At 38.7% G+C, this 61,032-nt stretch overlaps 1 protein-coding gene across 2 annotated transcripts; it reads right to left on the bottom strand.

Moving 5' to 3' along the window:
• Window positions 1–2,352: 2,352 nt before the first annotated feature.
• SCAF11 (SR-related CTD associated factor 11) lies at window positions 2,353–52,961 on the bottom strand. Of its 2 annotated transcripts, XM_058804968.1 has the most exons (16): window positions 52,784–52,961; window positions 35,827–35,902; window positions 34,835–34,989; window positions 25,809–25,886; window positions 24,013–24,110; window positions 22,927–22,994; window positions 22,248–22,303; window positions 19,792–19,898; window positions 18,767–18,856; window positions 17,292–17,398; window positions 11,045–13,540; window positions 8,994–9,050; window positions 8,707–8,915; window positions 6,059–6,277; window positions 5,502–5,621; window positions 2,353–5,130 (listed from the first exon to the last, which is right to left on the bottom strand). In XM_058804968.1, exons 2-16 carry the CDS (start codon window positions 35,885–35,887, stop codon window positions 5,002–5,004), a joined length of 4,050 nt encoding a protein of 1,349 aa, XP_058660951.1. In that variant the 5' UTR covers window positions 35,888–35,902; window positions 52,784–52,961; the 3' UTR covers window positions 2,353–5,001. The 2 variants fall into 2 exon arrangements, with proteins under 2 accessions (XP_058660951.1, XP_058660950.1); XM_058804967.1 differs by having other exon boundaries at window positions 8,707–9,050.
• Window positions 52,962–61,032: the final 8,071 nt, after the last annotated feature.

Below are 61,032 nucleotides of genomic sequence, written 5' to 3'. Positions count from 1 at the left end.
AACTCCATGGCTGATGTCCCTTGGCTTGCTGGATCAGGGGATGTGTGTGCAGGCTGCAGAGTGTGGCAGGGGCAGGAGCTGAGGGAGCCAAAAGGTTGCTCAGTGTCTGTGTAGCAGAAGCTGCACCTGCAGCACGTGGGCTGCAGCTCTGCAGGGCCAGAGCAGCTGCCTGGAGCTGGATTGGTTCATTAATTTCTTCCCTCCTCACCAAATATCAATTAATGCAAAACTAGCATTCCTAAGGGAATTAATGTGGGGGATTTCACAGAGGAGTTTGAATTCATGAATCATTTTCAAGTGGCAGACAATTCAAGGCTGACTCTAATAAGTAAAGTTATCACCAGTTTGTTTGTGGTGGGATGGTGGTATCTTCTTAAACTATCACTACTTCAAAGCCATCTTGGTTTTAGAAGCCTGCTGGTTTTCACCTGTTTGTATTAGAATCATCACTTGGATCTTGGCTTCTCCCTGTCTGTGGTAAGATAACCAGGAATAAATCTGAGCCCATACCTTAGAAAAAAACTGATTTACTGCATGTGAATAGAAATGCAATATTTGAGTAACAAAAATCTCATAAAGGTGAACCATGGTAAAGGCTGTGATATTGGGTGGCTGTTGGACAACTGGTCTACGGTGGATTTCCTGCAAACTACAATCTGAGTGGATTTGTAGGTTTTGTTCTTTGGGGGTTTTCAGCCTGCATGTCCACAGGAAAGTTGCTGTCCTGGCAAACTGTAAAGTTGTCTTTTACACCAATGTCTGCTTGTCCTGACCTTTGGACAGGACACAGGCTTGCACCCTCATTCCAGTTTTCCTGCTGGCCTTAGTGGGCTCTTGTGAAGTTTGAGGCAACTGACGTAGAGCTAAACTCGTAGTTGACCCAGAGCACACCAAAGATGGAATCCCTGCCCTGACCCACATAACTGCAGTGCCTGCTCTGCAGGGCTGTGTGTTCTATTGCCCCTGTACCGAGTGCTGCTCTACTGCTATTAGAAATGTTGGTTCAAATAGTCCTCTAGGAAAAGCCCTGCGATTCCAGGTTCAGGCCTTGACCAAGACCATGTGTAAGCTACATTCCTGGTCCTCAAAATCCCTGAATTTTGGTAAAGGGCTCTGGAATTTACAGTGAATTCTGATTTCCATGAGTTATTTTCTGTCATAACACTTGCTACTGCACCAAAGGATCAAGAAATGCCCGGCTATTTTTGATTGATATTCCTTATAATACTCAGTGGGTATTAAATTTCTTCAAAACTTTAGGACTAATCCTATGACAACCTGCTGCCAAAATCTCATGTTTGGCTCCTGCAGTAGTTTGTGTTGGATTACACTCTGGGTTTGCATGTTTACCATGTGTAACGGGCATCGACTTCCTTGCTGTCAGCCCCTGTACTTACTGCACAGTGCAAGACAATGAAAATCGGGTTGAGCTTTATTGTTGGTGGGTGAGTCTGGGAGTTGTGAGTGACATAGGAAGTGTCAAGTTTAAGTCAAGTTCCAGATCCCAGCCTGTGCTTTTCCAGAGCTTTATCTCCTTCTATACAAGTAGTTACTTGTGCTCTTAGTGGTTTTCTTACCAACCTAGTGATTAAAAACTTTAAAAAAAAGTCATAGATACTCCATTAGTAATAATTAGTACTATTAGTAATAATTAGTACTCTTCAATTACTGAAATTGGTGATACAGTTTATTGTCTTTACTGTCACCTCTGCTATTTATCAAGTATTGACCAATGTGAATATTATAAGGTATAGTAATGTTGAAATAGAAAAATGTTGCCAGCATAGCTCCTTAACTGACACCCGTGCCAGCCTTACCTATGGAGCTACCTCATGAGGGTACAGTGGAGGTGACTCTTGGAAGCAAAGAGATGCCTGGAATTGCGTTCCCAAGGCAGGGCAGCTCTCCTGCATTAAAATCCCCCGAGGGTATTTCAGTGAAGCTGCTTGTTCCTAGGGCACGCCCAGGGTTTGGCTGCTGCCCTGTTGGCTTCCTGCAGCAGGATTCCACTCCCGCCCTGAACCCCTCCATGTTGTTCAAGTCCCGGGTGAATGGGCTCTTTGCCACCTGCACTTGTTTGTTTCTAGCTTGGAGCACCTGCAGATGGGCAAGGCAGGGTGAAGGCTAACTTAAAACAAATGAGATGTAAAGGAGGGGGCGCCCAGGCAGCACAGAACAAGATAAATGCATGTGCACAGAAGGAACAGGAGCTACCTTGCTTTCCAAACCACACCACTTGAGCCAGAGTCATTTAAAACCAAACACTGCCAGCTGAGAGAAAAGAATTTATTAGAAACTGTTAAACACTACACAAAACTAAATTTTAGAGTATTTTTTTCAGTAGACAGCACTCCAGCCTACATACACAGTACTGTGGACTTTGGACAGCCACCGTGCTGGTAAGGTATATCTTTAGGATGAGACATTCAAGCAGCATGCACAGTGAGAAAGGGAAAGGGGTGCAAGGGAAACCCTCTTGATTTGCGTAAGTTCACAGAAGGTACACTTTTGTAATTGTTTCCCACAAGGTAGTTTGGATTGAAGGAATCACCACTACCCCAGAGGCAGCAAGGGGGCTCAGCTCCCCAGCTCTGCTCTCAGTGCTGGTGCACGTTGGGAGGTTTCAGTAGAAGGTGTTTCAATAAAGAGAATTACACCTTTCATCCTACTGGAACGCAACCAGGACTCTGAGGTTGCCAAACTCCCCTTCTCACACAGAGACCAGCAGAGACCTTGCTGCTTTTCAGTGGAAACAGGAGCAGAGTCTACAGATTAAGGCAATGCATTTCTGTAATTCAACATAGAAATTGTAACAAACTCCATATTTTCTGATACATTCTGAAGTATTTAATTGTAAAAAATAAAGTCGCTACTCACACGCTACTCTATTTGGTATTCTTCATTAGGTTTTGAAATACAGTGGAGCATCACTATAGTCACTGCCCCAACAATGTGGAAGCCAGTGACAGCTTCTCTTCCACCCAGGAGCTACAAAACATGAAACCAATCACCCCTCCGTTCTCCCAGTTCAAATCCTCCCTGGTTTCTTCCACCTTCACCTCTCTTCCAAAAGAGGAAAAAAAACCCATGAAATATTTATCTGACTCCTGAAAGGAGCTTTATAGCAAGGCTCAACTGTATAGACTAGAAAAAGATATAAAAGTGATTAAAATCCAAAAATTCAGAGAAGGAAAATGTAATAAGTACGCATGGCGTGATAAACCAGGATACACATAGCAATTTGCTACATTTTTCAAAAAGTGCTAACCAATTTTAGCTTAAAATAATTCAAGAGATCTTACAAATTGCTATCATAGTGTAAAACTGAGTATATTGAAAAGCCTAAAACCTGACTTGACTGTAGAAAATGTATTATATCTGTTTCTAATTTACATAGCATTTGTACTTAGGCACACAAAAATAAATATAGACAGTCAAATGTTTCATTAAGTCTGCAGAAAGTTACAGTTAAAACCAAGCAATCAACTGTTGTGACAAACATCATGCTTTTACACCTCTGTCTCTACACCACACATGTACATGGATATCCCTTATGTCATCCTTAGGCTTCTGCAAAAGTTACTTAAAAGGTGAAACTGTTTTCTGCCAAAACCAGGTAATTTGGGAACTAGTGGCTACACAGAGATAATTCCTCAGAAATCTCAACTGATACTTTCTGTTAAAATGTTTTTTCCTGCTTCTGGGCCAGGAGGCTTTGGGCTGGAGTGGAAGCCAGGGTGATCCAACACCAAAGACTGTTATGGCACAACAGGACTGGAGGGTTAGTGACAAGATTTTAACAGCACTGTGTAAGAGTAAGGGAACAAATCGGAGTAAGGCTCCTTGGAGAAGGATCTCAAGCTGTTCTTTTGCTAAGGAGCACATGGTGATTGCAGTATTCCAGCAACCCTCCCTGCTGCTGCCTCAGTAAAACTGGTTTTACCTGAGCTGTAAGCTTTCCCCAGGCACATCCAGTGACCTGACAGCTGTTTTAGCTTTGTGGTACCTCTAATAACTTGTCTCCAGTGCTCAGGGAAGCAGGAAGACACTTGGCTTCCAATGGCATGGGCTCACCAATACCAGTCTGGTGATTCATGCCACAGTCCCTAATTAAAGGAGAAAGGTATCATACAGCTGAGATTGGCACAACTGGCAATCTGGTCGATTGGGAACCTAACAATAAATTCCAGCTTTCTTGATTTCACTTGAAGAAGAAACTTTTCTGTTTCTGAACATCTAGCTTTGGTACACTAATTTCCTGCTAGCCTAAGGGCATAACCTAAACTGAGGTTCTCAGTGTGTGGTGACTGAGGGCTTTCAACATATAAAAATTATTCAAGTTATCCCACTATCTTGAAACAAATTAAAAAACATCACAAACAATACCAAGCAGCATAATTTTTATTTGGTGTTACAACAGCTGTGCAGCACCCATGCTTTTGGGCACCACATTTTACTGTTTATGACTTTTCTTTTTGAAATCTAAACAGTTGTGTTCAGACAACTCTATGTGCTTTTTTAATATACACACTGTGACCCCTGCATTCAGCCTGTCCAGTTAACACTAGAAATATTTCTCAAGGCTATTAATTATTTCATCTTTGCTATAATTAGGGAGCAATCAAAAGAAAAAATTTACTTTAATCTGACTGATCACATGTACTGTACATACCTGTTCCAAACCCAACGTACTCCAAGTTTCTAAGTTAATGCACTCTCTTATTCAAGTCAAAATGCTGTACATCTAAGTATCCACACAACCGTACATTCCTAATGATTCTTCTTTACACCTTTATTCTTTTTAGAAATCTGTTTTTAAAAAGGAATAAAGAAGTTGCCCTGCAGATCTATATTTCTTTAGAACAAAACATCATACACTACCTTGAAAAATAGTTTTATCAAAACCAAATTCAAATCACTGTCATGTACAATTTTCAGTTAACAGTTCACATTGAAATTGCACTTTGCAGATAGAATAAAACTAAAAAATGAAAACATATTCTATTTCCTTTCACAGGAGACTGCCTCTTCAGGATTTTTCTTCCGTGAATGCTTGTATTTGTCTACATACGCTTTAACTAGATTTGCCACTTTTGCAGAATTAACTTCTCCGCTCTTGCTATGACAAACCTGCAACAGTTTAAAGAACAAAAACATCTGAAACATTTCCCTTGATTTGCCACAATCCCTCATTATTCATTTATTTCCCAACACTTCTGATTCTTCCATCCCAGGCAAAACATATTTTAAAACTCCTAATACTTTCCAATTGCTCCCCTAAATACCTCTGGATTCCCATTCAATTCTTCCACACAATAACCAGGTTCTGTTTTGAGAAGCCAAAGAAAGCTCTTGTGGATAGAGAAAGAAGAAAGGTATTTTTGCTTCTCCCTCTTCCCCCTTTCCAGCACCAAAGGGCTGTTCCCAGAAAAACGAGAAACCCACCCCAGAGCTTGCCCCAAGCTGAAATGCGTGCAGCTTGGATTACTGGACCCACTTACTTTATCTACAGCTTTCCGCACAATTTCTTTGTATTCCTCCTTGGTGATATCTTTGTTTTGGTAGAAAGGTTTGATCGCCAGCTTGACTTCTTGTGCTGCTTTTTCTTGAATTAACAATTTCTGAAGAGAAAACAAACTTGAGTGTTATATTTCACTGCCTATGTATCTTTATCAATCCCAAGTTAAAACTTAACAGGAAAAGGTTGCTACAGAAGATGAGAAAACCACCCCCCCCACACACACATTTCAGCTCTCATGGGAGCTGCCCGTGCTCTGCTAAGCACAGAACGTTTTCCCATAGCAATTCAAGTGACATCTATAATAGTGCTGATTTAAAGAAGATTACATTAAAAAGAGTCAGAGGCTAATCTGCGTTCTATGATGGCCACAAAAATATTACATACATGATGGTATGGAGTACATTACACTGAGGGGTTATTGTCATAACTTGCTATTTTTTAGTACATCAAAATGCATTTATATAAAAATTAAATTTTATGTTTTAATGTAAATCTATAAACAGTGTATATAAAATATATGCTGAACTTTGAACTTGCCTGGTCCTTCTTCGAGCTGTCTGCACTGGCTTCCACTGTTACACTTGCTTTGTTTTCTCCCAATTTTACAGCTGCACTAGAGCTCTTCATGTGACCTGATGACGTTGCATTACCCGAATTTGGTCCCTGAACTGTTACCACGTTTCCCAGGACTGCTGCTGGAGCAGGCAAAGCTGGAGCACTCATGCTGTTACTTACATGAGAAGCATTTGGAATACCCTGTTTTAAAAAGTTATCAGCAGTTAATACATCATTCTTCTATATGGCAATGGGCCTTTCTAGGAGTCTCAGCTGCTCCAGAACGAGCACAAATACTGCATGCTTTGGTTCATTACCTAACTTCCACACTGCTCATTATTATGGAAGCTACACACAATACATTAGATTGACTCAAAGAGAAAACAAAAAGAAAAGCTTGAAAAGTAAAGCATCTTCCATGTCACCACAATGGCTGCCATTTTCCAGCTCTGATCCCAGTAATAAAATACCCTGCAAACAGGCACAGAGGGTGTTAGAACAAGGGGAAGGAAGTTTATGGCTGCAGAATCAACCTGATTTACAAAACAAGGCTGTGATAAATTGACATTTTTTAAAAAAAGTCAGCACCTAAACACACCTGCAAAAGGTATCACCCAAAGCCACACTTGCATTCCTGCATCATACTGATGCTGCTTTGAAAACATCTATTTTCACGTTTGTTATCAGCTTGAACTTGCAAATATAAATACATAGGCAAGAGATGAAATGCTGGCTGAAGTACCAGGATCTGTTTTTCAGGAAAAGCCATTTTCTGGCCATTTCCAAACATCACCAAAAGGCACTGCACATACTTTGGAACTGAGAAATTAAGTAGCTCTCAGACTTCAGATAGAGACCGTTTTTAGCAAAAGCCCAGAACATCCTCCTGGCATGTTTCTGGCAGGCTACACTAAACGTTGCTTTTTTGCAGGTCATCACCGTTACTCTTTACACATCTGCATTTATCCACATGGAAAATAATGAAACAGGAATCTGAGCTCTTTGGAAAGGACACAGAAATGGAGCTGTTATAGTCAGCATGCTAACGCTCACCAGCGTGCTGTCTTCATTTTCCTTTCAGCAGGAAGGACAGGTGGTGTCCTGCAGTATTCAGTCATTTCTATTGTGCCACCACTGAGGGGTTGTTGAATGAAAGCTCAAAGAAAAAGCAGCAGCAGCTGCAAGAGTATTCAGGTTCATGGACACCAGTACACAAAAGCAGGTAAGAGCAACAAGTGTAACATGGACTTTACAATAGGTAAAGCTGCATTTTGCAGCAATACACAATCTTTACTGGAATTTATTTATTGCTACACTAGATACTCATTTCAGAGGTTTGAGGCCTATGTTCTGACTACTTACATTTTTGGAGGTTAAATATACTAGATTTCCAATCGTGAAAATATTTTAATTAAGACATGAGGCATTAATTAAATCAACAAGCAATCTACCAGCATTTTAGTTCCAGCAGTACCTTGTTGGTTTAATTTGCAGTGTATAAAGTTATTTCATATGGCCTGTAACCCCACTCAGTATTTCCCACAGCACTCAACTCTCCTTGTTGTAAGTTAATGACTATAAACAGATGACAGCAGTGAAAAGTGAGAATAATGCAGGCCATTTATCAGTTCACTTCAGATCTTTACAGGTGATGCATGAACAGAGGGCTAGAAATCGTTTGCTCACTTTTTCAACCTGGAATGTAGGGGAAAGTGGTTTAGGTTAAAACAGGCAGCAGCAAAAGAAAAGCACAAACCCCAGTCAGCTCCTGAAGAGCCCTTTACTTATCATAAATGCAATATTACATGTTCTTGCAGGGCCATGGGTTCTCCTCCAAGTTGTTCATATTCTTTTCCTTGATACAAAAGCTCTTAATGTAAACAGCCAGCTACAGGAGGAGCTCACATACATAAGAGTTGTTTTAAAGATATCTTGAGAGTCACAAAAAGATGGTCTGACCTGCCCTAAGCATGGCAGAGTCTTTTTGAAACTGGAGAAATAAAGTGGGAGTTAGATCTCAAACAGGGCATGCAAAACCAGGAAAATCAGGTAAGAAGGTAGAAGTAAAAAACACCAAAGAGACCTCAGAAATTATTAATTAAAAAGCTCAAAAGATTAAGCAGAATAATAGGGAAGCCACTGAGATGGTGACAGCTGGAGTATGGAAGTGAGGAAGAAATGGGTGCCATGTAGTACTTGGCAATTTTCCTCTGTTGATAGACCCCCCCATGGGATGAGAACTGCAACACAGAAGGTTAGATCACTTCCTACATGCTGCTGAAACGGTATTCAAGCATTTCCTAAAATGTTTAAATATCAGATTTGAAAGGGGACAATTTAGTTTTGGAAGCAGGTCACTTCTAAGATAAAAAAGATAATGGACAACACTGATGAAATTTTTCAGTGTTTCATTACCACAAAAACCTGGTTATGATGCTGTATGTTGTTACTTTTTAAAAGCTACAGCCCATATGCTCATGGATGCTTCCACTTCAAATTTGGTGCAGAGTGGAAAAAAGCAGGCAAGAGAGAAAGAAACTGCAAGTATAAATTTATGGTATTCAAGATAAAGAATCCTTAACTGGTATTATTTCACCACTGTTCTTGCCATGGCTTCTGATAAAGCATACCTGCAATTGTTTTCCATCTTGCTGTGAAGCAATGTAGTTGACTTGTTGAGATGGTGGGGGTGGAGGTGGAGGCGGAGGTAATCCCTGAGAAATATTTGTGGGAGCAGCTACCTGTATGAGAGGCACTCCAGCAGGGAGATGCATGGCCATTGGAGGGTGCATGTTGAAAGGATTTCGTTGCATATTCATCAAGGGAGGATGGACACCCACTGGATATGGGAAGATATTCATAGGTTGGTGCTGTGCATTCACTTGTGGCATTACATTCATTTGTTGTTGCATCATACTTATTGCTAACTGAGAGCCATCATTTTGCTGGTTGCCTTGGTCTTTGAGGTTTGGATCTGACAAAACAAAAAAACAGATTGTATATCAAGAAGAAATTCTGTACTTCATAAAGCAAAGTGGGAGCCAGGTGTGTAAACTCTTAATTAGGAATGGATTATCAAAAAGCTTTCTATAATCTGAGTATTTTCAAGATATTGCACAGCACTCACCACCACACGTGCCATGAAACCAAATGCTAGTTTCAAAGTTTAAAAAATGTAGGTTACTATGAAAGCCTGCATTTTGAATTTTTTTTCTATACTGGTTGCCATAACAAATCCAATAAATTATTTCATCACAATGAAACTGCAATTTTTCACCAAAGAGCAGGAAGACAACATAATTAACCCAGTAAATTTATCTTCTGCAATTGCAGAATGTTAGTCACACATTACCACATCAGCAAGTCTCTGCTCCTGATTCACACACGCTCACTGTACACTTCTGGTAATTACAGAAATACTCTGCTGGGATTTTTCACACTGAGCAATAAGTCATCCTCAAACCATTTAACAGATATTCATATTCAGAAAGAGTTGTTCAAAAACCCCATCATGGTACAACAAGTAAAACCCAGAAGTAAAAATAACCTCTTGGGGTAGCAGGTAGCACTTCTTAAATGAATTACTTTGATATCCCATCTTCTCTTCAACAGAAGCCAAAAAGTTAAAATCTAGATACAAGCACCAAGACTTCCAGAAGTCAATAACTTAGTTTGGAGAAATGATTGATATGCTGCAATTTAGATGTCCTTCCTTAGAGTCCCTTCCTTGAGGAACTCTGTCATCTAATTCACAGGGATTGCAATCTAAGGCCTTACATGTCAGCCCAAACCCTCATTTGTAAAGATAATGGGATAACAGAATCACTGAGGTTGGAAGGGACCTACTGAGACTCTCTGGTTCAGCCTCCCTGCTCAAGCAGGGTCAGCAAAAGCAGGTTGCCCTGGAGGACCATGTCATGATGGCAACTTAGCTTGTTTTATCCAGTTATCAGAGATGGTTGTACTATTCTCAGCTTCCAAAAGTGAATAACAGCATGACTGCTCCTGAACTACATTCAAAAGTCTCTGAATCACAAAATGCTTTCAGTTACAGGTTTGGTAGGTTTTCCCTCCAGCAGATAGAAGGGTGACAATGTTGCCTCAAAACTAGGAAGGCACTGATGCAGTTATCTCTCACAAGAGGGAGAAAACTGCTTGCATATGGGATGAAAATGCATAAAAATGAAAGGCAGAACAAGGAGAGAGTGCAAGAGTGCAAGTCTTCAGTGTCTTCAGAAATGGATTTCATAGTTCTTGAAGTCAATCCACATCTATCTTTAAAGATTATTTATCAGGGCATTAATAATCTGTGGATGACTTCTGAACTACTCAGAATCAATCTCATCCACAGTTCAGTTAACTTACTTTCTACCAAAAAGTTTATTTCTGTCAGGGCAGTTGTCTTTTAGATATAAAAACCCCTCCAAAACTGATTTAGACTGATATTAACATTTTGGAGGAATTTTAAAACTGAAATACAGTAAAGGCACTGGTTTTGTATTTATAAATTACCCTAAATTTTTTAAAAGCATTTAAACTGGACTACTTATCTAGGAGCAAGATAAATATCAATATGCTGCTTGGTCATCTCCAAAATCTGCCATGTGGGTCTGCACAGGCAAATTAATGTATTTTTGAAACAAATTAGCCTTTTTAAAGTTTTGCAGATGCTAAAAGCAACTATGAAGATATGCTTTCTCTTCAGCCAAATCAATTTACTTCAGCAGCACTCTTCAGATGCAGTCCTTAAACCTGAACTTGGGCTTTATGCAAAACCAAGAAGCCATCAAAACACAAGAAATCACCAAATTCCACCTTTACCTCTCCATATTGCAAAAAGAGTATGGATTCACCCAAAATAATTTTTTAAAGAACTTATCAGCAGATCAGATCACAGGACAATGTGACAGGATTTTGTTCAGCTATTGCATCTGTGACAAAGATATCATACTTCAAAACCATTAATACCTTGTTCAGGTGTCTCCTCTTCTTGTCTCATTCCCCATCCAGACTGTGGGCTTGATGAATTGCGTCCCCTTCTTGAATAATAATTCTGCACATCAGCAGGTAAAGTCTTCCTCACAGCCCAGCTGGATGCAGATGTCCACCCAGACCTGTCAGCAGGCGTTTCGAACGAAAACTCTTGCTCATTCTTACGCTTGCATGGCTGCTGTTCCGAGAACCTCGAAGCTTCATTCCCAGAACCATCTGAGTTCCCTGAGAGAGGTTTTCTGTTTTGCCAGTGACTTTCACTCTGGTCTCCATACATGAAACCACTTCGGCCACGGCCACCTCGGCCATGCTGACCTCTCCCTCGATTAGGAATCCAACCTGAACCAAAGTTTTTATTCCAAGACTGTCCTGCATTATCATGCCTGCTCTCTTCCCAATGTGGTTTCTCTCTCTCTCTGTTCCTGGCCTCAGGAACAGAGTTTATCCTCTCCATTACCCAGTCTGGACAATCATTCCTTTGCTTATCTGAAGAACACTGATCATCATTGCTTTTTTCTGTATTATTGTCCTTCTCTTTTTTAAGATTTTCATTCTGTTTCTCTTGATCATTTCTCCTGTATCGATCATTTCCTCTGGGACTTCTCCAGCTGTCATTTGCCCATCTGTCTTTCCATCGAGGTGAATGACTTTCCCTCTCATTTCTAGTGAATGAAGAACCTTTATTTCTAGTCCTAGATCGTGATCTTGATCTAGAGCGTGACCGTGACCTAGACCACCTCCTATTTCTTCTTTCTCTGTCACGATCTCTTCTTTGATTATCTCTGTCACTGCTTCGAGACCTAGATTTTCGCCTTGGAGATGAATCCTTAATTCGTGATCGAGAAGACGATCTCCTGCTTTCCCTGACAGTTTCCCTTTTGGGAGATCGAGATGGTGGTTTTTTCTCATCTTTGAGTGTGTCTCTCTTTGGAGAACAAGATAAGGATCTCCTTCCCTCTTTCACAACTACCTTCTTGGGTGATCGTGAGCCCCTGTCTCCAGTTGTCTCCCTTTTAGGGGATGGTGATTGAGATTGCCTGCCCTCTCTCCCAGAAGGAGACCAAGTTGTCGATGGAGAGTGAAATCTAGATCTTCTAGTTCGAGCCTTTTTCTCTTTTTTGAGCTCTGGCTGGGACTCTCTTGCTTGAGGAACAGTTTCATCTTTTTCATCAGAACCTGACAGAGAGTTTCCCACATCACACTGTAAGGAGTTCACTTCTTGCTCTGTACTCTCAGGTGGCACTAACTGCTCAATCTTAGGTTCATTCTGGTCACTGCAAAACGAGTCACAGTCCATTGGTATCATTTCATTGTTATCTTCACCAAAATGTTTATGTTCAGCATTTACTGGTGGAGACTCTGACGTTCCACCCTCTTCAATTTCTGAAATGGTGTTTTCTTTTGAGGGCTGTTCTGAGGTACTGTCCATAGAAATACTGTGTATTAATGCAGCTGGTTCTTCATCTTGAACAGGTTTTGTATCTGCACAGTCTCCTACTGGTTTTAGTTCAGTCTCAGAATTATCTGTTTCCATGGCTTCGGGATGCTCAGGCAACTCACTTCCAGGGCTCTCCAATGGCTGATCTTTTCCCAGAGGATCCAAATGTTCCAACAATTCATTTTCTGGACTAGCTATGGGTTGATCTACTTCTGTCAAAGTTTCTGTGTTCTCCATTAATTCTTTCTGAGGACTACATGATGTCTGATCTACTTTTTCAGAAGTTGCATGGTCACATACATCATCTTTGGGACTAGCTACTCTTTCCACTTGTTCAAGACTATTTTCACAATTGTCCTGACTGTCAAGATCTGCATTTTTTTCAATAACATCTTTTACTTTAAATTCCTGACTTTCACTTCCTAAAGTCAGTATTGGGAGTTCTTGAAGAGAAAGACTAACATCTGCATTGCCTGAATTGTCTTCATCTCTGTCACATTCTCCTGTAGTTTCCTCAATTTCTGCATGCTCACTACAGCTTTCCAATCCATTAGCAGATTCTGTTTCTACATTATTCTTCTGTGGGAAGCTTGCATTATTGCTTTCATTATCTGACTGGTGGTCCTTATCTAAAGTTAAGACTGCTTCAGGCTCAGCAATGTCATCATCTTCCACTGAGCCACAGGGTGATTTTTCAGAACGTGCAGAACGTCTCAGTTTCTTTTTAACTGCAGGTGTTTGTTGTTTAACTGCTCTTTTAGACTTGCGTTTTGGAGGAGCATTCTCTGCTTCTGAGTGAGTTTTATTCAGAGATGGGTTATTGCTTTCAGGGGCACTGCAAGCAGAACTGCTTGATCGGGGGGAGCTCCGAGACTGAGTCAGAGCCTCATTTTTGCTGTTCCGTGCAGACCTTCGCGTAGGAGTAGTAGCAACTGATTTCCTCCTACTTCCTCTAGTACCAGATGAACCAGAAGCTTCCTTTTTCTCTTCTCCTTCTTGGGTACATGCAACAGCATATCCTTTGCCTAAAGATTCTAATAAAAACAGAAGACATTAAGATTTGATAATAATCATTTATCTGAACATATTTAAGAACATAAAAGGGCCTTCTGCAGCACAACAGATATCCTCCAATAATACAATTTAAGATTTAGATGTAATACTGCCACAGCTTTTTTTCTTTTTTAAATGAAAACTGGTTGTTTTAAAGAACAGAAACAAGGTAAAGTGACACACCAGACATCTGAACACACAGTTTAGAAGCAGTGCTGGCATGGCTACATGGACAGTGACAGCATGCACAGTGAAACTGCTATTGAAATGGCTGCTCAAAGATAGCCAGCATTTAAGCTGTTAGAAAAGTTATTAATTAACCACACAGCAGTGTTAGCATATAGCAGTTCCTGTCACTATAACACAGGCTTGTTGTTATGAAGCACAGTACTAGAGAATGGGACATCTTCCAGTGGCCACCAGTGGATGATCACATGTGCAGCAGTTGATCAGGTACAGCAATGACAGTGCAAACTTATTCAGTTATAGGGCAAACTCTGCCACAAGACACCCAAGGTGCCAGCAGCACATACAGTGTGCAGCCTACAGTGCATTAAAAAAACAAAAGCTCTACAAAGAATGACAAAGGCACACCTAGCAAGCAGCTCAGCTCTTGTGTTGATACTGCACTAATTTATTTCATGCCATCTACCATTTGACAAAAGTCTAGGTAGGGAAGCTAAGGGTTCACTGCACAGGGAAGACTGCACTGTCAGCTATGAAAGCTTCTGGTGGACAGCTCAGGAATTAAAGGTTAATGATAATTAAGAAAATATACTTGAATGTAATACTTCAGAACTAAATTAATTTCTTGGGATGTCCATTAATTTGTTTCACACTTTGTGCAGATTTCAGGAAGCATCAAGGATGTGGTGCTAAAATGCATTTTTTCATGGCTTCAATTTCATACACGAACAGTGCAAACTAAGAAAGATTAATTGCTATAGATTTTGCAATAAATCTCTCACATCACAAACGTGTGATTTTAACTCTGCACATTATTTCCCATGCTTCTGCTACAGCAAAAATTTGGCTACTGTATTCACAAACACATTTTAGAAAAGTAAGATTGGAATAAGAAAACTAAGTAACTGCAAAAAAGCCTCTTTCTACCACTTACTACTTTGTTAGCAGAACCAAAAATGCCTATCACTGTATTAAATGCAAACAATAATTTCAAGAGAATTAATTCCATAACCACCTTGCTCGCTTTTAAAAGAGCACAGGACTACAATCACATGCTCTGACCTTCCTCTCAAACACAGTAATTTGCCTGAACATGAAAAAAAAAAAGGACTGGTTCTGGATTTTGCATGTCCAATGATCAAATAATCACTTGAGAAAATGAAAACCCCCCAACATCAACTTTATAGAAGGTACCATGTATTTAAAAGAAAATAACATGACGGTAAAGAACTTCCAGGGAATTTCAGGTGACTGACACTATTTCGTGTATCTACTCTAACAGTCTCACCAATCATTTTGTTACAAAGTGACTTTGCAGCGGTTAAGTAGCACTTAGCAACAGGTGGCTGTTTCAGACTAATTATGTCTTCAAACCTATTACAATAGCCAGGAAATCAAGTCAGATGTTACATGACATTTCAAATTTTAATATCTGTGATTATTTTCTTCAAGGGAGAAGAAATCTTGCAATAATTAAAAAAAACTCCAGCAGAATACCAGTGGGATGTGGGAATCTGGACAGAACTTAAAGGGGAGTTATTTTTCTAGCACATTCAAAATCTACATGTGAAGCACAAATCCTTTTTTAGCATGTCCTACTACTTGTAAAATTTTAACAGAAAAGCTTCACAAGATTTGGACTTGCACCAAATAAAAGGCATTCCAGCTCAATAACTCTTTACTGAAAAATATTTTAATCACACAAAAACTGCATAATGCCAACATAAATCTTAGTGGTATTTGTAGATACACTAAAGCATTTTCAGGTCAAGTTATTAAAGCAGACTATTTAATGGTAGCAGACTACTAAAACTGCAGCAGCTACAGGCATGATTCAGACACTATAGTTATATGGTCATTATTGATATTTGTATGCCTCCTTGTACAACTCTGGAAGCCAGAGTCAGCTGTTACTCTGCTGCAAAACTGTATACTTTAGGTGAGACCAAAAGTTGAGAGAAGCATAAAAGGAAAATAAAAAATGCTTATGCTATGCTGTTTCAGGCACAATTTAGTAAGAAATGAAATAACCAGTTTGCATCTTTTTTAAAATGTATTCATTGTCTTCATTCTCCTTTTCTTCACCTTTTTAAAGGTCTGTGTCCTTTTATATATATATATATATATACTTGCTGTGCATCTCTAACAATATTCAGATTAGGTTCCTCTTTGCCTTTGTCTTTGCCTTTTCTTATGCATGCTGTCCTTTTACTCAGATGCTATATAAAAATGAAATGGGGTAGCAACACTCACTCAACAGAATGTGACTAAAATCCTCAAGGGACATCTTCATGTCCACCATCCCCTTGTTTTACTAGGAAATTTTAAGACTCTTAATTCCTGCATGCTCCTTCTCAATAGAAAGTATTTAAATAAAATGTGAAGATGACTTAAAACTCTGAATCTTAAAACACCGTAGTATGTTGGCACTAATCTTATAATTCAATCTTTGTCCACAGTAAAAGCATCAAAATTCTAATCAAGACAAACGATAAGATTCTGTTCTAAATATAATTTTTTTCATGCTTCTGGGACATCCTAACAAAAAAGCTTGACTATAGAAGTGGAAAAGTAGACAGGGAAGTCAAGAGGTATGAGCTGACATGTATATTACTAGAAGCAAAATAGTTAAGGATCAGCTACAATGCACTGCCAAACATCAGAGACCTGAGGAAGCAACCTATCCATTTTTCACTGGGAAATGTGGAGGTGAAACACATACTTTTAAAAAGAATAAAGAATATGAATGCAACTTTTTCATCATCCTACTACTACTTAATTCCTTCCAGTAATTTATTTTGACACAATTTTCATAAGCCAGGAGACCCAAATCTGTCCTATCTGCCTACTAGACAAGTGAAAGTGGTGTGATTCCCAATTCAAAGAAGGTATTAACTCAAGCCTTATAAAAGACAACTCCTTTGTTTCCACTTCTTTGAACTTGTGCAGCTTTTTGGAAGAGAAACTACATTCTTGCTGAGCATGGAGACAGAGGCTGTTAAAGTAACTGGAAGAAGGCAATTCCTTCCATGTCTTGTCTTCTGCTGCTTTCCTGACAGACCATGGAGCTCCAGCACTTTTGCAAGGTTTTGCCCAGTAGAGCTTGTAGGCAAACTGAAAGAGATCCATACACTTCCCTGCTTCCTGACTAATGTTCTTCCCTGCTAGAAAGGTTTGTTTGTCATAGCACACAATATACCTCTGAAATATGCCATTCATAATGCATCAAAATAAGATTTATCCTCGAACAATAGGAAATGATGAAAGAAGAGCACGAAATGTTGCAATTAGAAATGGAATGAAGTTACATAAATACTTATTAATTTAATCTTCAAAAGAATAAGTTATACCAGCTTTGAGGTGGATGATTAATGCTCTGTACTCCAAATTCAGAAATTAGGTAGCTGACTTTGAAATAGTACCAAACTGCATCAAAAGAGATTTTTTTCCCCATTAAGTGTAACTAACTATGTTTGATTTCTAATAATCATATTTTAACAATGCTCCACATGAGCTATAAAGAAAACTTACAAAAAAAAAGTTTACCAAAGTTTTCCAAAGGCCTGATATTTGTTGGAAAAACTCTTCCAGCCACTGCAGAAGAAGTGAGAAGACAGGTCTCAGCTTCAACTCCACAAGATATTAAAGGAGCACTGCAAAGTAAAAGCAAAAGCAGTGACATAAGTTGTTTTGGCTGTTTGCAGCAAGTCTTAGAAACAATGCACAAAACCAAAACACATTAGGCAACTACAATCCTTTAAACTTCATCATAGCTGGAGAGAAACACATAGCTGGCAGTGAACAAAACTTTCCTTGTCATATTTAATTTCAGATTTATTTTACTGCCTAATCTATCAAAACTGTTTGAACAAGGTATGTTATGTTAAAGCAACGTACATCTGGCTTTCTTTATAGTCAAATATAGAACAGCAACAGCCCAGTCCAAAGTAGCAGGTTATAGCACTGGAAATAAGGGAATGAGTGCTGATTCAGTACTTCAGCAGAACAGCAACCATTTCTGCAGAAAAAGGAGAAACTGTCTACATGAGAATTTAGAAAATACTCCTTTATTTTTTTTCTTCATACAAACAAAAAATATATATTTATTCAGACTCCTTCAGAAAACCTTGGGCAAAAACAGAGTTTAGTTAGGGATCTACAATTTTTGCATTGTGGCTGAGTTGGAATGAAACTTCTCCTAAGAAAATGCAAATGTAATAAATTTATTATTTCAATCCTAGATGCAATTTTTATTGTAATTTTAAAACTCTTCACTTGCAATTTTAACTTTAATCTTTTTATTAATACCAAAAAGAGCAAAGAGATATGTAATGAAATTAAGATCATAGAACCAATTTCTTATTGTGTTATTTTAAAATCAGTTATTTTTATGGTTCTGCTTCACAGTCACAAAAAATATCCTTAGGGCATGCTTTTAACACACATCTGCTCTCTGACAAAAAAACCCATAGAATTACTTTATGTTCTCTGTTTCACTTGATACAACTCCTGTTAGCTCTTTTTAGATGCAAATTTTTTTATTTTTTTATAAATTATTTTTTATAAATGATTTATAAAGGATTTTTTTATAAATGATTACAGAAAAAGTGATAGAACCAACCCATGAAAGTAGGGTAGAGGGTGCTCTGGAGAATCAGAATCAGATTGATGTTAAAGCAAGCATAGTCTGATATCTAGGGACAGAGATAATTTTAAAAGCTCATTAAATATTAGCTTCCAAATAGAAAACATATTCAAACACACATTTCTGTGAAAAGGTGACATATTAAGAGGCACAAGTCAGTGGAGTTACTGTGTTTGTCACAAGTACCAAAAAATTATTAAGACATACAAAAAAGAATCTATTGACATAAAATCACCCAGCAGCAAATACACAAAAAATTAACAAGTTAAATGCAAACATAGTCTCATGAAAATAATATTCTATCTAAAGACCAATTTGAATTAATCAAACTCCAAACCAGAAGTATAAACATCCACTACGAGTCCAAAACACAGACCTTTCAACTCTAGCAATCAGAGATGAACAGGACAATTCCAGTTCTTGTCTCTTCTGTCTGATCCCTGAATTGACTTCTGTGAATTCTGTACTGAAAGACAAATTTCATAAAAGAAGTTATAAAAAGTAACTTTGCACTATGATAATTTTGTATTTCAGTAACTACTCCTACCAATTACTTTAATTTAACTGCATTAGAACTTTCAACAGTCATGATTAAACTATGCATTGGTTATTGCTTAGAGGAAAAATACAGTCTCAGCAAACACAAAAGAAGTCCTAAACAAATAAAGCAGATGGAATGGAAAACAGGAGATGAAATGTGTCTGTTGGAAAGTTGAAGGATGGAGAAACTTTGCATCCTTGACTAATTAATTCTGTTGCATGCATGGCAAAAAGTTCATCTTTTACAGACTGTCAAAAACATATATAGTACTTTTTTTTTTTAATTAGGCCATATTATTCAAATAACATGCTTTTAGACTGTTCTTTTTCTTCCATTTATTCAATGAACAATTTATTTATACACCCATTCTTAAGTTAAAGACTTAATTGAGTATTTTGCTTAATGCAAAATTGCTTCATGGATGTTTAAAGTATTCCTCCTGGAATCAAACAACAACAACAAAGAAAATTGTTTCTGATACAAACCAGGATATTTACCATTAACTTTTTTGGTAACTGCTGTTGTAGTAACAGGGCTAAGCCTTTCCTATCCAAGGCTTCAATTCAGCAAGGAAATAAACATGAACTAAAATTAAAACTCTTGTGAAATCAATGAGGTTAAAATACTCAAGTGTGTGCTTCTGATGCTGAACACATGACAGAAATTGGGGTGTGCCTTTTAACAGTACTCATATTAAAATATTTGTGTTTGTCCTTTAACTGCTCTTTATCAATGAATAAATACTCTGCCAATCTTCAAAAGATTTCAAAGCAGTATATATACAGGTAGGAGCAGAAGGAAGTTAAGAATCCACAATTCAGTTACCCATCAATTTATATGAAGCACTAGTACACACTAACCAGTCATTTCTACAGCTAAAAAAGGATTCTTCACTGCTACCACCAGCCAGAAGTGTGCTGAAGAAATTAGTTCTCATGCGCTCATTCCAGCAGGTCTGTCTTCTGGGCTACACAAAAAATAAATTATGAATTAAAGGCACCCAAAATAAAATAATTAACACAAAATACATGAAGATACACTGAAATTAAATTAGGTCAGCAAGAATTTAGTTCATAAAAAGCAGACACCATAATAGCCCCATAAGTATATGTAGATATTTGCAGTTAAAGCAAACAAATTTTCTCTATTCAGTCTCTAAGTTTTCAACAACTGCTCTTTGCAGATAAACTTCATATTTTATATAAAGCAAAATCTTTCATGCTCCAAACAGACATTATGAATAAATAACCCTGATCCTCACTCTTTCACAATTCTGCTACCTAATGCACCACAGTAAGCACAGCTCAAGCACCTTCACAGCAATTCACCAAATATTTTGTTTCAAATAACAAGAAAACCTAACGAGGATAGCTGGGATTCTCCTTTGCCCTCAGGTAGGATTATGGAACATGAAGATTGTCTAGTGTGTCTAGTTACTGAGCCCTCACACAGAGGCACAACACTCAGAATCCACTTTGTATTTCAAAAGATACCAGCAGCACCAGCAATTCACATTGCTAACAAGGCCCAGCCATGCGCTGTGTGCTGCTGCCATTTGCAGGGAGCTCTGCTCTGGGCACTGCACCGGCTGCAGGGGAAAAACCAAACCCCAACAACAAACCATCAACAGTCCTCCAGGTACCCTTCCCACACTAATATATACCTACACTGATCCATGTTTGTCACAGCACCTAAGGGGCTCATACCACCTCAAATCTGACTAAAACTTTCCTGTTCATTCCCTAGGGTGGTATTTTAGTACAGGAACTTAGAATACTCCTGTAATTTTAATTCAGAAAAATGAAAAATAAACTTTGGAGTGGGATGTATAAGAATACATGTCTCAATATGCAGAAATTATCCATATGCTCCATCAAACTTTGGCACACAGAGCTGCTTCTGCAGGGAAAATGCCCTATTTTATCAGTGTAAAAATTTCAAGTTTTGCTTAAAAAACTGTTGTGTTTAAATTTAATTTTAAGAATAATATAATTTTTTAATATTAACCTTTCTCCCTCCAATTAAAAGAGCTATCCAGATGTTCCACAAATATCCTTTTGTAGTAGTTGCTAGTACACCATGGCTTTCTTTTAAATTTTGAACATTTCTTGGATAATGTTCAAAATTTAAAAGAAATTAAAAGAGTCCCGTGCTTCCTCCTGAAGGTTTTTAATGGTTCTACTTTTGTTTATGCACCTTTTTTTTTTGCTACAGGTACTATTTGAGACATTAATGCTATTAGACACTTCACCATAAATCAGTAAAACTAAAAATTAAAGCATTCCCCAGCCACGAAGTCACATTAGTGGCTGATCTACCGTTAAACCCTGTCTTTCCAGATCAAAACCCCCTCAATGCAGTGAAATATACTCTAAGTTTACAGGGCAACAGAACCCAAATTTCCAAATACCTGACTTAGAAGGGGCAGACTGGAAGTAACAATATCCCTGACAACTATGGTGTAATGAGCACCAAACAGAAGTCACAATTCAGGCCATCTGCTGCTGAAAATACACAGGATGTGCCCCATACTACATGAAACAACAAAAAGCTTTTCCTCCAAATATTCAAACTTCAGGTAAGATAGAATGATGGCAAATTATGGCATTTACACTGCAGAATTAAATTTATGGCCTAAAACTTGCACATTCATTTACAGCTACAACTATGAGTAAGAAAGCACTGATCAAAAATTTGTGTCTCAGAGACACAAAGTATTTTTGAAAGGAGGGATGGTAGAAATCAAACGAAAGCCTTTACAGCTCCTTATAAATCTGGCATCTGGTGATCCTGTGTTTATAGGCCAAGATTTATAAACAAGAAACCTGGAAACAAAAACCTTCTTGACAGAAATGTCACATTTAAAAAAATCCCAATTTGATGCAAACCATAATGTCTACATCAGATTCACATAAATTACTTGGTTGATTACATCTATATATTTTATTGAAAATAATGAAAACCTTCATATAATGGTGCTTGGCTAAAATCTTCCCAAAGGAAGATGAAAACATCTTCCTTTGGATGAAAGGAGACGAACGAAAACAGGGTTCAGGATCTTATAATGTAACAGCCTAATCTAAATGAAAATATTTACCACCACAAAACTAATTTTAATCTGAGAAAGAAGCTCATATAACCCAGCACTATATTCTAATTACTTCAAGACAAAAAGAGACAAAATAAAAAAGTTTTAATCATACCAAAATGAACAAATTTTGGAGAAGAAGTTGACCTCAAAAAAAGGCAGGAAGGTAGTCTTAAAAATGCTCTAATAAAAGAAAGCATTTACAAATGTTTCCTTTTCAGAACCAACCTTGTTCATCTTCACAGAGAAAGCTTTCTTGTTTTGTTTGTCATGCAAAATATTACCTGTGAAACAAGGAACAAAACTTTCATCTTAACTTTAACATATTCTTGATTGTTCATCAAAATCATTAATGCAATAGGAGGTTAATAAAATGTGTATCTTGAGTACATTTACAATGTTTACATACAATTGAGTAAAATGAAAATGCACACACCTTTACAATAGCTTTTTAGATACCAAGCAGTTTTTACCTCTTCAGTTATTTTCTTTATTTCCTAAGTTATGAACAGACTTATCAAACAACTTTTATTGAATACACCCCTAAGAACAGCAATCTCAAAACACACCTAAATGTTGCTTGTGTTTGAACTCCCACCAAAAAAATCTTCTGTGAGTAAAAGCTAGTCATTAGCAGTTCCCCAGCTGCCTGATGCAGAAAATTACTTGAGGCTGAAACCACATCCATTTGAGTTGTGACTGAAATTGAAGAGGCAGTTTTCCAGTAATATAAGAACAGGAGTTTCACATACTGCAATTCTGCTCTAGAAGTTCCACATTTCTACTACTTGGATTTTCAGTTTTATATAAAAATGTAAGCAATTTTAAAGAATTAAATTGGGTCATCAAGAAAGATAGTCTAGAGTTCCTTAATAAAACACAGCAATTCTGGCAAATACCAACTTACTGTATTTTTTCTTCACAATTCTGCTTAATTTTATTGTTACCGGCCCTCTGTCTGGACATACAGCTCTTCTGCAAGACCAAAAAAAGACATTAAAAAAGCCATTTCTAGGCATCCAAACAAAATATTCTCCTATTTGAAGGTAATTTTATTCTTTGCACATAAATCAAGTTCTAACTACTATTAAAATCTGAACTTGCATATCATCTTTTGTATTTCAAAAGCCATAGTGTTTCAAACAGCTTAGAAAAAAAAAGAAAACCAATTTACACAAAAGTTAATATCCTGTACTAAATCAGAATGCTGAGATTTGTTTGATTTCATGGCAACATGTGAAAGATGTTATAACCTGCTTCCCTTTAAGAATATCAGTCAGTGTTGATTCAGAATGGTGAATCTTATTTTCTTATGAGTTAAAAAAGGTAATTTACTTCCAGTTATCTTTGCTGTAATGAAGTCTGCTTCACATTAAACTTCAAGAACTCTGTAGTTTTCATACATTCCAATAAACAGACTTTAGATAAGCACTATTTAGCAAAATTAATCTGTGTAATCCTCAGCTTCCCTTTATACAATGCAGCAAATGTTACAAGATAATGTTTACTAAAACAGAAAGGTTATTTCTATATAACAACAGAAATGTTCCCTCTCAAGCTTACTAGAATAAAATCAGTTCTTGACTACAACTATGTTTTACAGAAGAGGAACATCACCAGTGCTTATGATAATATGCAAGAAAAGTGGATCTTTGTTTAGAGAAACAAACAAAAAAATATTTATATTGTTAGAATTTGATGTAGCCATACTTCAAAGGATTGTAAAATTTTTCAGAATTGCTGGAAAAATGCAACTTTCACAGAGATCAATGCAAGAAATACATTGCCCTTTACTTCTTCCCTGCTATTTTAACTATTTAAGTGGGAATTACAGCAATGACAAAAGTAAAATTAAACTATTACTCATGAAAACAAACATATTTTAAAATAAAAATAATTTTACAAAATTTTCAGGCTGTACATGTAAAACCAATTGATTTTATTTCTTTTGAATATTCCAATTCCAACGTTTGAAATTACACGGCTGACCAACCTCACAAAACTTCTCATCTTCACATGGCTGTAAGTTTTCTTATTGCAGGCACAGTTTTCCTCTTCCTCCTTCCTTCTTAGTTGTTTTGTAACCTGAACCTGTGTTGTAAAATAGAATCAACCCAATCTAGAATGTCATGACACTTGGGCTTTAAATTCATACAAAGTCTCTTCAGGTCTGTACAGAAATTAAACTCAAACAGAAGGACTAGAAAACATTTCAAATCCTACTTCTTTTAAAGCAGACATGACTTTGATTTCACAGTTTGGAGATTTCATTTTCTTTTCCATAACATAGAAAAACCTACACCTTGATATGCTATTGACAATGTCTGAGATGCATACCACAGAACAAAAAAATCCCGAACATTCCAACTGCCATGGCAAGTGTCTCAGAGCTATGCACTAGTTTCCATTAAGAATCTATAAGCTAAGTTTTTAAAACTAAGTTGTTTGTTCAGAATACACAAGTTTCACCTTGGGAAAATGCTGAACTACCACTCAAATTAATATGCTTCCTCATAATTCAAACACACACAATGTTCTTCTAGAGTAAAATGACTGAGGTTTTTTTTCACATCTCAAAAACACTGAGAGCAATACAACTTTTATTTCACACTGTGAAGTTGCTTCAATGGCTACACTGCAATTGCTTGCATTAGAAATTTTGTATTTCCTCACCCCCAAAATCTGGCTTTTCATGCAGCCTCCTAACATATTAGCATGCTAATTGTGAATATCACAAAGAAAGCTGCCAGTCTCCTGAGAGCACCACTGATGATGCTGACCACTGTGTCTGCATATCTTGGTACACATTCCACCTATTCCTACAGTTCCAGTGGCTCTTTTTCAGGGAAGGACATTTTTCTCTGCCCACCTGTTTACACTGCAATTCTGTGAACAGACAATCTTTCAAATTATATTTTGATACAGCCTTTATACTTTTCCAAATGTAAACTTCAGTTTATCCCATTTCAACTACTTCCTTGATTCTTCAGAAATAAAGAAGACAAAATACACAAGCATGGTTTTCTATGAGAAGGAAGCACCTTTAGTTGGCAGCATGGCTCCTTTACAGGTGACTGCCTGGGTCTCCAGAAATACAAGAAATGAGTAGTGGAAGCCTGTTTTCTAAATGTCATGAAGTGCAAGACCAGCAGCTTATGAACTACTTATAAGCATAATTTCATCACAAAATTTTCAAATTGAACATGGAATTACCAGGATCTTTCTATATGCATTTTCAAGATCAACTATCAGAAGAGGTTTTTTCCTACTTGATAAACTAATCTCTGTATCAGTATTTTTAATAACAATTCAGAACTGAAAAAAAATTCAGATTTTGTTTGAAAAAAATTTAACATTAATTGATCCTCTTGTGTTTTTGTCTGGGAATTGGAGGCTGTGAACCCAGAAGATTCACCTCAGCTAAAAAAAAAGGCAGTATTGCAGGATAATTGGTATAGTAGTTGTTTACAAAACCTAGTTTAAAAAACACTTTGAGACCAATTACTATACTTCTATTCTTGGATATATCATGAAAGCTCAGAGATACTACAAAGTAGCAACAGCAGCTTTATGATTATTATTACTATGGTAAAAGACTTGCTCTGAAAAAATAATTAAGAATAATTCCTAGCTTCAAATATGTAATAGAAACATTGAAACAGCAATTAGTTTGTTAAGAAAGCTTATTTAACACAACACATTTCATTTTATATGAATGAAAGGCTGCAGGAAAGGAACTGGGACATTCCTACAAGGGGACTTATTTAAGAAAATAAGTCTGGAACATACCTTTATCTGGTTATCCAGTGCATCCAGCCTGCACACTGCTTGAAATGGTCTGCGATCAATAGGACACGAAGCCTGCGTCTGAAAAATTATTTTTCTTATTACAAACTTGGTAATGAGTTAAGAGAAGCCCTGGAATTTTCTAAACTTTTATTCACTATTATAGTATCTTAGAGAAGCATACAAAGTCCCAATTTGTTCACAGTGAGGATGCATTTGGACACATTATTCATACACTCAGTATTTTGTTTTATATAAGCAGATAGCTCTTTCAGGGAAAAATTTAAAGGAAACCAGAATATAAGCCAGAAGTTGTGTTTAGAAAAGGAAAAGCATTTAAAGCATTTTACATCAAGTTACCTTCATTTTCTGGTCTTTTAATTCCTTTTAGGTAACTGATTTTATACCAATGTGTCTCAATTTCAGCTGGGATAAAGCTAATTTTTCTTAGTAGCTGGTACACTGCTTTACCAGATTAATGTTGATAACACACTGAAAAGCATAACAATATGCAAATGTCCTCTACATTTCATATTGTTCTAACATTTTATTTTCAACAGGAAGTGGGCTGCATTGTGTCTCCCTCAAAACATAAAACTGGTAATACATAAAGCAAACACTGGTTATAACACATCTCTTTTGTTGCAGTCAGCAGACAACAGATTCCCACATGTAGTACATCCAAAGTTTTACGAATCAATTTTCAAGAAAAGGGAACTGAAGGCTATTTTACCTTACTGTTTGATGGAAATAGCCATTTATTGTTTTTCCCTGATCATCTAAATGCTCTCTTATTGAGGCTGCACTACATCAGATAAAACACACACACACAGAACAATAACACATTATTAAGCATGGAAATGGGAAATTTCAACTGAAGTGGCAGGTAAGTGGATCACGTAGTCAATCAGCTTTAAGAAAAATCCACATTAGATATTAACTTTTGCTGTAAGAGAACCCTTTATCCCTTTTAATTCCAGACATGTTTGCTGTGGGGGTGTGGTTCTTTGTTTGGTTTGGGGGTTTTGTCATCATTACACCCTCCACACCCACCTAAATTCCACTGGCCTTCAGAGGCTCAGTTCAACACCTGTAAAACAAAATAAAAAACCAAAACACACCCCAGTCTCCAGCCCTAATTCATTCACAGAACAAGATCCAGTACAGGAACTGCATGCCCTGAAGAGGTATATAATTTCTGCAATTTAGAGAGCTACAGGGTATATATGCAAGCAAGATGCCATACTAGAATTACATAAGAAGCTAGGAAAAACCTGCATAAGAACTCTGCCCCAAAATCCAGTTGTGAACTTCATTGCTGTTTTTTCATCAGGCTTTCTAATTTTCCAGTTAATTCTGTTCTTTTCTCAATTTCAAGAAGTGCTCAACTTCATTTTCACATACCAGCCCCCAAACATGGAGCATTCAGGAAGTTTTTGAGCTTGATTTCAACTGAAGTAGATAAAACCAAACAAGACTGATTTTAAAAAAATCCCCAGGGGTAGTTTCAGGTATAAGCTGTTGAACAAGAATGTAAGTTAAAGCCATCACCTACCCTTTGATGCTCTGGTATTTTGTCCTAACTAAAAACTTCCTCTTTTGGGGGATACCATTGTTCTCTGCAGTGTCATGGCCCCAGACAAGAAAAGCATATTGGGTAATTAAGCCTGTTCCCTAAGGACTCAGATAATGAAGACAGTTCTTGTCCTGTAGTCAAGGTGCAGCTAACCCACAGTAACACAGTAGTGCAAAGTTCCATCAGGATATTTGATAGCATGCAATGCACTGCAGCTTCTGAATCCACTGCAAACATCAAGGTACATACTTTCATTCTTAGATATGCCAGATTGTAAAAGATAGGTAGGAGGAAGTTATTTTGCTTAGTCATTTTTATTCTCATTTCAGGATCTACCTTAGCTGAAATGTTTATCCAATACAGTCTCTTCCTACATTAAATTTACACATGAATGTCAAGTTATCTTCCCAAGTTTAAGTCACTGCAAGTTCCATTTATTCACTGCAATAAACTATCACAGAATCTAAGTGTTACTAGCAGCAATCCAAATAACAGCTGGTTCTGCTTCACTAGAAAGATGTTCAATTCTTCTGAACAAGTGTTTAACAACTTAATACAGTTTTATACAGTAGTAAAAAGGGAGGAGAACATTCTGGATGTCAAAAACTACCATTAGGTTCAGATATGTTCAGAAACAGCAGATGCTCTTTCCACTCCTACTCAGTTGCTTTTTGTGGCCTTAGCATTTTCTGTAAGCTGACAAGAAATTCCAATAAACTCAGGACATTTGGTTGTATATCCCCAGGTGGAGTACAGTTTTGAGTACCCTGAGGGAAACTAGAAGTTACTTCTGTCTATAAACATGCATCAGTTCTCACCTGTCTGCTAACAAATAAAAGCAAACCTTTAAAATGTTGGAAAAATGGAAGAAAAAACCCAAAGTTCCTCCCCTGTCCCTTTTCCCAACAGCAAGACAGGATTTATATGCTACAGAAAGGAATAAAGGTAGAAAAAGTCAACATTCATTAGAAGATGCAATTATGAGGAGTGGTGACCTTTAACTCATCTCTCCTGTTTTTTGAGAACCTGGTTCAGGTAACAAAGGTGTTGAGTCTTCTTTCATCAAATGCAGGTTAGCAATTCTACTCCTCTGAAGTTTCCATTCAGGGAGCATTGTAAGTAATAGAGAATGTACACTGTACTTTTTGATAAAGAATATTTAAAACAAGAAAGAAGATGCTGAGATGGAGCAAGTCTGAGGTGCAGCTACCACTTTTATTGTGCACAAGGGAGAAGTATGTGAAATGCATCAAAACCTTAGAAGAACCACAGATTGTTACAATACCTTTCTTTACCATAGCTTTAAAAATCAGAACATGCAGCACATCAACATCATTAGAACCTCAGCACAGGTATTTGTGGCCTGCTTGCTTTGCTTCCGAACAGTTCTTTCTTTAGAAAATCACACGCTAGTAGTTTAGCAGACTTCAAAATATCTTTGATTGTTTTATTCTCCACATGAAACTATTGAGAGTTTTCCTGTTAAACCTGATAACTCCACAGTGATTTATTCTTTCACCCATCCTGTGATAGCTGAAGGATTCGCTTCATGAAATACATAAGCATTCACAAAAACCTGCAAGCCCTGGAAAGTTATCCACAAGCAATGTGTTTCATTTTCAGATTTTAAAAAAATAAATTGTATTTTATTTGTTTTTTATGACACTCTAGAAAAATCTTACTTTAGCTTCACAGGCATAACTTAATTTCTATATTCCTGTAACTGCTAGAGTGACACAGAACTGTGCTCTCTAAACTCAAGGAGCAGTAGTCCCCAGTTTTAACTGCATCACTTCAAACAGCATTTGAACTAAGTGAGGTAGGCAAAAGGATGAAGCAGTTACTATATTCCAGCCAGGAATTTTCAGAAAGCTATACCAACAGGTGCAAGCTAACCCTAAAACATATTTGGCTGATAAAATAACTTTGACAGATACCCCCATCTCATCAAGTTCCATGTTAAGAGGTTTCATAACAAGCAGTAACAAGATGCAAGTACAGAATTCAAGTTGCTGCAGTAAATCCCTCCACCAATTTTTTTTTTCTTCAAGTGGCTCATAATAAAGTCTGTTCTCCAAATTTTGTATTGAAAAGATGATACAAAAAGAAACACGACCCTGCAATCTTAGAAAATCTGTTAAACACAAATAATACCAGATTCTCCTAAATAAATTCAGACTTAAAGTGAGATTTAGACTATTAAAGCTATGTCTGTATAATTCACTTCACCTTGTACTAACAGTACAGCAAAAAGCCCACAGTAACACCTCCAGCTTCAGTGAACAGGGAGACCATTACACCACATGTAGTGAGAGACACCCTCTCCACATTTTAATGAAAGTAGGAACACATCAGAAAACGCACTATTTTCTAGAAGCATGCAAAACCTTACCATTACCTTTTTTTCAGTCTACTTTCAAAAAGTAAGTACATTTAAAAGTTTTATAGTTATACTTTAAGAAAGCACGATTTCTGACAAGTCTTTTTTGGAGGGAAAAATCACTGATAGTAATGATACAGAGTGCAAAAGAACAGATTACAGTTTTAACAGCTAATCAGTAGACTACTTAGTTACAAATCTAAACAGCTCTCTTCTCTCTACCTACATGACACAGCTGGCCAGTTCTTAAGTTCCAACTCAAAATTGCCATAAAGTGTTGACAAATTAAGTTTAATTGTATTGATACTATTGGAAGAACTGGAGTAAAATGAAAACCACTCAGACTTTCGCACTGGCCTTCAACAGTATTAACATTCATAAGTTGCTACACAAATGTTCTTGCAAAATCACAAAGCGGCTGAGGTTGGAAGAGATCTCTGGAAGTCATCTTGCCCAATCCCCCTGCTTAAGTGGGGAAACAGCCAAGAACAACTGTATACTACAAAGCAAACATGTAATTTGCAAAAAGGTATTTAAAATCTACACTTCCCAAAACAATTTGATTAATACAGTTTTTCTGAACATCAGTTCTCAGATGAACTGTCTACGTATAGATCACTTTGGGTATACTTGAACAATAAGGTTTTTTCCACTGTTATTTTTGGGGTTTTAGGTTGTGTTTCTTTGAACACAATCTATGTTTTGTTCATTAGTGTCATCTTAAATCTTGCCCATAATTCTCTGTACTGAAGATCTCTGTGAATGTTGTTGTCACTTAAGCTGATTCCTTCCTGTATCCTTCAGAAAAAAAGAATCCAGATCAGAAAGATCAGAAAACACATTAAGAATCCCAGTTATCATACAGGTAACTCTCCTTAACCTCAGAAGAATATACCTGTGCAGTAGTATAATCCACATACACAATAATCCAAACCTTGTATGAGCACAAAGGCAATGACTACTCTAAGAACTGAACATCAAAATCTGTGAATAAAACACCTAAGAACATCCACTAGAAACATACTGCAAGACAGCTCTTTGTGCCAACTGCTTAGTGTTATTTAGTCAACCACAGATCCTGTACAGGGCCCACCTGAATATGCCCCAAGGCTTTGGAGAATTTATGACTGTACATACTCCACTTTCAAATTCTCCAGATGGGGAAAAAATAATGCGGGAAACCAGGATTAGAGCATGAGATAAAAAAGCTTGGTAGGTGAGGGTCACTGAAATCAATGTCTGTTACACAAACATTGTAATAATGCAGACAACACACTGAATCTTTTCTTCAACACTCATCTCTCATGACAGTTCATAAGAGGAAATAACAGAAGAACAGATATAGAAATCTCCAGTAGATCTCTTAGCACTCTGAAGAACAGAAAGGAAGTTAAAAAGCCTACACTAAAGTAAATATTTATTGTTTCTAAGACTGTTTTCTTTGAATAAAATAGAAAAACAAAGATTTTTCTCTAATGCATACAGGCACAATACCACAGCTGCTAAAGCAGTTGTCTTAGCTGAGATGGTGTTAACTACTTTGTGCATGCTTGCCACAGATGCTTAGTTAACTTTTGTTTGTATCAGTTTCACTTAAATCCTTTCAGAACCAATTATTATAAACTAAAACATGTGCTTACCAATGAAAATACAAAATACAAGTTTATCAGAAAAAAAGTTTAAACTACTTGGGTCAAAACGAAATTTTTAAATATATTAATAGTATTACAGATGACAGAAACATATTAATGTAATTGCTTCCTTTGGTGTAACACGACATTACTGGTGGTATTTAAAGACTCTAGACAGGGGGTTTTTGTTGTTGCCTAGACCCTTCCCCCTTTTTTTATGTGGCCAGAATAATGTTACCACATGCATGCTCTTTACACTGAAAGCAACCCTTCACTTACACTGTCCTTCTACATTCCCACTGAAGGGTGTGTCCAGTAACCTCAGCTCCTGATTTAGCACCTTCTACTTTTTTATGATCTTCCAGCACAAACTCACTGAAATACAAAGCCTCAAGCTTGAGAGTCTTCATTAGTAAATTACACCACGTTGGTTTACAGAAGTGGTTGACAGCTGGCACAGGATGACAAACATTTATGTTAATCTTCGTGTGCCTACTGAGAACAGCCCCCGGCAGTGACTGGGCGAGCACTACTTAGCACGGCCAAAAGCACACAAGTCAACAGTCTAATAGTACAGAAGAGTTTAATAGTATAGGCAACTGATTTTGTGCATAGCAATGCTTTCAAATGCCACAATTAACACAGCCAAAGAGAGTAGAACAATTCAAGGGACTTATTAAAAAGTTACTCTGAAGATTAACTCCTTTGTGGGGATTCTTGGTCTGTCCCTCACTTTTCTTTTAGGCTTTAGACATCTTTCTTTGAAGGGAAAGAAAATATAGCACCGACTCAACTGTAATGCTATTGAATTCTGAAACTAAATGTTCAGATTTGGCCAACAGGATCTAATGTATTAGACCTGTTCTGCAGCAAGTTTCCTACCTCTACCTTTTGGAATAAAGGCAATTTTTATACATTGCTTTTTTATTGCTTTTAAGTGCTTTTTTAAAATCTATATTCTCTCACTTCTTAAAAAGTAAGCTGTTCAAAGTGTTATAACTGCTTCTTTCAGACAGAAGATCTGATGGTACAGGACACTTTACTGCAGTTGTCATGTTGAAAATCTCCTGCAGACTGAAGAGGGAGCAGAACAGTTAAACTCTAATCTTTTGCCTAAACTACCCTGTTTTTGATTAGAGTCTACACAGTTATATAAAAAAGCCATAAACTCTCAGGAGAATAATGATTATGTACAATTTGAAAACAATGGTTAAAAGAAGCAGCTTGCCCTGTTATATTTTGTAGTCCAGATGCTATACAGAAAAATAAAATAAATACCCAATTTGAACACAGACTGCTGGCACAGCCTCTAAGTGTATGGAGCAGAACTGAAGATACACAAAAGAACATGTCAAATAATGTGAATATTAGTCAGGGGTTTTTTTTAAGACTTAATTCAATAATTTTAGTCTCAATTTTGTTTTTCTCCAGCACTTAAAGAAGAAAATATCATTTCTAAAAGCAATTTGTTTATATTCCTAAAAAATACTTAATCTTTACCCAGAATCAGGTAGTCTATTTTTTAAGCAGCAGGTAATTTTTGTATCTTTTTTATATCTTCATTACTCAGAATGAATTAAATTATGTTTATGATCAAGGAACCAGAAAAATCTAACCCTTATGAAACACTACTCAAAAAAGAACACATTCAGTTACTAAATATCAGTAACAGGCAAAAAGCACACAGCATCAGTATGTTTTAAATGGTGACATGCTTATAATATTTTTCTATCATTCAAATCTATAGAACCTCATCTGCTTCTCACAGCTGAAGCCTCTGAGCTGCCACCCAGGCTTCAACACTTATTTTGTCACTTTACTTTTAATTAAAACTACTAAATTAGGCAGTGGAGTTCCATGAACTCAACAGGCCTGGCTGTCAGGTAACCTCAGAAAAGGAAGCCTGGCTGGTTTTGCCTATCTGATGTCGCTAATGAAAAGCAGCAGCAGCCTTTTGTAGCTTTAGAAACTCCCCCACAACTTTTTTATGGCATCACATCTACTTTACCTTTCAACTTTTAAGAGAAGTTGCTTTTATTCTATTTGAATAGCACCACAGACCACAAAACAAAAAAAAAAAAAAAAAAAAAAAAAAAAAAAGACATGACAAGAAAAATGTCGTATCACTCACCTGCCCTTTTAGAACAAGAAAATTTCTCTTGCTCGTTGGGCTTAAAAGCATCTCTTAGACAATGAGAATAAACTCAAATCCTGCAGCAAGCCAATATACTGTACTGCTTCCCTGGGAATGTCACTATTTAATGTTTTTCAGCTGCCATTGTAGCAACCAGCTTAGTCACTCAGGGTAAAATTACAGGTGAGAATTTCCTCTTCCCTTACAAATCAAATTGCTTCAATGAATTGAATGCAAAACAGAAAATCTGGCAACAGGAAACTTTGTTTATTATCTGGTTTGTAAATCTAAGCAATTTTAATGTAATAACCTTTTTTTTAATACTCTGAAGTTCATATAAATTCTTCCAAAAATTGTGTTACCACTGGCTTTCAGTAATAAATAGCACAAATATTAAGGTTAAAACATAGCAAGAATAAGTATATTGCATATATACATACCAACCAAATAATACCAATGTTCTAAAGGGAATATTGCAATCAAAATCATACTTTACTTCAAAAGAATGAAAGAAAACAAACACTGCAAAGAAACCCAACAGTGATCTCACTAAAGTGACAAACAAATTGAAGTCCATCAAAGCAGGGCAAAAGGCAGCAACCCCCACTCATCCCAGTAAAAAGCAATATTAATTTGGTGTTTTATACTGATAATTGAAAAAGTTACAGGAAAGGTAAAGACACCAGACTGAATGCAATGATTGCATAACATAGCTGAGGGAAAACAGACTAAATAGAACAAGGTCATCAAGGATTTCTTCAACAAGTCATTTTTGTTTAATGTTCCAGAACTATCTACTAAGTTACTGACATAGAACAAAAACCAGTCCTCATTAAAATGATTTTTTTTAGAACAGCAGTAAAACTTTTAGCTGAATTCTCTCTACAGGTAGAAAACTAAGGTTGTATCACTCATTTTGTAGACTAACATGGATACATATTGGTCCCAGCCCTGAGCTGACACTATGACAAACAGCCTAAGGGTCATCACAAAGTAAAATTAAGCTAACAACGCAATATTATATCATGTATATTATACTGTCTGATCTTCCAAACAGACAACACCATCCTGTTTACTTATCCCTAATCTCTAGCAACCAATAACTAGAGTAAGCAAGATTGCCTAGTGAAAGAAAACTCAAAATACTTTATCGCATTAAGAACATAGTTTTCCAAAATCTATTTACAAATTGGTCACTGCATACTTCTGTGCAAAGCCAAAGTCTACACCTTAGAAAAAAATTATCTGTAGGTATTAGATGCAATAGATTTCACTGAAAAACAAAAACACCTTGGTGCTCATTCTTACCTCAGCCCATTTAAGAATACAAGTCATGCAGAAGGTATGACTGCAGGTCTCAGGAAACCCAATCTCTTGCTCTAGAAGGCAGTTCAGACAGATGGGGCACGTGTTGCCATCATACAACAACGTAGAACAGGAACAGCTTTCCTCATTTTCTTCACCTGGTATTATTAACAGTGACACTGAGAAGTTTTGACAGTTTTTGAAACAAAGTCCTTCTAGATTTGAATAATAGAGAAATAAGAATTCTTTCATGTACTCCTCTGGCCAGCTTCTTGGCTACATTAGGCCTGAAAACTTGAATTCAACTTGCTTGTAACTACAGAAAACTGTGTTTCAGATGAAGAAAGCTAAGTAACTTATTTCATAGACTACTGTACCAGTCTTTGCCATCAAAACAAAGTTAATTACAGGGATATTTCAATAAAGCAGGTATCACAGTGTTTCTTCTTGGTTATGTAGTCATTTAGACATAATTCTCCTATGCTCTTCCTCCTTGCGTTTTTGTACTCTCTCCATGACTTCAATTACACCAGCATATTCTATACTATCTTATATACATATGGTCTACCTTCACTTTAGCATTTCTGTCTTAGAATTATCTTAATCTGAACATCTTCAAATATTTACCTGATCATGTACATTAAATAAAAAATGCTCCCGATTTTGTTAGAGTCGGAAAGTGTTTCCAGAATACAAAAATGTATGAACTCTTCTTCAAGGAATTTTACTCTGAATAATCATTTTCTCTGAATAGCAATTGCTACCAACATTTTGTTTTGCTACTAGAAGTTAACAAGTAACAACAAGAGAAGAGGCAGGAAATTATTTGGGGACCTCACAGGCCAACACCAAATATTATGAGAGAGTGGTTATATTTACACAACTTCTTTCAAAACAAGCAGCATACTAATTGAGAGAGCAAATGAAAAAAATCAGACCTTCATAGCTTCAACCTGAATAATATGCTTCAATCTTTTCACACACACAAACTTTACCTTCCATGCCTTCATGTGTCCGATCCTCAGTATCTTGAATACATTGCTTTCTGTTCTTCATCTTACAAAATGTAGTCTGGAAAACACAGAAACAGTTCACATAGATTACAACTTGAAATTAAAAAAATTTAGAGTATTCTCCATTGTAGAGTAGAAATACATGGTATTAGAAGTTAAGAGATTGTTTATAAGTATCATTATTGCTGTCTAGCAACTGATGTTTCCAACTTCAAAATTTGCTTTTGTTCAACAGATGAGAAGTTTTTGCAGAGTTTTAAGACTACCACTGGTGCTTTTATTTTTAAAAATGCAACATATTGCTAAGTTTCCATGCAAACGATCCCATGCAACACTGCAGTAACTAACACCTGCAAACTGCCCTATGCAAATAGTTGAAGCAACAAACTTTAAACACTCTAGCACCAGAAGAGCTGGTTGTTTTACAAACCTAGAGTCACTGTAGTAATGGCAAGTGAGAAAAATGAAAGCAGCTTATATTTGTATGACAAAAGCAAGAAGGAAATAATTCAAATATTTGCGCTCAGTAAAACATGTAGAGAAATTTATATCAAACAAGGGACAGGTCACAAGCACAACTGCAGTGCAGTACCATGAATGGGGATGCACTTTTTAACTGCTCTGTGAAAGAGATAGCTCAGATGAAGTACATCCCAGTGATTCACATCACAAAAGTTGAAAGAATCTGACCCTACATAAGAAATAGCAAGTATATGTTCTTTGGAAGCTTACTTAATACATGTAGAACGAAACACACTTGAAAAAGAATATCTATACAAAGGACTGAATCTCCTGCATTTCAGAACTCCTGTAGTCACAGCAGAGACAGTAGGTATACCTAAAGCCCCAACCCAAGCCCCAGAGGGAACAACAGCTTTCTTCAAAACTATATGAAGCTTTAAAGATGATTAGTATTTAAAAGGACAAACTAAAACTTCAGAAGACATTGAAGAAATCAGAGATTACCAATGTCTGCTACTTAAACATTCAAACCTGAAGCAAATCAGCTGAGATGCGACACCTTTGCTAGACAAAGCAGTGGGACAGAGCTGAAACTGCCACAATCACGTTCCTCAACTAAACTTCCTCCTATTTCACTTAGAAACTACAATACTTTGCCACCATGACATCCAGAAGAGGGAGACACAGAATTTGCTTCCCCAGAATTTTCTTCTGATCAAGTCTTTATTGCTTGATCTTGGCAGCAGAAGTGTTTTAATGATCATTTTTTTATAGTAAGAAAAGCAACTCTGCTGCACATTCCCATCACATATACTTCTCGTTTTCTTAGTCAACCCAAGAATTCAGGAGTCAGATCTATGAGTCTCAAAACACAGTTTGCTAAAGAAATGGTCAAAACTGTGAAACTAATTAGAAATCTGCAATTAGAATTCAAACTGGCTTCAGTATTCCCATTAGAAATTACTTGATTCCCCAAAGGGAACATGGCAATCAATCCAGCTGAGGGTAGGGGAAAGTGAAGGGACAAGGAAGGAAAAGCCTAGCTGTAAGGGATTTCCCCCCTACACTGCTACTGCATTTTTATATCTAAAATTATTTCCAAAGATATCAGCAATACATGGCATCAACTGTAGGCTGGTTACCAGCACTAATACTAACACTGACCAAATTGCAGCCAATGCTGTAAGCTATAGGCAAGTTCAGTTGGCAGAACAACCATTGTCCAGACCTCCACCTTTTGCAAGCTAAGCAAAAGGAAACCCAACCCAAGTCAAGCTGCTCCTTTAAAATTTAATGTCTTCAACAAGCAAAATCTGTGTGAAATTAGGACAGGTAAGACCATGAAAACCACATTTGAATTTAGGAGATTGTGATCTGTTGCTTTTGCTCTGATTTGCACAAGTGGCTTTGGCCTCAGAAAGTGCAAATCATGCAGTAGTGTGCAGTATAGGTGATTTTATACACAAACTATAAGAATGTCCTCTCTTCATCACATCATTCAAACATCACCTCAGCAATGCTTTACAGAAGCCAAAAATTCCACAAGCTGTACTCAAACATGTTTCAACCCCAGAAGTCCCAGGACACCTCATAGCTAAGTCAGTCTCAAGACAAGACCAAGAATTCTGCTCTCTGCATAAATCCACAGAAAATTATTTAAATATACACAACCTAGATACCAAATTAAGGAGTAGCTTTTGAGTTCGCACTTATTATAACACAGGTCAGGAATTCACTAAAACAGATTGCAGAAACAGAACACAGAAGCTCTTCAAATTTGTTTTTCCCCAGACAAAGTAACCTTTTACTCCATTGTACTCTTTCTAGACACAGACATCCCATAAATTCTGACACACTCATAATTAGAAAAACAGAAATTCTAAAATTCTGACAGAATATCAGTAATCCAAGACATGCAGCAACCAAAAACATTTGTGTGGTGTTACCCCATTCTTCTCACAAGCCTATTATTTAAACAGATACTGAGTGCTGCTAATGCATTTCACAGATCACTTTGCACAGCACAACTTCATCAGTTTGACACTGCATTTTGTACAACATAGCAGAGGAATTTAATACTACTGAAATTTTCATAAATAAAGTAAAAGTTTTAATCAAAATTTACACACTATTTAACAAATTAACTTTGAAAAGACTGTTTTCTCCACCATTTTAGAAAGGGTATCACAGGCATTAGAATAGCAGAAGAGTTAACACTGGACTGTTACTACATTTATATGATTAAAAGCAGAAGTAGTAAAAGAAAACATGGTCATTTAGAAAGAGCAAACAGCATAAAAAATAGAATACTTATTTTTCCCAAAATGTGATAAGACAGCAACAAACACTATACTATGTTTATGCCTTTGACACTGTCTCCCATAGCACACTCCTGGAAAAGCTGGAGCCCAGGGCTTGGCCAGGAGCTCTCTGTGCTGGGTTAGGAACTGGCTGGATGGCTGGACCCAGGCAGGGGTGGTGAATGGTGCTGCATCCAGCTGGTGGCCTGTCACCAGGGGTGTCCCTCAGAGGTCTGTGCTGGGGCCAGTTCTGTTCAATATCTTTACTGATGACATGGATGAGGGGATTGAGTATTTCATTAGTAAATTTTAAGACAACACTAAGCTAGGATCATGTGTTCATCTGTTGGAAAGTAGGAGGGCTCTGCAGAGAGACCTGGAATGGTTGGATGGATGGGCACAGTCCAGTAAGATGCAGTTTAATCAGGCCAAGTGCCCAGTCCTGCATTTTGGCCACAGTAACCCTCTGCAATGCTCTGGGCTGGGGATGGTGTGGCTGGACAGTGCCCAGGCAGAAAGGGACCTGGGGGTGCTGGTGACAGCCGGCTGGACATGAGCCAGCAGTGTGCCCTGGTGGCCATACAGGCCAGTGGCATCCTGGCCTGTGTCAGGAACAGTGTGGCCAGCAGGAGCAGGGAGGTCATCCTCCCCCTGTAGTGGCACTGGTGAGGCCTCACCGTGAGTGCCGTGTCCAGTTCTGGCCCCTCAGTTTGGGAAGGACCTTGAGAGCTTGAGCGCGTCCAGAGGAGGCAGCGAGGCTGGAGAGGGGCTGGGAACACAAACCCTGTGAGGAGCGACTGAGGGAGCTGGGGGTGTTTAGCCTGGAGAAAAGGAGACTCAGGGTGACTTTATCACTCTACAATTCCCTGAAAGGTGGCTGTGGTCAGATGGGGGTTGGTCTCTTTCACCAGACAGCAACTGACAGAACCAGAGGACACAGTCCCAAGCTGCATCAAGGGAAATATAAGTTGGATATTAGGAAGAAGTTTTTTACAGAAAGGGTGATAAGGTACTGGAATGGCCTGCCGTGGTAGGTGGTGGAGTCACCATCCCTGGATGTGTTAAAACAAAGACTGGATGTGGCACTCAGTGCCATGGTTTAGTTGAGGTGTTAGCACATGGTTTGAACTTGACGATCGTGAATGTCTCCTTCAAGATCAGTGATTCTGTGAATTCTGTGCTGACCCCAAAAAAAAAAAAAAAAATCAAACCAAAAAACCCCACCAAGAAACCGCACCCCTCTCCAAACTCTAGAGAATCCTTCCTAAGAACGCCTAAAGGCAACATTACAGCTAAGATGGTATTTTTCTGGTGCTTGGACATTCTCAATGGAATTGCTTTCTAAGAGAAATATCTTACTTTATTTCATATTTGCATAAAGACACAGGTATTCTAGTATATTAAACTGAGAAGAGTGATCAGAAACACTAGCACATGTACACAATACTACCTCATTTCCCTGCTCCCTTAAATGTTTACGTTTCCAGGCTACTCTTCCAAGGAAATTAAATTCCTGTTCTTGTTTTCATGGAATGCTTCTGCCAACAAAAGTTCTTAAAGAGAGTTGACTGTAGATTGTGGTAACAAATTTGTACCTCTCCATCTGAGGAACTCAGCTTCATGAAGAATTTAAACAGCTCCATAAAGCAGACTAAGTACCATGCCCACATTAAACTATTTCCTGTATCATAAAAGTACAACTGTGATTCACACAAACTACTTCATACAACTCACAACCTAAAAATACAGATGTATTTCAACACTAATTCATTGTGCATGTGGAAAGAAAAGACTTGGTTTGTTCAAAGTCATGCCTCTTAATTTCTCAATGGATGTATTATATTATAATCTTAAATAGACATAGAAAAAGCATTGGATTAAAAAAATTACAGAAGCCTAGTTATAAGCGACGCATGAAATTAGCACATGCCTCCTTTTTGCCTAACTACAAAACAAAGTCTTTACAACCATTCTTTATACCCTGTAAATATAATGCAACAACTAAAGGCACTCTTCCTCAACCACACTAACAGTCTAGAGACTTGTCTACACACAAGTACCCCAGTTCAGCTGGAAGGGGGGATGGAAATCAACACATGTAATGAAGTCTCCAGTGAGAAAGCTATCTTGGACATCATTTTGCACTTACTCATTTCTGCAACAGATTTAACTCAAGAAACAATGGTAATCAAACTTTCGGCTTTTTAGATACACGTTGCACTAACAGAGTAGCATTAACTTAGACTGTTCTGTTACTATTAAAAATATTTTACTTTTAAAAGGATTTGGGGGACTCTTAGTTGTATTTTGATTTTTTAATAACTCAAGAAACAATCAGTTTCAGTTATGAAACAACAGTCAGACATATATTTAGTCCACAGAATTTATTTGCTTAATTAACAAGAATAACACCATTTAGTCCCATCAAATTCTTGGGCAGTAGTAGGAAGGACTGTTTCTCCCTATTAATTTTCATGGTCATTAAGAAACCTGGGAAAGATGTTTAAGCCACTCCCTCAGCAAATATGTTTTTAAAGAAAACAAACCTCAACAACTAGTCACATTCACAAAACCAGATTTTTGTTGGTGGTGGTTTTTGTTATTGTAGTTTTAGTAGTTAATGACAGAACATGTATCCTCTGAAGCTCCTCATACGGGCTCATCCTAATCTCTGGACCATTACTGGGAACACGTTCAGCTGCTGATGAAAAATTTTAAACATTTTGCCAGAACTTGTATGCTGTCTAAGAGATGGGCTGAGAAAACTTATAATTTCCAAGAGCAGTTGAACATTTGAAAAGCTTTTGACCTACTTGTATCACTATGTCTAACGTAACACATACACCAAAAAACAGAATAGGAAAAAAACCACATTACTGGGTATTTGTCTAAATACATCAAGCACCTTCACAGTTGTTTTATTTTTTATTTGGAAAAACATCTGATTTGTCAGAAGGGCCTGGAAGGTAGACTTGCTTCAAGTGACAATTGAGTAATGTTGTTTGCCCTTCAATAAATGAGGGCTACATTGAGAATCTGGAAGCACTTATCCTGGATTTTCTTCTTTGAGTAAAATCTCTTGGTCCAGCACATTAGTGAGAATAAAACCTACAGTGGCACTCAAAAGCAAGCTTTTAAAAAGGATCTTTACTCTTTGTAAGCTCAAATTGCACCTTGTCTGCATTCCCAAATCAAATCCAATAGAACCAACAAAGATGAAGAGAAAGAAAGACCAGTGCTCTGCCTTGGGGAATAAAGAGAGAAATCTTTTTCTATAGGTGGTTTAAGCCTATTCATGTAGATCCAGTGTCTTGGAAAGAATCACTGCTATTCAGGCAAGGAGATACTGCTGATTTAAAGACTCTTTCCAGACCCTCTAAGGATGCAATTACCCAAGAGAGCTGACAGCTTGCTGCCACCCAAAGAAGCAGCTATGTTTCTCACCACCAGTGATGGTGAGCAGACTCACTAAGAGCCATAGGGGTCCAAAGACATTGCAAGTGACAGAATGAGGCAGGGAAGACATAAAAAGGCATTGCCCCTTTTGACAGCAGTAAGGTGCAAAAAAAGCTCAGATTTTGTTGTCAAACTGCACCCCCTTCAAGGACACAGCAATACCTAGCTAGATCAGCTGCCAGGTCCATGAAAATGCAAGGTAAAGTCACAGGAGGAAACTACCAAAGCCAAATGGCTAGAACTATACCATACTAAACAGCACACTGCTGTCTGTTGCTCTTCTCCCTCCCTACACAAAAAACCAAAAAAAAGCCACCCCCACCCAAAGCAACACAGTGGATATTATCCTCAGACTTCCCACAATCCAGCAGCAAGATACTGACATGTATACATCAATTACAGATGCTGTGGCTACAGCTATGTACCTACTAAAATCAATGTGTCCATTTTTTGTGGCCCAACCAACAATAACAACACAAACAGCAGCTGCAAACACTCACTCATGTCCAGTCAGCACCAGACAGGACAACACCATAAACTGCCTCCTAAACAGGGAAGGCAGGCACAACTCCATCAAAATGTGCTTGAGAACTGCTGCAGTGACTCAGGTGCAGTGACTATCCCTCAGCAACCTATCTGACCATCCAGAAAATCAAGAGTTTTAAGAAAGAACCTTACAGTGGACACACAAACACACACATGGTAATCTCCTTCCTATATATAATGCTTATAAACTGTTTCAAAAACCTGCAGTACAGATCTTGTCAAATCAGTGGAATAGGCAGTGCTCCTCAATGAAGTTTAACAAAAGAGTACCTGCAAGACTTAAGCAAAAAAATAAGAGTAGTAAGAAAAATGCCATTTAATATGACCTCACATATTTGAGAATATTCTACAAACTGTGAGGACACCATGTCTTTTACAGAATGCTGGGTGTTGAAGTGCTGCTACAAATCAGATTGAACTTCTGTTTACTGGACAGTGTAAAAAGGTAGAATGGTTAGCAGAAGTTTAGGATCTCTCCTGAACTTGTTTTAAAGGCAATAATAAACTGTGGAGAAATCTGCTAAAGTACACAAGTCACTGTACATCAACTATCCCACAAGATTTTCAGTATCTGGCAGCAGCAGTAAGGTTAGCTCATAAGACCATGTGGCATTACATGTCAAAGTATAACTATGTGGCACCTCTATACTATCAGTGTGTTTCAGGGTGACCACTGACAACCAAGATGGCCCTGTGTTTAGGTAAATTCAATTTGCAGACCAAAAAACCAGATAAAGCTAAACTTGCCAGTCAGCAAGGAACAGAATAAAAACAAAAAAAGGCACTTAGGGGAGTTAAGTTGTCACAATGCTTCATTTGATTCAAAGTATATGCTCCCAGCTGATCAATCTAACCTGTAATATCAAATTATGCTTATGTCCCAGCTGCCTCTTTAGTGACACTTCTCAAGTCTGTGAGAAAACTCTTTCCTGTTCTGCTAGAGGACAAATTATGTTACTCAAGTCTCTGTCAGCTCTTGACAATGCAAAAGGGCAAAGCTGTGCAGCTTCCCTACATGCTAAACTAAGGCAATCTTGGAGGGTAATTCCTCAATAAGTCTGCACAGATAACACTGCTTCCCAAACATGTTCTGAATTATACAAGTCAATTCCAGACGTAATCCTTACAGAAGTGCACAGCTGGGCTCATAATAGCCATAAGGAAGAAACATTCATTGGAGCTGTAGTTAAGTCCCTTGGGAAAAAACAGCTTCATTTATACAGAAGACAGGATGAATAAAACCTTTTAAATACTGATACAAGGTGATGAAATATGTATTCACAGAAATTAAAAGCCCACCTTATTTTTCTTTCCAAGCCAGTATTTTGAAGAGAAAGCAATGTGCACTGTGCTGCTGTCTCTCCTGTGCATGCATGTGTATGATAAGACGCTCAACAGAAGAAGCACTACACCACAACCACCCTGTAGGAAGAACACGTGTTTGCCACTGGCTAAGTCACAACATTTCATATCCTGACAACAAATCACTGAAACACTGTAGTAATTACCATAATACAAAAAATATTAAAGAGAAAATAACGTACATACGCTGTCACAAAATCTAGAATTCAGCACTTTGGTGTTTCTTCATAGTAGTCTGTGACTAAACTGAGTGAAATTGAAATTTACAAATAACAGGAACTCATTAGGCATTAGGTACTATTTTCAAAGTGCACATGGTTTAAGCAACTAAATCCAATCAGCTTAAACTCAGGACCTTGCCTTCTGCTGTTCAGGCTCCTTAGTCACATGCATACTTTTGCAGCTGGAAGGGATAGCATTACATACCAAAGTCAGCAAAAATGGCTCTGCCATTTCCTAGAACAGGGTTGTTTTTTTAATGTACTTTTTTCTAGCCACTTGGAAGCACTAGCATTTTCATGCTTTCCACCAAAGTGCAAATATTTGGCAGTGGGTCACGGAGAGTAAGAACATGATTTCCACACACGTAACCCTTCCAAATAGAGCCATGTCACAGATCTGGGGGGAATAAAAGGTTTGTATTTAGTCAGTAAATCTTTGCTAGTCGTTGCATTTAATTTTCCCCCCACAATCTTGATCCGTGCTAAGCATACACAAATAATTTGAAGTTCCTATCCCACTGCTACACAGCACATACAACATTCCCACAAGATGAATGAGCATACTTCAGCCACTGCTATGGCAACACAGCAGGACTTGTTGCAGTCATCTCTCTGATGCTAAAGAAACTAGAAAGACTATCTTTATTTTTCTTAATACCATCCTAATCATACCCAAATAGCCAGACTCAAACATCAGGGATGCAGGAGCTGAACCAGGAGACCTTGCAAAGACAGAAGCAGTGAATGAGACTTTTTAAGAGGGGAAGGAAAAATGATGGGCAAAACTGATGGAGTAAGACTGAGCTCAAATTAAAAGCTCTGGGGCAGCAGCAAGAAGCATATTTAAGATGCAAAAAGTAATGGGGAAACAGAATAAGAGTGTTAGGTAATTAGAGAAGCATCTCAAGCTGTAGACAAAAAGGACAAATGCAGCAAAGGAAGAAAAACAGAATGTAATTGTCCAACTACAGACTACCACTATTTTTTCTTTTACCTAAACCACAGTACTCCTATTTTTTAGCTTCTGCATGTTCAACCCCTGCAAAATGAAGGACATTCTTTTAACAAAATTTATGTAATGCACAGGGCTCCCTATAACTTTATGGTTTAACTTTCATGGGAAATAAAAAGAACTACAGAAGACTGCATAGAACGATAGACACAGCCTTGATAAAAATACCCTGAACTTGAGTCCTCCATTAAAAGCATGCTGTTCTTTCATTTGAAACATCAAATCAAGGGTTTAGACTTGTATCATGTTTATGACACGTCCACAATTTTTAAAAATTGCATTTCTGCAAAAAAAAATTACCATTACAAGTAAAATATACAGACACTGAGTCAAAAACAAACAAAAGAGAAGAAATAACATATCCATTTAAAAGCACATGTTGCCTCTCTGAGGCATACACTTAAAAAAACCACACTAGATGAAAGCTATGGTGTCAAAAACACAGTCCTCGAGCTCCTTCTTGCTTGGAATAACAGCATTTCATAAGCTCAGGTCAAAGACCTACGCTAACCTCTTACAAAACGTGAACAAAAAGAAATGCTGTATTTGTGGAAAAAGAGAGCCTGAGAAGGATTTATTACTACTATAATAATTTTAAGCGTAATTGTATTTTGTACAAAATCTCCAACAATATCTGTAGAATAACAATGCATTGAATGCCATTTCAGAAGTAGCAAATAGATGGGGAGTAAGCAGTTTCAATTACTGTTGATTTTGTTTTCACAGTCCTTACTCAGCAATAACTTTCAAGACAGCTAAAATAAAGTTAGAAAACCCCAGCCAGGAACAGAAGACAGGTTTGTAAGAAAAGGTCCTTCTTAATATGAACATCAATGCAAAGAAAGGTAACAAACTACTAATGCAAGATGGCAACCTCAGATCTGAGCTGGAAAATACAGCCTGAACTCCATCACCTTTCCTTCCAATTTGTGAAGTGAGTCTAATAGACAGTCATGCTAATCCCCTTTTTGGCTTCACCCTATATATGGCATCAAGAAATTATCTATAACACAACAGTACTTTACAGTGAATTCTTAAGTGACCAACATAGGCTTTATTACAATTGTTATTCTATGCCATTGCAAAAAGAACTTAAGCTTTCCATGTTAACAACACTAGAAGTTCCCCACAGCCAGGAACTCCACTGTCATTCAAAGTTTCTTGCCAGAATAAGAGCCACAAATAACCACTGGAACCTGCTAACTTATCCAAGACTTGCATAAGGTACCTTTCTTGCTTAGATGAAATTGCATCTTAAAAATCAAAACTGCATAGCTTTAGAGAGAAGAATATATTTTACTTCCGTTAGAAGTATCTTTATTTGGTAACATCTCTAAACCAAAACTCCAATGAGCTCAAGGTAGCCCTAACAGATTGATTTCCTCCAGCTGTTTCACAGGACTTGCAATTACTTTTTGTTACACCCATCTATCCACAATGGTCACTACCTCTTACCTAACAATTGATAAACTAAGAACGGTTTAGATAAGCAAAACTGCATATAGAAAGTGCTTATTCAGTAGCTATATGGAAAGCATGGGAGAATTTCATTGCCCCTCCTATGTCCAGAACTGCTGAAGTTATTCACTCTGAATAGCAAGAGCACAAGCCTACCTTCAGATTCTACCTCAACATCCAGATTTTTAATATCAGTTCAACTCATTTTCATGTAAGTGTCTCCATCTCTCCTGTGGCATAGCAAGAAAAGCACAAGTTTTCATTGCTCCAGTTTTGGCCTGTATTGATATGGACAGAGATGAAGACTTTTATCAGACACTGATCACACGGAATTTCACGTTCTTTATTACTGCTGGCAGTCTAACAAAAGCCAGGCAGCAAGCCAGAGACAGCAAGGGTTAACTCAATTGACATTTCCAAGCAATTTTGTACTTGCTTGAAAAAGTTTCAAGTATACCACTAAATGCATCACTCAGGTTTACTCATAAATAGTACCTGTAAAAGCAGATCACGGTTAAGCAGTAATTTCCCCCCTAACCATTGCATTTTAAAGTGAGCTCACCAATCCTTAAACTACAAAACACATGGAGACATTATTAGTGTCTTTTAGAAAAAGTGCTCAGATACTGCAGTTTATTAGGCTTTAGAAAACAGCTACTGGAAAACATTTCTAGTTCCCAATTCTCTCTACATATTCTTTTATTCACACACGCATCTATATTTATATATATATGTGCACAGGCAAAATCTGAAAATCTTAGTAAGTTAAGAAGAAATACCACCAATCACAGAACCATAAAATTAAAATGTTACTTTTTCATTTTTGCTATGGCAGAATACTTTTGAGTTCAAATTCCAATTCTGTGTTCTCACAGAGGAAAAAAAAGAAAGAACAATACTATAATTTCATCAAAATAAAATTTTAAGATAGCATAACCTGCTAATAAAAAATAAATAGGTGAAAATATTCAACCTAGCAAAACATACACAAATATAAAACATAGATGTACAATGCCTACATAGGGGTGGGTGTGTGTATGTATTTGTTTCCTGAATAAATTAAATGCAGTATTTTGATAGTCCTTTGTGAAGTCAGTTAACAATTTCCCAAGTTTAGAAGTGACAACTTCCACAATTATATTTGATTTGTTTCTCCAACTGCAAGGCTTTAGGAAACTTGATGCACTGCAATAAAAGGACATAGGAAAGTTAAATCTTTCAAGAAGAGGCAGCTTCCTCTTTCCTAATTTTTTTTTTTAGTGTCATGATTTGACACTGGCTAAACACCAAGCACCCACAAAAACTATACACTCATTCTCTTCTGCTATAGTTGACAAGAGGAAGGGGAAAGAAAAACTGAAGAGCTCATAGGTTGAGATAACAATTAGGAGAAAACACTAAGGGGCAAAATAGGCTTAAACAGTATAAAGAAAATTTATTAACAGACTTAAAAGAGAATACTGAGAACCAAGATAAACCTCTAGAACACCTTGTTCCTCCCTCCAGTCCCTCCTTCCTTCCCACCAACAGCAGAGACAAAACATGGGCGTCTTTAGTCAGTTTGTTATTTTTTAAAAGAATCTTCAGTTTGATTAGGGAAAGGAGTTTGGTTTTTATCTGCTGTGCCACGGGGTGCTCCTCACAGGAGACAGTTCTCTGTGAACTTTTCTAGCGTGGTTTTAATTTTCACGAGTGGCAGTCCTGCCTGACCTGCTGCAAAGCGAGTTCCTCCCACAGGCAAATAGTTTTCCCACAACTGTTTTTCGTAGGTCATTAGTTCAAGGGGGCTAGTCTTTTGAGGATGAGCTGCTCTACTTTGGAAGCAAGGGTCCTTTATCTCTCTGTTTGAGCTCCCAACAAGATTACAGCCTTTCAGCATCTACTTGCTCCAGCATGAGCACCTTTTCCCATGGGCTGCAAGCAGACCTCTACATCCCTCCATGAACCTAATGAATTACAGGGAAACAGTTTGTTGAAAACCTCAGCTTATAGAAAAGTCTCAGCTCCGATGTCCGGAGCACCTCCTCCTCCCACTCCCTCCTTTCAAGGACCTTACTGTCTCCATTGTGTTCTCCTCACGTGTCTTTACCTTTTCCTTTTCTCTGACTCAGGAGAGAACTGTTATTTGTAGGTTTGTTTGCTCTCAAGTTCAACCAATCCAAAAGTTCTTACGGGGTTTTGTAGTGCTGAAAGGTTGATCCCATCTGGGCTCCACATCAGGGAATTGCTCATTGTGCCCCTTGCTGTCAGCCATGTGTCCCCTCCAGCACTGCATGGGCAGCACTGGCCGCTGGCTCCATTCAGCACCTCTTTTCATGCAGGGCACCAAAAAGGAGAAGCTGCTGCCACCCCTGCCCTTCTGCCTGCAGCACGGCTGGTTAAAAGTTGCCAAGCAAGCACAGCTCACCACAGACCATGCCCAGACAGCCCTGGCTGCACGGTCCTGGCTGTGTGGCCACTTGTGGTGCCAGGATGGCCCCTGGCAGCATGGCCCCAGCAGCTGCCTTGCATGGCTTTTCCTTTTCTTAAAGATGTCATCACAGAGGTGTTACCCGCTTCTCTAATTAGGCCACCCATTATGGCCACCATCAGAGCCTTCAGGGTTTGGCTCTGCTGGACATAGTACAAGTTTCACAGAGCTTCTCTCTCAGAACCAGCCTCTGTGGCTTCCTCTGCCTCCACTAAAAGCCAGGCTGAATTAAACCCAGACAGTTGGTTGGTTTTTTTTAAAGCTCCCAGCAGAGAAAAAACTACTTTTTGGATGTGGTGTGGGGCACTTACAGATTATGTACATTCAACCTGAGAGCCCTTCCAAGGCATCACCCTCATCAGGCCTTTGGTGCTTCACCAGAGCCAGATGCAGAGGTGACAAACCTCTCAAACACAGCTGTTTGAGACAGCAGAGCTGCAGCTTTAGCTAACAGAAAGGTAGAGGTACACTCACCTTCCATTTTACAGCTAGGGCCCTCCCTTTGCTACTTCATGACTGTAGCTATGTTGCTACAGAAGAGAATCAATCGGTTCAGGGTATCAAAGTTAAGCAACTTTCTTGCAAATTGTGTCCATATCCTCACCAGCTGGGTGAAAAGACTAAACAACTAGGGAAGATACAATATCACTGCACACAGACCCTGCAATCAAGCTCACTGCCTTTCAGGGCAAGGTGGACTAGTACAAACAGATGAAACAAAATGTGTCTACATTGCTGAACAGCCATGAACAGCCCTTGTTTTGAAGCGCTCAAAAGGATGTGCACTTAGAGATCGCTGGCATTGATGAGTACAGAGGATGCTTAATACTCTACCTCCAACCTGTGATTTAAAAAAAGGCAGAAAAACTGGACAATGTCAAGATTTATAAAATCTACTTCAGCCTTTTTAAAGGGTTTAGCACATTAACTATAACCATTTAAAAATTCACTCAGAAAAACTGATAACAATGCTTGACAGCACTAAATAGTCAGTTTAGCCATCATGAGGAATTGTTCTGCATGTTTTTTATAGGTATTACCTGGAAAGACAGTTTTTGTCCCTCACCTTAGACTGTTGGCAAAGAAAATCTGAACACTGAACAGCAGACTGACAGAAAGCCAGTCTTCAAGAATTTTGCTGTAGGTATGGCAAGTCAACCCTACAAGCTTTTACCAGCAGTGGTATTTCCACCTCTATTAATATAAAGTATGTTTAAATACATCATTATTTGAAAGATAAATTACCCTTTAATTACTATATAAAGCAAATTTAAGTAATTTAAAGTTTTTGCACAGGTTTTTTAGTACTCGGGACAGCAGAAGACTGAGAAGATTCTGCAAAGAAACCCGGTAACAGGATAAAACCAAAAACCATGTAACCTGAAAAGAGCAATCCTGTATGATGAGCAGAACTGTCTGCAAGTTTTATAAAACCAGGGGCAGGAAGCCATGCAACAGCTGCATCAAACTACAGCCAGTTGAGAGCACAGAGAAACTCTTCCTCATCTAGATGTTTCCAAGGCAATAGCTGACTAACTGGAGAATAAGATAAACTTACAACTGCCCACTGGGTCAAACTCAACAATCTGCACATATGCAACAAAGTCAACCTTCACATGTGATGGAGAACCATAAAATCACGGCCAAAACATTCACCATATACCATGCAACTTTGGAGAGTTGTTTCCAAAGGCAACCCAAAATGAGGTAAAAACTAGGCAACCCAGGATTGCTGCTATGCAAGAAGGTCAGAAACAACATTCACTTCCACGACCATTTGGGAGACAGATTTCCTCACATAGGCACAAAGCTGTTACCTGCTCTGCTCATTCCAAAGCAGACTTTAAGGTCAGTGATACACAAAAAAAAAAGTGTCATAGTTTTTTATTTGTGTAATTTGTCACTCTGAAAGCTGACACATCAGCAAATGTAAACTGCTGAAGAGAAAGCTTAAAAAAATGTAATGTTCTGACTAAATGCCTAAATAGCCTCCCCACCTCCAATACGTCTCATCTTAGGCAATCACAAAATCAAACACTGTATTCCTTGTTAAAGGAAATACTTGAAAAACTACTTGGGATGATTTCCAAGTATTTTCCATGCCACTAAAGAGGATGCTATTCATTTTCTTTTAATACTATGAGTTTCTAAATACAGCTTTTCCAGTTAAAAAAGATGAGACATGGATTATCACATATAATCAACCAAATAACAGCAAGTTTTTGTCACTCTGTCATTTCAAGAAGCCTACAGCTTATTTCTGCTAAGAGCAAATGAAATCATGACAAAATGACTCTCCCCTGTGTAAGGCTCTGAACACCTACATAGTAAAATTTAAGTCAGATTATACTTAAAACTATGATCCACTGCAAAGAAAATCAAAAGCCCCCAACACATCAGTGATCTACAAACTTCACACTGGACACTCAGTTAGCTAGATTTCCCTTTAAGGTTACTGAAGCTATAAAATTCCAAACTTAAAACAGCTATTCAATAATCACAGACATTTCAATCCATCATATAATAATTACTTAGATGGGCACAGCCTTAACTGTCTCCTGACATTTTAAATAAATTATTCTTTGCCAACAGCACCTAGTTACTGATACTAAACACACGGTAACTACCCGGCCTTTCTCTCTGTTATCTCATTCTCCCTAAGACTTTAAAATTAATTAGTAGTCTAAGAGCAAAACATCGTGAGAGGGCGGGGACAGATTTTAGTCCTAACAATGCTGCTTTGTTTTGAAGTTATAAATGTGAAGTTGGACTGTCAAAGATGACTTACATTTTGGGCTCAGGCTAATAATATTCTTTAATACTCACCAAAGGGGAAAAAAAAAAAAGAAACTAGGACACCATGTACTATAAAATTCAAGAACTGGAGATTATCTCAGTGGCTCGGTAAATTGCTTCCAGGCTCCAGCGCTCCCCCTGCGCAACTTTGCTGATGTCTAAGTCGCGATCCCAGAGCAGCACAAAAGCAGAGCTGGGCTTTGAGCTGAGCCTCTCCGTGCAACTTCCTCCGCAACTCTCAGCTCGCAGGAGCCGCTCCTCCAGCAAAACCCGCCGGTGTTCACAGCTCCAGGCGCCCGGTCGTGCGCCCACCCCACCGGGAGCAGAGGGCCGGCGGCGCTCCGCGGGCCGTATCTTTGTTCAGCCCGGCTCCCGGGTCAGCGGGCAGGGCTGCGGCTCCTCCCGGTGCGGCTTCTCAAAAGCTTTCGGCACGGAGCGGGCCGGCGGATCGCCCCGGCCGCCCCGCTTTGTTTCCCCTCCCGCCCCAGGGGGGCCGGCGGGCACGGCAGCCGGACCCGCGTCTCGCCGCGGCCACCGAGCGCCAGCACCGGGCCGGGCCGGGCTCCCGCTCGGCGCCACGACGCGGGCGGCGAGGAGGGGTGGGGAGGGGAGGGAAGGGGGGAAAACGCGGCCGGAGCCGGCAGCAAACTCCGCCCCAGCCCGACCGAGCGGCGGGAGCGCCCCGGCCCGGCGGGCTCCGCGCGGGGGCGAAGGCCCCGGCCGAAGCGGGACCGCACCGCCTCCAGCCTGCCCTCCCCTCCCGGCCCGCCAGCGCCCGGCCCGTGGCCCCGAGCACTTCCCCTCGCCGCGCGGAAATTCCCGAGGGAGGCGGCGGGCAGCAACCGCCGGTGCTCACCTGGCGCCGCGGCGTTCCCCGGCGCGGTCTCTGCCCCGCAGAGAGCGGCGAGTCCGCCTGCCCGCGCCCCCTCCGCCGCCTCGGGGCTGCCGGGGCTCGCGGGGTCCCGCGCGCTCAGCGCCCGCCGCGCCGCCACATGTCCGCGCGTGGCCGGGGAGCGCGGCGGCAGCGCCGGCGGGGCCCGGGCGGGGGCGCTGCTCCGCTCCGGCAGAGGCGGCGCCCCGGCGGCACAGAGAGACGCCTGCAGCCTGCCCCGCGCCGCCCCCAGGGAGCATTATGGGATAGGTCCTCCAGCACCGCCCGGCGGGGAAGGCGGGGGAAGGGCACGTGACCGGCGGCCCCGCCCCGGCCGGGCGCCAATGAGGCGGGGGGCGGGGACGAGGCGGGGCGGGGCCGCGCGCCGCGGGCGGGGGCGCCCTCTGGTGGCGGCACGGCGGGCGCGGCCGACACATGGCTGCGCGGCCGGTGACGTCATGTTTCTGCGACGCGGGGCGTCCCCGAGTGCCAAACGTTAATTTATTTAATTTATTTTGTCAGTAGCAGTAATTGCAGCGCTGTAACTCAGTCAGGCGCACTGGACGGAGCCCCGTGACCACAAGAGGGTGTGGCGGGCGGCGTCGGTCCGGCCCCGCAGGGAGTGGAAGCGGTACGCGGGGCCCCACGGCGCCGCGCAGTCAGCGGCGGTTCGTGCTGGCCGCGGCCTGCGGGCGCACGGACACGGTGACGTCTCATCCGCCGACATTTCCGTAGGCACTTATGTTAAAAGAGTTTGCCGTGGTGCCCTACGTCCTCATTATGGTAGCCGGGAAAGCAGCTCAGCGCAGCTGCCGCTTCTTTGCGCTGCCCCGTTCCGGCTGCATCACAGCGCTGCCAGGCCCAGAGCAGCGGAGCTCGGGCTCAGAGGCGGCGGATGGTGGGAAGCGCCGCGGAGAGCCCGCAGCTGAACCCCCAGGGCAGCGCACCTGCTATAGCCACAAACGGCAGGAAAAATGCCTGTATTTTCTGATTGGCTTTTCGCAAATATTAAAATGAATATTATATGTGTTGTGTTTTGTTAGAAAGTAATGCTATATTAATTCTTTTAAGTAGTGTGTTCAATATAGCTTTAGGTTATAAAACATGTTAAAATAGAAACTATGCTATGTAGGATACTTTTTTTGAAGAAGGAGCTCGCAGCGAGATAGCAGCCACAGGACACCTAAATCTTTCAGAGAACAAGAATTTATTGCCCTGTTATCAGAAGAAACGAACTTATTCCCGCCTCAAAGGCGCTGTTAGGATTCAGAGGAAGAAGTTGACGATGACCAGACAGAATCCTGTATTTGAATGGAATTTATGTATCATGTATGAAGTGTGTGAATATGCAACAGGCTGTTGTTCTTAAGGGTTAATCCTTTGTTAACGGGTGTCCTTTTTCAGACTCGTGCTGCCCAGAAAAATGTACCAGACATCTGTAACTCTTTGACTCTATTGTCTCATATTGTCCTAATTCAAATTGTCCAAATTATTATTACTCTAGTTGTGTTACTATTTTTGTAACCATTTTATTACTATTAAACTTTTAAAATTTTAGAAACAAGTGATTGGCGTTTTTCACACCCCAAATACGCAGGCTTGGTTTAGTGTCTCCTTGTGTTCACAATGAAGTCACGGCCTGAATAGGGTAAAATGTGTCAGTTTATCAAGAGTTATGATACCTTATTAGTTGGCATGATTGCTGAGAGAGTATTAACTTGGGATCATATCAGAAGAACTTGAATTAAGTAAGAGCAGGCTGTGGGACAGAATGTAAGAAGAGTGACAGGAAGGCTGGAAAAGACCATGTTATTGGAAGGCTGCAGGGAAATGTAATAAGAAGTAAGACTACTCCTATAGTTGAAAAATACTGGAAAACATAGATTTAGGAATGGAGATTAAATGTTTAAAGTAAGTCTGACTTTAAAATGATTAAGGTTAATAAATTCCTCAAATTCTTCAATGGGATTATATAAATAAAGGAATAAGGTGTTAGGAAAATTGGCACTAAAGAAAGCTTTGTTACAAACACAAGTGCTGTGTTTTGACTACACAAGGAGGGCATACTGTACACAGCTACTGTATGTTACTGTTTATTACTGTTGAATCTTTTAATTAAAATGTTTACTAAGTCACTTGGGGCTCACAGGTGCAGAGAGGGGCTGGACTTCACCGTTTCTGCCAAAAGTCATGAAGATGTTGCTGTCACCCACTTGTGCTGCACAGATCATGTTTCACAGAAGAGCCAGGCAAGCTGAAGAGAAATATCTGTGAGAGGGAGGAATGCAAAGAGAAACACTCATCACCTCTGATGTGCTGTCTGTACTTTCGTTTGATCCTCTGATTGTCTGTCTCACATCCATCCCAGCACTGGCCTTTATGGCTACTCACACAACTGGCCCTCTCTCACTCACCTTTTGAGATGGATGTGTTCTGTACACTGTTTATGATGGGGGGAAAGTGTGACAGACATCTGTGACTTTCCTCCTGCCAGTTCTGGCAAATATGTCTTTAGTTTTCCTATGTGTACACGAAGTTCCAGCCTGCAGATGTTTCCAGTCCAGTCAGGGCTGAAGGACAGTCCTGTCCAGTTGGATGTCTCTTCCCAGAAGCAGTCTGTCAAGGATGAGCAGCTGGTCAGATCTGCCAAAGGTGAGCCTGAGGTGTCTCTCCTTCTGTGGGCTCTGTGCCTGCTGAAAGGGGAAGTGAGGAGTTTAGGTTTTGTACAGCAGTATAGAAAAAGAGGGTCATGAACTCTGATTTTCTACTAATCTCAGCAAACCCTGTGATACAGGCACTTTCCTAAATTTATTGGTAGTTCATGCAACCATTAGTATTTTTCTCAAAAATCAAGACAGGAGGATGATTTGACCTGAAGGGATAGTTGAAATGTCATTAGGAATTGAGATGAAGATGGCAGGAAAATAAGTATTAGTTGGGGCAAAGTTGATAGGAATGGATGCAGAAATTGTTAACATTTCTGAATAGTGGATGAGTTGTCAGCACCAGCCAGTTTTGCTGAAAGGAAGAATCTTAAATTCAAAATCTAAATATCTGGGAGCCAATCTTGTGATTTTTGACATTTGATAAAATTTTGGTTTCATGTTTTACAGTGGTAAAAACATTATAGTCTGTTTTAATGTGTTCTGAAGGCTTCAGCTTTTCCAAGTGACTGATGGCAGAGGTTATCCTTAGTCAAGGTAGACACCACACCATAAATCCTTTGCAGGTGAAGGATGGGACTAGTAGAGGCAGTTACTGTTGCCTATTGTCTTTTCTAGGTGGATATGAGTAGGGCTGTTTCTTCATTTCCAGCTAGATATGAATTTTCTGCTGAAAGACCATGAGTAAACCTCAGGCTGTAGGAGACACACAATTTTTAGTGGTACTTTGGAGGCCCTTTGTGCATGCCCTGCGTTTTGTTTGGGAGATTTACTCTGCCCACATTTTCAGAGTTTTCCAGTATCCATGGGACCTAGAAACTTCCCTGAAAAGACCCTCTCACCAACTTACATTTCTTTCCAGATGCCAGCATGGTGTGGAAGCACAAGCAAAGCCATATTCGTGGCACAGCTCAGTATGATCGGAAGCCAGAGGTACCAGAGAAAAACTGGAAAACATGCAAGGAGAACAGTGTGAATGAGGGTATGGTCATCTGGAGAGGGGAGCAACAGGGAGTGTGATACTAGAAACAAGACAGGTATTAGGGTGAGGGAGAGGGGGAGATGATGGCAGAACTGACAAAGAGATTTTGACCACAATATGGTAGAGCAAAGGAGGGGAGGTGATGCTTGATGAAAGTAGGCATGAGTCAAGCATGGGACACCTGGAGGACAAAATGGTAGTTATCCATGAGAGCAGAAACTAGAATTGTCACAGAGTACAGAGGGGAGCTTGAATTAAGTAAGAGCAGGCTGTGGGACAGAATGTAAGAAGAGTGACAACTGCTTATTTGTGGTGTGAATTTAAATTCTTAACTTGGAAGTATTCTGTGCCATCCTACACCATTTGCCATTAACACAACATTGCAGTGAAGGCACAGGTAAGTGACATTATTACTATTACTATTATTATTATTATTACTTTTATAATTATTACTACTTTTATTATTATTTTTACTTTTATTATTACTTTTATTATTACTTTTTTCAATGTAATGAACCTGAAATGGTATTTCTGGGGTTTTGAAGCTGCCAGTACTACATTCTGTCTCTGGAAGAGAGGAGTGAAAAAACTTCAGTATAGTGGATTGTTTTTCCTGCTGTAACACTGTTGGGACTCATCAGTTAAACCACTGAAATATGCTATACCCAGGAAACAGAAGAACTATTTATGATATAATACTTCTGCTGTCCAATTTCAGATGCTCATTTAATTAATAAAATATTCATCTATTGGGCTGTTGGATTTTGAGCTTTAAAGAATGTAGATATATGCAAATGGTATAAAAAGGTGGACTTTGAGAGTTTATTCAGAGCTCATTCACTCTCTCTGCCCCATGCAGGGTCAGTCATGTATATGATGCTCCTACACTTCTGTACTTCAAGATCTCTGGTGGTGGAGCTCTCCTTCCTCAAGCAGGCCATTTCTCTAGTTTAAAATTTATACTTTTGAAAAGCTGTACTGATTCCTATCTGTGATCCTTCCTACTGCATCAGAAGCCCATTCATTTATCCCTGTCCACCATAAGTGCTCGTATCAGATTGCCCCCTTTCTATTTGAAACAGATTTTTACTTGCTTTTACATTTTTAATTAATTTTCAATCTCTTTTAGGTTAAACAACATTGAAAGGTCAACTAAAATCAAATATATGGTAATTTCTTTGTCTGCCCTATTCAAGGGGCTTGATATTTTCCTATAAAAGGAAACCAGAGTGATTTGGCAGCAGTTGTTCTTGAAAAATTAGTGTCGGATGTTGTCTTCTTCTTAACTTTGAAATAATTAAAAATTGTTAGCTTGGTAATTTTTTCAGAGAGGTTTTTTTGGGACTCTGTCTGTCCCTCTTTCCAACAATAAATTTTTGTTTCTGTTTTTAATTTGTCTCGTGTTTATATATTATGCAACAAAAGCCCCAGTTAACGGAAAATAAACTAAGTGGATTAGTTAATTGTTCCAATAATGTGGTGTTCTGAAGTGTCTGTCTTTGGTACTGGCATTCTCATTTCTTTTTAGGGAATTCTTAATTTTGAAATTCTGCTATATATTTATATATATATATATCTCCAAGTAAGTAGATTGTATGTTTTCTTGTCAAAATGCCTCAAATACTTGGCTGCACAGAGAACATTATTTCAGTGATAGAGCTTTTAGTTTTTTCTTGTTTTAAAAACTTTGATTCAGAGACTAGTTTTTTATTTACATGCAGTATGTGTTTGCTTGCAAGTGTCATTGTTTAGAAATACAGTGTGATAGTCTATAAATAAAAGTAAGTGGGATGAGTTAACACAGACTGGTGAGGAATTTCAGACTTCTTTTTAGCCAAAGGTAATATAAAAATATGGTCTAACACCTAAAAAAAATCTTTTTTGAAAGTATAGTCAGTCACAGTATAGACAACTGTTCTGTTTCCTTTTCTTCTGTTTGTTTTAGTAAATCACAGAATCACAGAATATTCTGAGATGGAAGAGATCCCCAAGGTATCATCAAAGTCCAACTCCTGGCCCTACACAGGACAAACCCAAGAGTCACAAGTGCTAGCCACCATGTTGGAAAAAAAGTTATCAAGCCTCTCCTTTGATATTTTGGTTGGTTGGTTGGTTTTTGGTGAGTTTTCTTTGTCTTCTAATTCATTCAAAGGTACTGCTCAGTTGCTACTGGTTCTGCTGTATACATTAGAACTGGCCACGTTTGCCATTTAGTAAAGTATATACAATTATCCCTGTTGTCCTAATTTTTGAGAAAACTGAGTTTAAAAAGATGGATGGGATCAGATCAGATAAAATTTGATAGCACACATTTCAGATTGACAGTATTCTATGTTTAGTACAATATGTCAGTTCCCAGGAGTTTCCTGTTCAAATAAAGTATGTTCTAGCTCTGAAGCTGAAGATCTTGGACAAAGCCTTGGGACATCAGGCTTTCTCAGTTCTTTGTGGGTAGCAGCAACCCTTTTGTAAAGGATCAGAGGAATTTTATAATGGTCTTGACTGGAATTTTTCTCTTGTTATGCCAGGTTGTTGGTCACACTTTGACTGGGCACCATGGAGATAGACTGTAATTCTCTGGAATACATCCCACTGTAGAAATGAAAGATGCTATTAACAGCAATATTGAATATCTGGAAGAAGAAAAGGCTTCCTATGTTTAGGGCTCTGAGGAAACAGGATGTGAGATAATTAGCCATAATTTATAATATATAGCCATATTGTTTCCTCACCAAGAAATGGAATGGGTGTTATCCTGTCACCATTCTTTAATTATTCCAAGAGTTCCCAAGAGCATTTTGCATCCTAGTACTGTGCTGTGACCAACCACATTCATTCACAGTTTTAAGACAAAAAATCCTCAGAGCTTTTAACACTATGTACATACCTAACTGTTTATAATAAAAATCCAACAGTGTACTCCTTAGCAAAAACAGCCACCATACTTTCCTTGTTCCAAATTATTTGCTCTAGTTTGTGGGATGATGACCTGTCTAACCAATTTAGTCCATTGAACTTAAGCTGAACCATATTACATAATGTTTTTCTTCACCACCCTGAACTGGTTTCTCTCAAACTTAGTGTAACAACAGGTTGACATAAATATTGTTTTAAGTGTTGTCTGTAAGTACCACCTTTCATCTTAGAAGAACTGTAGGAGATAGCTAAATAAAAGCAAAGTTAAACTCAAATTAAAGGCACCCATGAGCTTGAACTCATAGGATGAAAAGGTTTTACTCTGGGACTGTGTATGACAGAGCGAGAGGAAGATGAGAGGGAATGAAGTTAACTGGTGTCATGCTTTAACCCCAGCCAGCAGCCAAGCCCCAGGCAGCTGCACTCCACTGAGGAACTGCTTTTATTGTGTCCCAACACTCACGGACATCAACAAACTTAGAAAACAGTGTTCCTTCCCTATTTTTGTTTGTTTGTTTGTTTACCTAAAGGGATGAAAACATCTTATCTGTCAAAGAATTTATGCAATCTGGACTATGCTGGATAACATTATAATACTGCAATCTAATAGCCTTTTTTCATGTGAATCAATATTTTTGTACTCACATGAATATATAAAAGATTTTTATTTTTTAAACAGATACAAAATGTTCATTAGTTGATTTTTTTGCATGACAGATATGGACAGACTGGTTTTTCTTAAATTCCTTATTTAACCTTTAGAGATTAAGAACATTCTTTGCTGGTTTTACTGTAGAAGAGCTCTTTATTTTAATTTGAAATGCTGAATCTTTAGCACCGATTTATTTTCTCCAGAGTATTGATTAACTACTACAGTTCAAAGGTGCTTTGAAATCTTCAGCTTCCTTAATTGTCCAGCATATTGAATCCTGCAGTGTCCTTTGCTCTTCCTTGAGATTTTGCATACACCAGACTTCTCAAAGTTTCTTGCACTTGCCACTCCTCCTGTTGAGGAAATCTGTTGAAGTGAAGGGAGACGACCATCCTTTGATGCATCGAACTCAGATTTATTGATCGATCAGCCACTTTATATAATAGTGTTAATTAACTTCATGCATATTACAAAATCCAAGCTCACGATAGGCTAACAGAGAAAACTCTAACCACTCCTTTTGTTTTACAATACCTATAATTGTTTACTAAAAACAGAACCAGTGTTCCCACTGTGATATGAAAGGTTCCCAAAACTTCCATATCTGTTCCCAGGGTGCCATCTTTTCCCGGAGAGGGTGTTTTGCTTGTTGTGGGAAGACTGTCTGAGAACCTTATTGTTTATAAAGTGATGCATGAGAGAGCCTAATTGTTTATAGAATCAAGCCTGGGAACTGCTTTACAACTACCTTTTTACTTTTCTCTCAACTGTATGCCTTCATGGCCTTTTTCTTTAAGCCATGCTTGAACTAAACTCTCCACAGAAATCTATATCCATAACTTTGTGTTTTAGCAGTGGCAGTAGCAGGATGAACAGGAGTCTCTGAAATCCAACATACATGCCGTCAGGTTGTGGTGCAAGAGAAGTTAACAAACATGATGCAGAACCATGTCTCCAGAAAATGTCTGTCTTTTTATAACAAGAGACATTACCTTCCCCCCCTACCTATTCTGCCCCTCTC

Source organism: Ammospiza caudacuta, chromosome 5 (genome assembly GCF_027887145.1).
Source record: "Ammospiza caudacuta isolate bAmmCau1 chromosome 5, bAmmCau1.pri, whole genome shotgun sequence".
Classification (NCBI taxonomy): domain Eukaryota; kingdom Metazoa; phylum Chordata; class Aves; order Passeriformes; family Passerellidae; genus Ammospiza; species Ammospiza caudacuta.
Note: the sequence above shows the minus strand (reverse complement) of the source record. Positions and strands in the feature narration are given on the sequence as shown.

Excerpts from the sequence above, each read along its gene's own strand:
- SCAF11 (XM_058804967.1), bottom strand. The coding sequence starts at position 35,887 with ATGAAGAACAGAAAGCAATGTATTCAAGATACTGAGGATCGGACACAT. Across the intron at positions 18,857-19,791 it reads TTTAGCTGTAGAAATGACTG|TACAGAATTCACAGAAGTCA; the intron begins GTTAGTGTGTAC and ends TTTGTCTTTCAG. Across the intron at positions 5,622-6,058 it reads ACAGCTCGAAGAAGGACCAG|AAATTGTTAATTCAAGAAAA; the intron begins GCAAGTTCAAAG and ends TTTTCTCTTCAG.